Here is a 72,089-nt window from a genome sequence, read left to right on the forward strand (position 1 = left end):
AAGCACTTTTTTTTCTTACAAATTGCATTTTTTAAACTGAGTCTTCCTTTGAAAGTACTCATTGACTTATCACTGTGTTTTCCAGATTGTAAACAGTGCCATGAAAAATAATGCTATACTACTTTCAAAACAAACAAGAGAATTAAAATACATCTTCATTGTTTTTCTATATCTGAAGTGTATTTTTAAAAAGGATATTACAGAGTTATTGAAGGATGTGCAATTAACTATCAAACATCCTTAATCCTCTTTAACTGTTCTGAACTTTATTACTAGAAATCCTTTTGACAGTTTCCATATGACTGGCATGATAATGGTGTATTTGCATATGGTTTACATATGAATTTAAAAAAAGGATTTACACACAGATAAAGTGCTAAACACTACAGAGGAAAATTTTCAGGCTTAATGTTGTTCCACAGATAACACTAGAAGTTAAAATGTGTAAAGTTAAGCCCCAGTATCAGTAAGTGAGGTGCACATGCCAATATTGCTAAACTTTAAGTTGCAAAACATCATTACGTCTTTTTGACAGCTCTGAAATGGCAAACACATATGCTAAATCACTCGTTTAATTACTATAATGTAAGACTCGACTAACATTTGTTAATGGCTCAGAAAACTGCTCATTTGCCTGTGCAAAGGATAAACTTTAAACTATATTCAGCACCACAAGGCCTGACTTCTACACCACACATACTATTGTAAACTGATGATTCTTATAAATCAGAGAAATAATGCTGATGCAGACCCAGTGTTGGGTATACCAAGGGGTCAACAAGGGCTTTCTAAACATAAAAGGCTTTTCCATTATTTCAGTGCAAGCAGAAACCAAAAAAGACAAATGAAAAGCAGAACTAGACTGTCTGTTTTGTGAGATGATGATTAACCTTCTACATTCTGGCTGAAGGATCAGGTACTTCAGTTTTACTACTGAGAATTATCTGAGGTTTAGGTGTGGAATATCCTCTATGGTTATCACATTTTAAAACTATTAACTGAGTGATAAACACACATAAATTGCAATGGAAATAATCATAATAAATAACAGCCTGTGAAATTGATATTTGTTTTGCCTTAACTTGAACTATGCAATTGCACAAAAAATCCAACCACAGAACAATATCAAATCAACATTATCTACCATTGAGACAGAACCACAGCATGGATGATGAGAAGTGCTCCCTCAGTCCTCTTTCCGTTTTAAAGGGTTTGACACAAACTGCTGATCTTCTCCCTCCCCTTATTTCAAGCTATTGAAGTTATCAAAAAATAAGGTTGGATTGGACACACAACTGTCTTCTTATCCAGCCCTGTACTGCAGAGAGTTTACAATTGCACTATGTTACTCCTGAAATACTTACCTGATATGTTTTTAAAGTGAGAGTGAAGTTGAGTTTGCGTCTTCTTACTCCTGCATCATTTAATTATCATTAGAAAGGTTTTCATCAAGTCCTCTCTAAATCTTTCTTACCAGTTTTCAAGGCCACCACATCTTGTCTTATCATCCACTTACATAGAAATAATTTCACTTTATAGCAGTCTTTTTGGACATTTGAACATGACAGTGAGAGAACATCCCCCTTCTTTCTCTTTGAAAATTATTTTTCAACTTCATTAGCTGCATTTTCTGTAACTTCGAGCATCCTGGCTTTTATTTGGATGTTCATCAATTTTTCCATGTGTCTTTTTTGAGGTGATCTCAAAGATAAGCAATGTTCTGGGCCCCTGGATTGAAAGATTTGCATATACACAGGGTACATTCCTTTTCTTACATCCCAGAAGGTCTGCCTTGTTTGAACAACATGAAACAGTTAAACTCAGCTTGTTATCCTCTATCATATTATATTTGTCTATATTTAATCTTTCCCTGTAATTTCCACAACTTTTAATGGTAATTTATAATTCTGTGTCATCTGTTGTTGGCAATTCCTCCTGACTTTGGGTTATTTTTGGACTTAATAAATATATTCCATCCTCTTAAAGTACTCAACAGAATCATTCCCAGGATGGAGCTTTGAAAAGCTCCAGTTAATATCCTTTTCTAGAATGAACTATTGATAACTGCTTCCCAAAGTAATCTTTTCTTACTAGCTTTTCCAAGACAGTTTCATCTATTTCCGTTCCTCAGTTATGGATGTATAATTTCAAATGTTAAATAAGTTATAATATGTCTTTACTAGTAACATACATGACAACTGCTGTGTCTCTCCTAAATAGCCTGGTCCTTATCCTGTCAGAAAGGAAACTTGGAATTATCTAGAGCCTTCTGTACGTTTCTTACAAACCCCTTCATCATTTTTCAAGTGCCTACAATTATACAGTTTCAAGAATTTTGAATGGGCACAGAAGGAAGGAATTTTCCCAATATTTGAAAGGCAAGCTAAGATATGTAATTTTGTCCATACTGCATTTCTCCTTTTCAAAGAGAAGCCATTGTGTTCTGACTTTTTCCATTTTTTCTTCTCTTTCTCACTTGTCTACAGTGTTAAATTACTAGCAGTTCCAGATTGCTGTAGTCACCTCTTTAGTGCAGGATGAAATTTTCTCAGCAAACTGAACTACTGAATTTCCTTAAGCATCTCGCCTGATCTTATATTTCAGGGTGAGAATGACCCATGCTCAAATGCATAGATCTTACTGAACAAATGCATAGGTCTCTTTTTACAAGGACTGGTGCAAGAGATATTAGACATTTCAGAATCAACTTCCTCTTATTGCTTAGCTGCAGACTGACTCTTTGGTTCTTGTCTTGGTAATAAAATTATTATTTTGTGACATGCTTGATATTAGCTTCATTTCAGTCTTAGCATCTTGGTTTGAAAGACAGGGGTCTGCCAAGGAAGGCAGGACCCACCCTTGGAATGGAAAAATATGACCGTCTTCCCTCCGAATTATTATAACCTTGAAATTAGGGGATTTCAGGCAAAGATATTGGAAAAGGAATAAAAGATTTTTAGTAGTATGTAGATGGATAACAAGACAAACAAACAACAACAACGGCAGCAACTACAAACAAAAAACAGAAACCCAGCGGCAGCCTTCTCTCGGCTGTTACACACTTTCCCCTTCGGTGCAGTTCTGGTCACAGCCAGCAGGGGCGCTGGTGGAGCCCAGGGGGCAGGGCAGGTGTGATGATTCCCCCGTGGCTCCAGGGGGCGCTGTGGCACGAGCTCAGTCAGGCTGGCTCACCTGCCAGGGTGGCAAAGAAAATGCAACAGAAAACTCGGCAGCCTCAGCAGGAGCTGGAGGGCTTGGGTGGATGCAGGGTGTTGTGTTAGAGTGTTGCGAAAAAGCCCCAAGCAGTGGAGAAAGCAGCAAGGCTTGGCCGTGGCAGCCAGGTTTCTCCATAGCAGCTGCCACACACAGCCAGGAGACATGCCCTCCAGGAAGGGGAAGACGGGTCCTGGGTTTTCCTCAGAAGTAACCAAGTAGATGGTGAGGGTCCCTTCCAGTCAGATTGGGTGTCATAAACGGGAACACACTCCCAGTACTAAGGTGATTTCATTACAAGGCCTAAGGCATAGGGGGTCCATGGGTAGAGCAGGAGTGTTCCCGGTCAATGACGAACGCTGCAGAGCTGGCGCTGGATCTTCTTCCTTTTGAGCAGCAGACTGGCTGTCCCTCGTCTGATCCCGAGAGCAGGAGAACAAGAGGAGCAGAGCCCAGCCCCTCAGCCCCCCGCCAAAATCTGGCAGTATCCCTGCCCTTCCCACGGGAATGTCTCCAAGCTGGGATAGGGCAGCCAGCTGCACTATTCCCCCTCCCTCTTGGCTACAACATCTCTCTTGGTTAAGTACCGGTCATTATTGTCTCTTAGCAACAGATGGGACAAAATTCCATGAGAGAAAGAAAAAAAAAAAAAAGGAAAAATCCTCACTCCCAACACCTAGCTGTGGTATTTTGTTTCCAGGTGTTTTTTTTCCTTAGTGCCTTAGATTCATTATTTGTCACCTGACCTGGTTTCTGCCTGGTGACATTACCTTCTTAGATCCAAGCTTTATACAGAGCTCTTAGTCTCTTTAAACTGATTTCTTAATGCACTTTTTTTTTCCTTTCTCTCCATTAAAACAACTTGTGATGATGTCCTCATTATGTTTTTGAGGGGAACACTCAGATCTATGTAATTATTCTTCTCCTTATAGGAACTTCTCCTTCTGTCTTGAAGTTTACTAGGATGATATGGCTCAATCCTTTTCACAGTTATAAACTAAGCAGAGAACAAAACCTGTATTCCTACCACACCAGAAAATCTTGCTTGATCTTGATTAAACTCAGATTCAACTCACAGAGTCAGCATCTCCCAAATTACAAAAATAAGCTCAATTTCAACTATCACAGTGCCTTTCACCATTGTACAATGAGCTCTTTAAATTGTGCAGTATTTTGTCACAGGGGAGATGCTCTGTTGTGAAGCACTATTTCTATTTCCTTCCCTTCACAACATGGAAAGTATTTTCTTAAAATCAATTTATAGTGCTTCAACATATGATAAATATTCTTTTTTCAGAAAGCTTCATTATTTTATTATTGGTAGGTTTTGTGACTTTAGGGAAAACACTTTACGTTCAGATCCACCTTCTTTATGTCTAGTGAAGAAAATATAGAACTATGACTGATAGCATGTTTAAGCTAAATAAACTTCAAATGAATTAAAGGGAACCCCATTAGTTTTTGCTGACAGATGAACCAAGTTCTATTTAATCACAACTCTAGAATATTACATTTGAATTTAAATTATGGTTAACTTCCCTTAATTGCATTTTATGAAAATTTACTAGGAATAAACTAAGCTTTGCTATCATCCAGACATGATAGCAAGAAAAAGAAAACTTTATTATTGTTTCTTAACATAAAGGGTACAGAGTAAAGGATATGCCTTACAGATTATTTTTGGTATGCAAGTATTATGGTCATCAAGAAAAAATAATTTTTAAAAAAGGAATTTGTGACTGTGGCATACTTAGAACTCTATCTCCAAATGCATTTCTTTTTCCTCTACCTTTGAACAGTTAATGTATTTATCTGTTTTTATTATAAATCCAGAGCCAAAAGAGCAGTTCAGGCATGTAGAATGGACTTCAGCACACATGTGCTTAAATGCCTTTTCTTAAATTGAAATAATTTCCTGATCTGGAACCACAGTTAAAGCTGAGAATTGATATAACTCAGATAAATTCTCTATAAATATTTGATGATTTTTTTTAGGATCAGTGAGAGAATTATCCTTCAAAGTAAGTAGCAAAACAGTAATTGGCAGAAAGTCTGAAGGCTACAAAAATATCAAGTAAATGAAGCTGCTGGTGAACAAAATGTTACCCCCAACATTAATGTCCTTGCTTATGGTCATCAATTACTCAAGAAAATAAATAATATGTATCCACATCCAACACATTTACTATGCTTTGTACATTATGTGGCTGCTGGTCTCTATGATGACATTTTTCTTCACTCCTGAGGAAAGGTAGAGTAACTCATGAATATGGTTGACACCAGAGAGTTACTTCTCTGTTCCTCTCCAGCAGAGGTAAATGTCATCACAGAAATCAGCTACTGTTTTATATTCACAGAGCAATGGGAACATACTTTTGACTATTTGCACCTTGCATTTTAGAAAGCTGACACTTAAAATCTTAATACTAATGTAGTTCATAATGGTCCCTTTACCTGTGGGTTGGTAGGTCTTCAAAGGCATGCCATGCCCTAAGAGAAGAATGGTCTCTTGCTGGGTGAGGAGTTACACTAAATCTCTGATCCTTCATGCCATGTAGCATCCTGCCTTTCTTTGAGCCCTGCATTGGCACCTGGTTATGCTGGTTTGAGAAACAACAGGCATCACCTCTGGAGAGTTTGAGATAACTTTGCTTTGCTTTGATCCAGCTTCTTACCCAAACAGTAAGACAAGCATTGCAGTCCAAAAGCAAATTTCCCTACTCTACTAAACATGCTATCCAACATCATTTTGCCTACTTGACAAGAAATACTTCCATTATTTTTTTTTCAGAACAAAAGCAACTTTGATGTTGTGATTTAAAACATACAGACAATACTCTAAGAAGTCCAGGTGAACTGTACAACACACTTTTCTCAAGAGTCTGCAGAAGAGCCTATCCAGACCCTTAAGGCTGAGAGAAGAGATTCCCAGGCAATATCATGGCCAGGAGGCTGCCTCAGTCTGTGTTGGCCATAAAACAAGGACAAGAGAAACAGTTTTTCTGTTGCTTTTTCACATTATCCAGCTTTCTGATTGTCTGTCACACACATACCATGTTATCAAATGGAACAGTTTCCTGCTGTTTGGTTACCAAGGAGGTAGTTCTTACAACTCAGGCTGCTGAATGAACATAGGAATGTTTTGAAGTGATGACTCAGTTTCAGATGTCTACAAAATCACTTGAATACTTTTTTTAAAAAATCCTGGTCCTGAATTAGCAATTTTTGCTGTGTCCTTCTACGTCAACACAATTTCACACAGCTCCAATGCAACAAAGTCAGCTCATTCAGCAGTTTAATGACAGACACAGTGAGAGCTTGTATCATCAGTCAACATTTTATAGGAAAAAATTATTGAAATATCTCACTGCTGTACATAGTTCATCATCATCTCTGTGGGGAAATGTCAGACCTACTTCTCTGCATACTGTATCTTATTCACTTCTCATTTCTGACAATTCATAAAAACCCCAACAAAGCAAGCCAAACTGCATTCTTGAACTCACTTCTGTTGATTTGCAGGGTTCTGAAGATAAATAAAGTGCAAATGCTGATAGTGGTGAGATGTGATTTTACTAAGGAGTGGAGAATGTGAGAAAGAGACCAAGTGGTAGAGAAGCCCGAAGAAGGGACAACTAGAGTGACAGTGCAATCCTGAGGGCTGCTATAGAAAGACACACACTAGAGAAGGTGCTTAGACTGTGTGTGGGGAAAATCCACAAAGACAAAAAAAAATTGTTACAACTTAAAGACAAATCTCTTGCTTTTCAATTTCATGCCTTTATACAGCTTCAAGCTCAACCGCCATGTTATCTGATGTTGAAGATCAGTAACATGCTGTTGAAAGTGTTATTGCAAAGGGGTTAAAGTGTGAGATCTTCTGTGAGCACCGCAATTTCACTGAAACCAGTGAAGTTACATGAGGGATGAGTTATAATTTGTAATTCAATGTACCGTGTAATTCACAATTATTTGAGATGGATTTACTCAGTTCATGCAGTCCTGCTAAGGATTCCACAGTATCTGAAATACCTCATTATTCTCTTCAATTCTAAAAATAAGGCCAAATAGTGTACAGCTATATCCAATTAGGTACCAGGCCATCATTCTTCCATAAGTAGAGATCATTCCCAATGCCAATTGCACAATAATTGTGCAATTATTAAAAATAATGAAATCTTGATTATCTCCTGGGGGTTCTTTTTTAAGTTTGAAGAATAACTGAAATGAATCTTTAAGCCTTTCAAAAGCATTGTAAATGTTTTAACTCTACTTTTTCTTTAGAAAATATGAGTTTCAGTCTATGAGCAAATTTCAAAATATGGGTAAGTAGAAAGGCATGATGCAATATTCTTAAACTTCATTTCTCTTAAACCCCCTTACAATTCTGTACAACACTTGCAAAAACCTCAATTGGAATTCAAGTATAAATTCTTTGAGGTCTACATATTTCACACCACATCATTTATCCTAAAGTGAAAAGTAGTCCAGACAGGTGAATTAAAATATAATAGGCATCTGTTATGGGAATTTCTTCTGCATTTTCCACAGGGACATTTTCCACTTGCTCATCTTACAAGTGAAGATCTGCACAGTACAACTCATCTATAGATTTCTTGAGATTTACCAAACCTAAGTGAGCAATGACCATATGTACAGTTAATTAATGTTATCTGACTGAAGGCAATTGACCAACAAGGAGGGACTCCACTTAAAGCTCAAACTGTGATAAGTTTTCTGTTGGATCTGAACATGGTGTAATTCAAATTTTCTTCCCAAATGCACTCCAGGCTGATGTAAACTCAGACTCAATATTTTGTTTCAAAAGCAGTATTGCAATTAAACTACATTCTCTGTGTGCCATTTAATTTTTTGATAGGATTCTGAAAAGCCCACTGGGACTTTCCTTCTTCTTTTCAATGAATCCAAGATCTGACTGTTCTAGGGACGGTAAAAACAGTGGTGCCAATATTTGTTTGTGTTTTCTCCTTCAAATAAAGGTATAAAACTTTAGTTTTCATGTAAAGCAAACTAATGATCACAAAATCACAGAATTAACTAGATTGGGAAAGACCTTTGAGATCATCAAGTTCAACTTATAACCTAACACCACCTTATCAACTAAACTATGGCATTGAGTGCCACATTTGGTCTTTTTTTAAACTCTTCCAGAAATGGTGACTCCACCACCTCCCTGGGCAGCCCCTTCCAGTGCCTGGTCACTCCTTCAGTGAAGAATTTTTTCCTAATGTCTAGCCTAAACTTCCCATGGCACAGCTTAAGACTTTGTCCTCTCCTTCTGTCAGTGGTTGCCTGCAGAAGAGACTGATCCCCCACCTGGCTACAACCTCCTTTTAGGGAGTTGTAGAGAGTTAGAGAGTGTTAAAGGTCTCCTCTAAGCTTTTTTTTTTTTTTTTTTTTTTTTTTTAACCAGGCTAAACAACCCCAACTCCCTCAGCCATTCTTCACAGGGCTTATGTTCCAGATCATTCACCAGCCTTGTTGCGCTTCTCTGGACATGCTCAAGCATCTCAATGTCCTTCCCAAACTGAGGGGCCCAGAACTGGATAGAGGTGTGGCCTAACTAGCGCTGAGTACAGGGGAAGAAGCCCTTCCGTGATCCTGCTAGCCACACTATTCCTGATACAGGCCAGGATTGTCATTGGCCTTCTTGGCCACCTGGACACACTCCTGGCTCATGTTTAGCCTGCTGTCAATCAGCACCCCCAGGTCCCTTTCTGCCTGGCCACTGTCCAGCCACTCAGTCCCCAGCCTGTAGTGCTGCAGGGGTTCTTGTGGCCAAAATGCAATATTTGTTTGACCTCATATTGTTGGATTCAGCCCATCTATCCAGTCTATCCAGGTCCCTTTGTAGAGCCCTCCTACCCTCCATCAGATCAACGCTCACTCCCAGCTTGGTGTCATCTGCAAATTTGCTGATGGTGGACTTAATCCCCTCATCAGTAAATCCAGATCATCAGTACAGATATTAAACAGGACTGGCCCAAACACTCATGCTTGAGGGACACCACTGGTGACTGGCCAGCAGCCTCTGGGCCCAGACATCCAGTCAGTTCTTAACCCAGTGACAAGTGAACCTGTCCAAGCTGTGGACTACCAGCTTTTTCCAGGAGTATGCTGTGGGAGATGGTGTCAAAGTCTTTTCTGATAAAGAAAAACACAATCTACATGTTGGTTTTTCACAACCAAAACTACTCATAAAGGCCAAGGACACATAGAATATTTGTAATAATTCCAACTACAAACCAGATCTATCATTTATCTTTTTAAAGAATGACATATAAAAGTAATTTCCTAAAACCGATGCAAAAATATTTTAAATTATCATGAACAAAACATTCAAAGATATTAAAAATTCTCCAACTCTGCAAATTGTACAGAAAAAAAGAAGTCTCTGTGTAGATTGAGACATGGTTGTCATATAAAACTTTATCCAGAATGAGGCAGGGGAATAATTTTGAAATTCTCAGCTGGTGACAATTATCTTCCATAGAATGTACCTGCCTAGTGCTATGTCAAATTATCTCAAGAGATGTTCTGCAGTAACTGGTAGATAAATATTAGCAGATCTTTAATCATAAATCTATTTCTTGTCATTTGTATTCTTTTATGTTTCTATTTTTAATAAATATTTTTAGAATTTTTTTTACTTTTTTATAAATAATTGCATTAAATTAAATTGTAATAAAGGACCCAGTGAAGGTGTTTCTAGCTAAGAAAACCAGAATAACAAATTAACATTTTGTTCATTATTATTTTACTTTATCACTGGCTATCAAAAATGCTGCTGGGGGAGGCTTCCCTATTGCTTCAAAATAGTTCCATGAAAATGCTGCTGTTCCTATTCTGCAATAGATCCTAGGGGCTGAATCTCTTTCTGTCACAGGATATGGTCATGCAAACAGATGTTCCCTCTTTAGGTTTAGCAGCTCTCCAACACAACTGAGTAATATTCTACCAACCTGACAAAAGCTTGTTTTAGCAATTATCAGTGCTGCAGATCACAAGTGAATCAAAACTGTTGTCAACTGCTGGGCTTCCACTGATGGCTGAAAGGAATTAATAATTATTTAGAATGCAGAAGATATCTGCTAGCCCAGGGCTACAGATTTTACACTACTAGCCCTTGTTTCCATTGAAATGATAGAATTGCTTTACAATTACCTCTCACATCAGAAGAAATGATTTCTACTTTAATTTTTAATTAATAACAGAAATAATTTGACCCTTTGTAAGCACACTGTGTTACCAAGTAATTAAAGGATGCACGAGCTGTTTCTGAGTCCTATAAAAAAGGTGCTAGTAGCCATTAATGGGCTTTTAAGAGATCTTGCAGGTGCTGTAGGCAAATGACATCCTTCAGAACAGTTTCTCCTTAGACCTGTATAGTACAAGAGAGGGAAGCAAAAACAGCAAATAAGAGACAGTGTTCCAAATAGAAAATAAAGAACCTCAGGTACAGAGGTCATTAGAAAGGTCTTACAGTAGGAATAAAAAATAATGAAATAACCATGGATAGATGGAAATTAAAACAGGGGAATGGGATTGCACTAGCCTATTGCCACTGTCAAGTACATGCAAATATCAAGCTGTGGGAGGAAAAGAGGAAAAACTGTGCTGATTACTATGTACAATCAAGCATTAGAATTCTGTGGTTTGTGGGTACCTCACTTGTGTAAGAAGAATGTAGAAGGTTTATTATTTTAGAATATATCAAAGTGTTATCCCTCTCTTCTTGCCTCAGGTCAGGTGTTTGCAATATGAAAATAAATTAGATTTGCATATTCTTTGTTTCCTAATCATCCCTTGGCAGGATAATATTACTTTCTCACTCCTAAGAAATACCTTTCAGGAAGGAAAATCTTAATAAGCTGCTACAAAATAATATGTTTTGTGACCAAAATGGAACAGAAATCTCCACCAAAAAAAAAAAAAAAGACATTTTATATGCAACAACTACTAAATGAACCAGATTAGGGATGTTTCCACAGTTATCTCAAGGTTGATATTGTGTCTGGAACCATGAAAAGAACCATAAAAAAAGAAAACTATAATTTTTCAAGGATTTATCATTTATCTCAATGGGAAACAGTTGATTATGTAGAATTCCAAGTGAGAGGGGCTACATATAGCTGAATTCAAGAAAAAATGTGCTTTAAGGTGGATTTTGAGGGTTGAAATTAGCAAGAATATGGCAGGGAGAAATGAAAAAGTAATGCTTTCTGGATATAAACATTTTAAAGCATGACAGGTATCACAACTAATGTAAAACTAGACACAAGATCAGCACAATTGAAATGTATGAATGAAAAAGAACATTATGACACAATAGCTATAATCAAAAGTGGTATTTAACTAAAATATCAACAATGTAGAAGGGAAAGGTGTTTTTACAAAAGCATTAAAGAAACCCTTGTTTAATGGTGCATGAAGCCAGCTAGCACTTGAAAGCAGCACACTGGCAATTTTAGTAGTGTCAGGTCACATTTCTGCTGAGCATCTTTGTTTTGTTGTTGTTTCAAGCATCTCGCTTTCTGTTGCCTGGGCATTGCCTGACAGTATTGGGATTAATCAGAGACCCCGGCCCCTTGAAGCCTTGCATATTCTGCCAAGCTCACAGGAAAAAAAATCACTGAACTATTTTGAGGAGATAATTAGTTCCTTTAGCATATTTCCCTTTATAGAAGCTATATGTAAGAAGGTTTGAAAAGCCAAAGTCAATCCTATGTTACTAGGATGTCATGTTGGATTCAGACCATTTAAGAGGAGTTGAATCTAAACTAAATATTGAGTTTTGAGAAGAAAAGCTAAAACACAGCTTTATCTGGAGTTGAATAGTGAACCAGTTATTTCACTGTTGAGCCTATGCACAAGGGAAGAACAGAGATTGCTTTTGTACCCTGTACCATACCAGTTCTGTAGTCTGTTTATGTAGATGAAAGTTAAATTTGCTTCATGTACCCCTGCATGGCACTCCAAAGGTCCATCAAGGTTTTGCCTTCTGTTAACAAACCATATTCCCTATGCCAGCGTATAAATCCCTAAATACAACAGAAAACATCTAGACAAGATGACAAACTGAAATATTGAAATAGACAAATTTAAAGGTCGTCTGTCAATGAATGTTGGTAGGAAACATCCAAAACATTGCAGGGTATAAAATATGTATCTCACCATTTGTCTCCTGCATTTCCAAGGTAGTCCTCAAGGCCAAGAATTTTCTTATGACTACATGTGAGTTGGGCTGGCCCTTTCTTTCGACTTTGGGAGCTTCTTGCAGTTCTTCTTCATTTTAAGAATTCCACAGCTCTTTTTCTATAGAGTCCTGCCATCCATCCTTTCCCTTACCAGTTTGTGTTTGCTCAGCAATGTTCTACAGTAGCAGCCTTTTGCTAGAAAAGTTACACATCCCATAGCCCAGGACTCTGCTGAACAATTAATCCTAGTTCAGTGCCACCTGCTCAGAAGAAACTGACACCTTATTCTTTGTCTGACAGGAGGAGTACAGGGCTGTCTCCAACAACAACTTTTGCAGGCCAGCCCTGCCAAACATTACTGTGCCTGATGGTGAACCCCAAAATGACTGTATCTTCTATGCTCCACAGCCAAGGGGAACTCACAAACCTATCGACAGCCTTGCCAGTAAAAGCAGAGGAAGCAACCAGAGCTCATTTAAATGTGAATTATGGTTTATGAAGACCACGAAACTGGTAGTTCTCCATAACCTTATGCATCTGACAGTTTAGAAATTATGAATCCTCTTGATGTTCTCTGCTTTAGCCAGTTCATCACAAACACCATCCATTGACAAAATTATTGGAGTGAGACTCACAGAAGAGGCATCCCACAGCATTTACCTAATAACAAAGTTTAAACTGAACCTATGATCGAGCAGGTTGCATCTATGCCATAAATTCAGCACATACTTTCACAGGAAATGGCTTTCAGCACATATTTATTGATTTCTAAAGCAAGACCCTTCTTGAATGTCAAATTCATAAACACAGAATATATAGATTGCCCAGACTTTCAACATTTTCAGATGATCTACAACACCATACTGATGCCTAATGATTTTTGTCTTTTTTCTTTTATATATTCTCTGTATTCTTTACATATGTACTTGTAGCTTTGTAGTCTACTATTGTACTTAGCTTCTGTATTTTTCTAGGCAGAAAGAAAAAACACATTCCAAAGCCCCTATCCTATCTTGGTTCATTCTGGGAACCAAGGTCAAAAACCAGCTCTTTGGGACACATTTTCATCAACAAAGATTAAGCCTGTCTGAGGGGGTAGAATTTAGTAGGGGCTTGGAGTTGGGGGGGGGGGGAGGGGATTGCATCCCCACTTGTGCTTCTAATTGGTGCTTTTTTTCAATTATGCTAATTTACTAAACATATAAAACTTTATTCACCCTTGTGGGTGGTGGGTTTTCGTGGACATTTTCCATATTTTCCCCTGGAGGCCTCCAAATAAAAGCCAGCCTTTATATTACCTCCTATACTAATATTATTTCAGAAATGTGTGTTGCTTTATTTGTAAGTTTGTTAAGGCATCAGCAGGACCTAGGAAGTATTACCAGAATGTTGGAACACCTTCTCTTGAGTAAGAGAAGGTGTCCCTGCCCATGGCAGGTGGCTGGAACTAGATGATCTTTAAGGTCTCTTCCAACCTGGTCATTCTGTGATTCTGTGATACCTGACATTCTTTTCTTTCTTCTTGGTCTTTTTTCACCCCTTCACCCCTGTCTCTTCACTGCTCCCCTTTACTGGTTACAGCATATGTCAGTGTCACCCTGAACACTTAGCCTGTGCCCAGACTTAGGCACATGAGGGGCTCTCAGCAGTCAGAACTTATTCCGAGTTCTTTATTATGTGGTGCACAATATTTTAAAAATAAAAACCCTCCCACATTTCTTTTCTCCAGTAAAGGCCAGATGAGTGAATTCCCCCATGGGCAGAACTCTGTCTGCAAATGAGTGCTGGCCGTCATTTCTTGTGTAGTCACAGCCTCCTTAAAATTCACCTTTTTCTCCTATTATTTTAACTTTAGTATTGTCATTTTGCGTATGCCTACACAGCATGCCAGAATAAACATCAGATATAATTTTAAAGCACACATACATATAATAAAAACAACTGCATCATTGATATAACTAACGGTTAAAAAAATTTAGAAATCTGGATTTTCCAATGTTACTGTCTTTTTCTGAAATAAAGCGCTAATGGAAAACTGCAGCCAGGTAAACTGAACACCAAACCAAACCTTTGCAGCTGATTCACAGAAGTTGTCATAAATTAATATTTTAATCTGCTTGTACACACCTAAAAAATTAGTTTAGAGGTAATCTCTTGCTTCCAGAAATAATATTCTGACAGATGTCCATTAGCAAAAAATAAAGATATCTGTAACATAATAATTTCCCCATACTCTCCTAAAGCCTCCTTTCAACACTGTTTAACTTAATCAAAACCAACACCACTAGAAGCTCACTGTTGAAGAGGAAATTGACTCTCAGATGAGGAAACAACAGCTTTCAGATAACCTTGTGACATTTGACACAACAGAATTTCTGTTGAAAAATGGCAACTTAATTTTTCTCAACTGGCAGTAAATAGTACTTAGCATCTCAAAGTAACAGAACTGTTTCATGAGAATCATGAAAACATGTTTTTAATAATTGATACACTGATTTGCTTGAACATTAAAGTTTAGAATTCACATACTAACCTCCTTTTTACTCCAATGACAAAAACAACAAAAAAATAGGTAACACTTTAACTACATATATATATATATTTAAAATGCATATATATATATATGCATATATATATATATATATATGCATTTTAAAAAACCCTCACTCTTTTTGTTAATTTAGATTTTCTATGACAGTGTAGGGCAGCTTTTAAAAACAATTCACTTGGAGAAAAGACATTGAATATTTTCTTTGACCTTTGTTCAATGTGATTTTCTACTTTTACAAAAATCTTTCCTAAAATAACAGTTTCTGAACTGCACCAATTTTAATGGAAACATTTCTTCCAGCCACAGGAATGGGGGGGAAGTAATCATGTGTGATGAAAGGTTTCTTAATAATAAATCACCATGAATTCAAATGGAAAATTCTTTCCCCCCACCTTATTTTATTATAGTTACTCATTAACACAACATAAGCACGAATACCTCTCTTGTTCTCAGTTGATCTTACTATTGTTGCATTACTCCAGTAAGCAGCTGAATGTGTAAATGTCATTGATAGACTATCACCACCTGGTCGAACATGCAACTATGGATGAGTGTGCTGACTTGAGCTCACCAGTCATTTTTATTAAGGAGATTCACATTATATACTCAGGTAAGAAATTCTCAGCTCTACAGTACAGCATTAAAAAGTATAAAAGAAAATCCTACACGCATCTTGCCCTTTTCAGTCTTTACCACATCATTCTTTCTTACAGATGATAATTTGTCCTTTATATGTTTTTTATGAAACTATTGGAGTTAAGTTAATGCAGTTTTCCATCATAGTTTACATATATTTAACCTACTATAATGTTGGCTATTTGTCACTATGCTGAGTTCTTCTACCTCTAGCAGAAAAAAGAACCTCATCTAACCAATCCACCCACATCTCTCACACAACATTTCTCACGAAATGTTGTCAAATGCCATCTCATACTGTGGAGGAATCACCACTGAAGACAGGATTGTGGGATTAAGTCTGATCTCTTTTCTAGATAACCCATATTTATCAAACTCCCAATCAACTGATGTACTGGTTTGCTAATGACAGCTTATCTATATACATCTGAAGCTTCAAAATCAGTTGACAATTCAAAAGTTAGAATTCTGCCCTTTGTTATCTGATGAAGAAAAATGTTCTGGTGGATAAAGTAGTCCAAAATCCAATGTTTCCCTTTATCTGAAATCCTGTAGCATGAGAAATGGAAATTGGGGTGATGCTGTACCCATAATAAAACAGATTTTAATTGTTAACTTTGCATAACCTGTCTTTGGCCAATGTGGTTTGTTTAAATCTAAGACACTATTCATTACATTTGAGAAGTCATGGCAGACTGGTGAACACCATAATTTGATTTATACCTAAGAGGAATGTGTGCATTTTCCTTTCCTTTCCTGAAACACAAAAATACGTAAACAATTATATGCTAGAGGTCTGCCAAAATTAGTGCTGGCCTGCAAAGATAATATAAACGGACTTTGAAAGACACGCAGTGATGATATTGCATCTCATATATCACTTATCGACAATACTAAGAGTGCAATTTTAGAATGGTATTATTCTAGCCATGAAAAGTCCTTCTTGACTGCTTTAATAAATCAAAGGTTCTAAAGAGTACTGCAAGCAGCTTATTAAATTAAATTCTTTCTCAAAGAAATGCCTTAAGGCAAAAATATGTGATTGATTACAGAATAAACAGGTGTGCTAGTTTGAATGCAAACCAGTTAGAGAGTTCAAATTAGATCTGCAATTTAATAGGAAAATTAAAATAAAGGCAGTAGTACAGAAAGAAACACTGGACACTGGCTTAAAGTGACAGTCAGAAAATTACACCCTGTCAGTTAGGGTGGTGGCTACAGTCCTGCTGGAGTGACAGATGTGGTTCTGTCATCCTGTAGAATGGTCTGGTCTTTCTCTCAAGGTCCAGTGGTAGTTATGGGGCTCTTGTCCTCTGGGAATCCAGTGGGTAGTGCTGCCCATGGCAAATCTCCAAGCCTTCCAACCTCAGATTATATACAGGTAGGAATGTTTGGTTCCTCCCTCTGGGCAGAGTATCTCACAATGGGATTATGTAATTCTATGAGTCATTCTGCGAGGCCTTGATGGCCCATTAGGAGAGACAGCCCTCCAGAAGGTGTTATTAGGGATGACTCATGGATAAGAAAAAGAACACTGCCCTTCTATTTCAATAGTTTGTGTAGATGGTAAAAGAATACATACTTTTGGTTACATCTTATATTGTAACCGAAGACAACAGGTTTTAAATTGTTTGTTTCTATTATAAACTGTGAAATAGTAAGAAGATACTGCTGATTTGAGCATCAGTAGAGAAGCAAAAATCTTTTCCAGGACCAATATAATAATGCAAAATATTCCTTCTTTCATTTAATTACATATTCAAAACAGAAAGTCTCTCCAAATACTTTAATCATGTTATCAAAGATACCTTTAGTGCAGCAAGCTTTCTGAAGAACACCAGCAGTCACTGAATAACAATACTCTCACTTATCTGCCATCATAGTGTCCTTGATGCTTCCTCCACATACTCTGCAAAACATAATATCTGAGTTGAGAGACTGGGGTGGTACCAAAACTTTCACATCACATAGAAAAGAAGACAGATAAATACTGGATGACCAAGAAGCATCTAAATTATTGTCTCATCAATGCAAGAAATCTTGCTGCTATGGCTGCTGACACTGTCCAAATTCTTAAAAATAAATCAGTGTCATTTTTCCCATATCAATACTACTGTCAAAGGCAGATTTTCAGAATTAACAGCTGGAGTCAGTTTTCTTGTCCTTTTGAAGTTTGTTTTTGTTCTTGGCAAATGTCCACAATGTCCAAGTGACATTTTAGCTTTGATGTTAGACATTTACTAGTCTGCAGCTGATGTTTAAATGTCTAAACATTGCAGAAGAATATTAATCACAGAAGTAGAAAATTACTAATCAACATATGGCCAAGAGATCCAAATTCTAAAACCTATTTTCAGTCCCTTCTGCAAGCTCTGTAGGAAGAGCAGTGATTTATGAGAAGTGATGGACCTGCTAAATTACATTTAAATTGAATTTATGATACAGAAGGGAAATAGATACTGAAGCAGTATGAAGAGGACATATTGATATCACCTCTCAATAAATCTCCACACAAATCCCCATGTAAAGCTGGTGGAGGGGATCAGCAAAAGAACTATCATAGGCAGGATGATCAGCTAGTTGTACCAAACATATTCAACTTACATCATGATCTTGTTAGAAGGACAATTTTAATAATAGATTTGATGCAAGAAGTTTAAATTAAACCATCAGGCATATACCTAACATAAAAACAATTTCTGGGGTTTATTCTAAAATTATTAAGCCATCATACGATTCAGAAAACACACAAGTGTTTGGAACTTGATAGTTAAACCCACAGTAGAAGCTTTCTGCAGTTCTGAAGTGCCATGTGATTTGTCTGATGAGATTTTTAACAAATCAATGATGCACAGAAGAAAACAAAGGAAGAGAAGTGCTAGGCAGCATTTTTTTCCTACTTTTCTGCCAGAAAAAAATGTTTTCCGCATGGATTAATGGAGGGAGGAGGTTAGGAATATTGGTGGTATTTTTGCATGAAATCATTATCAAAATTAGTAACTCCAAATTTTTCTTTGAAAATATTCAATTTCAACTGCATTTCCAAACAATGGTCATATAATCTAATAAAATTATCCCATTATGAAGTTTTCAGAGGCAATATTTAACTTTCTGAATTAACTGATTACATTTTGCCTCATATGTAACTTCATAAGAGAGAAATTAAGACATTTTATAGCTAGAGGAGCAAAGGCATGTACAGCAGCACTTAGGCACTGACATAGGTGTAGATGCACCTTAAAATATGGCATTATCTTACAGAATGTCCCATATGCTATAAAATATCCCCTCTGTCCTGAAAAGCAGATGACTTTTATAATTTAAAATTCCACCTTTCTTCTTCTGATTATTGAATTAAAAAAAAAAGGAAGGATTTATTCTTTTGCTTAACAGCTATGAAAAACCTGAAACTTTTCACCAGACATTAATATATTTATGATGCATGAGACAGACAGCAATATCAAAGCAATTAGGCAGTAAAGCTCCCCTGTGGATATTTCTCTTTTCTTCAAAAATGTTAAATTCCATCTCCTAAAGAAATGTCTATCAGGTCCTATAAGATCCAGTCCCACTGCTGATTCCCATTCAGGCCTTTTTACCTGTTGAACCAGAATTTCACAAAGAGTGAGAAAGAGACGAACTTTCCCTTTAAGTCCAGCTTTATTATAAACTGATGGTAATAGTCATTTACACTGTAATATAATAAAAGAAAACTGGTTTTTTCTACTTCAGTTAAAACTGGATAATAACTATCTCATAGCTTATTGGTCTGTTTTTATTTAAAATGTCATTATCTACGATAAACACCCCAAGAAAAAAGTATTGTCTAACCTAACAATGAACACTGGCAAAAAGAGGAAGTTCTGAATAGCGATAATGAATGTTGCAAACATACAAGCTCTCTTTTTAAGTGTTGGGAATTGTTGACTTAATATGTTGCTACTCAAAAGTAAGTATTTTGCCATTTCTAACTGTGTGGAAGAATTATATCTGCATGTATTATGTAAATTAGATTTTGAAACACTTTGGTTTTTTCTGCACTAAAAATTCATAGTTTATTGCCATTATGTAAATTATATGTGGTAAAAATACTCTCTTTTTTTTTTCCTCCAGAGAAATTTATAAAACGCTGAAAAACTCAATGAACTCATGAGTATGTATGCTTCCACAAATTGTAGCAAGAAAATGTTTAAGACACTATTTTTCCACTTCCCATGTTAGGAAAGAACAATCATGGTAAATGAAGATTCCTCGCAACAATTTTTTCAAGGCCAAAGGCTGGATCCAGTGGTACAGAGAGCAATTGTGCTTACAAGGCACTTTCTTCTTGAGTGAATGATAATAAAATTCTCCTAAGTTGATGCATGATTTTATAATCCAAAAGTAGGCTAATGGACTTGCAGTGCTGTGACTGAAGTCATAACCATTTTAGCATCTCTATAATTGCTACAAGATTAAGGAAAATGGAAAATGTTCACTTTAACAGTGAATTAAAGATCTGTTGATGTTACAGTACGAGCTGGCTTGTACTATGCATTAATTTTGTTATAAGTAAGAAACCCAGCCCAGTTCCATAAACCAGGCCCCTAGGTGGACATATAGGGGCTTCACCCAATCATGCTCCATCCTAAGTTACAGGTCCAGGAGCTGGGGGGTGTAAAAGGTCAGACCGATGAGCTGTCTAGACCCAGGAGTTTTGAGCTGCCTATAAAAGCAAGGTCTGAACAATAAAACAGCTGATGACCGATTGGCATTGTGTTGAGTGTCCTGTCTCCGATGCTCGACTCCACACTAAGTTGTTGATACACTGAATTATTGGTATGTATGATTCCCTGTACATAAATATGATATTAGAAACTTAAATAATTGCTTTCATAGTCCTTACAAGTTCAGAGAACATCTTAAAAATCCACCTTTTGGAATTTTCTATATTGTCCAATTACAATTAAGAGACAGCCTGGACAAGTACACATATTAAAATTTGGTTGGCTAAAAGCAGATAAAATAAATCCACATCTTGGAGATCAGTAGATACCTCTCAAATTCAAACAGAAGCTTTTTTAATCACCATGTCCAAGCTAAGATTACCACAATAGATAAACTCACTAGTCAACAGATAAATTGTGAAGACCAGAGAAAATGTTCAAGAGGTGTGTGTGGGGAAAACAAAAAAAAAAAATCAAAATTTCAGTATCTTGTATGACTTCCCCCAGATTTCTTTTGCCTCTTTCTAGTAATTTGTCAACTAGATCCGTTAGACTTCTGTGTGTTTATAGTGCAGCTTTATAGTACATCCAGTAACTAGAGAATAACAAATGCATAACTTACATTTTGTTCCTTTTGAGAGAATTTTCTTCAAAGAAGAAGAAAACTATTCACAAAAATAAACAAAGAAAATTAAGCTAGAATGATTCAACCCCCCTTAACCAGGCATGGCTGTTTGTAAAATGTGTATTTGTCAAAATAAACAATTTAGAAAGTGAAGTAATCTTAATTCCAACAAGTTTTCCCACCAAAACCAAAATATACTCTCTTAAAACATTCTTAATCTAACATGGACTACTGGGCTTAAGAAAGTGATGGGTGGAAGCAAGTCAAAGACTAGTTTTATACATTCAAACTCAAGTGATCTAGTTTGAACTTAAGTGAGCTGGTTTGTTCATTTGTACTTATATTTTCAGAGATTGCCCTTACAGAACAAGGTGCAGGATAGTTTTACTTAATTGAATTACCTGACCCCATGTCTTCACAAAAAGCACATCAGCATCCCCTTCTACTAAATTTCAAAGAGAAGAGATATGCAGAGATGTGCTATGCAATTTTGTCATATTTTAATCCAAACTGGCAACTCAGCACTGCACAGCTGCTCACCTACCCATTCCCTCAGTGGGATGGGGGGAAAATCAGAAAAACAAAGTAAAATCCATTGAGATAAGAACAGCATAATACTGGAAGTAAGATATATTAATGCTAATAATATAATATTTTAATATCATTTTCATTGCTTTCATGTACCCCTGACACATGTCTACAGACATTCCTATTTATAACATTGGAGTTAAAGGAAGAATTTCTGGATTAAATATTTGGCTCATTAAGCAGCTACTAGACAAGCAGGTTCTACCTTTCTGTATTTAATGTATGAATGTATTTTGACTCCCTCAAAGGTGGAGAGATCTTGAGGGCTGGGCAGTCCCCAGCCATGTGAAGTTCAACAAGGGAAAGTGTCAGATTCTGCCCCTGAGATGGGGCAACCCTGGATGTGTGCACAGACTGGAGAATGAGATGCTGAAGAGCAGTGCTGCAGAAAGGGACCTGGGGGTCCTGGTCCATGGCCAGCTGAACATGAATTCTGGCTGGCAGAATATGAATATAGGAGGGCCAAGTATGAATTCAGGAATACAGGAGGGCCAACCATGTCCTGGGGGGCGTGATGCACAGCATCGCCAGCTGAGAGATTGGGAAGGGGATTGTCCCACTCTGCTCTGCTCTGCACTGGGGTGGCCTCATCTTGAGTGCTGGGGGCAGTTTTGGACAGCATGATAAAAGAAAAACATAAAGTTGTTGGAGAGCATCCAAAGGAGGGCAATGAAGATGGTGAAGAGACTTGAGGGCCTGTCGGAGTCTACCCCAGGTCAGGGTGACCCTGAAAGGTGGAAAAGTCTCTGCTCCAACCCGTGCCTTCAAAGAAAGACGCAATAGTTTTCAGTCGTCTGGTCTCAAGGTTGTTTATTGTTGGTTATCTAAAAGATTTTCTCCCTGAGCTGCTGCGGTCTGCTCAGCAGGTCAGCCAGAGGCACACTGACCTCCCAGGGGGCCGGTGCCATCTTTTATATCATACATTACGTATCAAATGTTTATGGATTTTCCCCAATGCCTATTGCCTATATTGAATGGTGACTTTCTACTCTAAACCAATCTGTGAGTGCCAACATCACCAAAGACATGGAGGTTAGGAAGGAGAAAGAAGGAGGACAGGGCAAGCCCAAATCCCTCCATCTTAGAACTTCTGACCACCATGTACAAAACTTGGACCCCTGTGTACAAGGCCTAAAACCCCCCTGTACAGCACTCAAAAACGCTTCGCTTCACTTTGTGACTACTTCTACTATAATACCTAAACTTTTGTAGCTTGTAATTCTTCATACAGAGTTGGTAATTTGCTCCATGGGCTAAGATCAAAACCCCATGCGTCCTTGGCTGTATGCCAGCGTCTCAGAGCACCTCGCCAGTGGCTCAGGCCATCCAGGGCACCCAGAGGGGTGTCCTGGCTTCCGACAAGGGCCCATGAGGAGGAGCTGAGGTCACTTGGTCTTTTCAGCCTGGAGCAGAGGAGACTGAGGGGAGAAGTCATTGCAGTTACAATTTCCTCAGGAGGGGAAGAGGAGGGGCAGGCACTGATGTCTGTGTTGACCAGTGACAAGAACCAAGGGAATGGTCTGAACCTGTGTCAGGGAAGATTACGTTGGGTATCAGGAAAAAGTTTTTCACCCAGAGAGTGGTCGGGCACTCGGAACAGGTTCTCCAGGGAAGTGGTCACAGCTCCAAATCTGACACAGTTCAAGAAGCATTTGGACAATGCTCTTAGGCACATGGTGGGATTTCGGAGCACTGTTCTGTGCTAGGGCCAGTAGTTGCACTTGATGATTCTTGTGGGTCTCTTCCAATTCAAAATATTCTGTGATTCTGTGAATCCAAGGAGCTCATGATGCTAAGGGTATAACTCTACTGAGTGGAAAACATCTCTCACAGTGCTGCCAACTACAGTAAGATGGCATGGAGTTTTATTTCATGTATAATGAGTTGTTTCATAAGTAATCTGTTGAGGGAAAAAAAGACCATTAAGACAGGTCATAAAATAGCACTCCTTCCCCTGAAAATTCTGACATTTTGAAATTTGGTATGAGACCAAGCTGAGGAAAAGTTCAGAATTTCTGAACAGAAATGAAAGAGAAAACTTAGGAATATAAATACAACTTTAAATAGATTTGTTCTATAAAGCAAAAAATATACAAAATACTGTCTTCATTCAAAATTAAAGCACTATGGTTGAACTTTACAGTGTAGGTCTAAGTGCTTTGAATTTTTGCTTCTAAAAATTTGCCAGATTCAGCGATTTATCAGTATTTAGATTTGAGAAAAATGTACAATTTCACAGGGAAATCACTTTCATGTAGGCCTTCACAGCCTTTCCTATAAGCTATACCACCTGAAGCAGAGTTAAAGAAATCATTACATTTGGGAAATCAAATCTCTCCAGCTCAGAATCCATTCTAAGAATAATCAAAATAAAACAAAAAGCTTTTAAAATCATCTTATTCAGTGTCAGCTATTACTGCTGGAGATAAAGGGTCAAGATGATCCTTTGCATTGCTTTTCTTAGCCTCTAAGTTTGACTTGGTATAAAATATGAGATACTGCTACTCTGTTTGAAATCCAGCTTTGTCATCTGCCCTATATTAAGTTATCAAAGAGCCTATTATTTTATCTGAGTCTTAATTTATCACAAAAATTTTATAAGTCTTCTGACAGTTTTTCATTTAATTAATGAGACCACAGTGTTGTTACCACCTAGTATTTAAAAACATGGCAAGAATATACAAGGAAAAGCTTTAAGGACATTTATTCTTGGTGTGACTTGGGAACATACCAATAGCTATTGTACATGCCACCAAAAGTCCACCCTCAGCCCTGTGTCCAGTTTCCAAAACAGATCAGTTTTGTGAAACACTGCCAATGTCTGGAGAAGGGCCAGGACAAGAAGAGTTGCAGATGACACCTCTCTTTTGTTCTCTTCTTGTCTCAAAGCTTTTTTTAGTTCTGGGACTGCCTTAGTGGGAGATGATTCCTGAGAAGTAACTTCCTAGAAATTTCCCTTCTATAAGTTTTCCCAGTGTGAACTTTAATAAGATAAAGAAAATCTTTCATGGATTTGGTGGGGGGGGGGGGGGTTCTTCAAACTTCCTGTGCATATAGATCTGTACAAATCAAGTTTAGCAATATTAACAGTTTAATTGGAGCTATGCCATGGGCTGAGGGATTATGGAACAGTGTGTAAACCCCAGAGTTTATCTGACAAAAACAACCCTAAAACTCCTGGTAGAAATGTTATTACAGTACGTTGTTCCAGCCAAGTTCTTTTGAGAAGATAAATGCACTCTATTCTCACAAAATTCATGATTCCAAGAATTTGCCTATGATTAGAAACAGGGCTCATTTAATCACACAAGTAAGATGTATTCGAGACCTAAGACAAAGACAATTTAAATCCATGGCATTTGTTCTATTGACTTCAGCTTGGTTTGGCTTAAATCCTTAGGCTCTGCTCCAGCTGCCAATTCATTTCCAGAAGTGAACTTAGGTATGTGCCTCAGTGATTTAGCTTTCCTGAAGAGGGATGCATTTAAGTATGTGCTTAAATGATGTGTTGAATTGGGATTTTAAAAGCTGAAGGGAAAAAAATGTCCTAATATGCTACAATAAATTCTGACGAAATGTATTTGGACATGTAAATTTAGACAAGAGTTAAAACAATGAATTATGATAATGACACATACATTGAATAATTCAACACATGCTTTTCTCTTTTTTGGAAGTTAATTTTTTGAGACCAACAATACAAAGTTTAGTGTATTGTTGGGTCAAGAACAACACAGTAATGGTTACAACATAAAATAACCCCTCAGATTGTTTTTAAGCAATTAATGCAACAAGGCAAGTCATTATAATAAAGTATCTTTAATTGCAAGAGTGGGTGATAATCCACAGCTAATCAGTTTTCACTATAGAAACCTGACATAAGTTTTAATTTTGGATGGAAAGTGTTTTCATATATCTTTTAAGAACTCAAAATCACAAAATAGAAGCAGCTGTATGATTGTCCAGATGATCAACTTTCATCCAACCACACCTAGCTGAAAATTCAGGGACTCTAAAATGATTTCTGGTGTGTAAGAAGGGAGGCCAATAGCTGATAACACACAATTTTAAAATATATATGCATACTTGTTAGTAAAGCTCTGAATAAAAAAAAATAAAGTCTATGAGTTATTGTGGAGCTTGCTTGCAACACAATCTTAATATTCAATCGAGGCAGATATTTTAATCTGTGGTTGAATCTAACATGTCGAAGCCTAAGCCAGTAACTTTGAGTGCTAAATGAATATTAATTCAATAATTTTGTGCTCTGACAATATCCAGCTGCTCCAGGCTGAATGAAAACTGTGTAATGCTATAAACCAAGATATAGTGCCTATTCCAAATCACTAAATGTGGTAGCTTCACTTCTCATTACTGTCTAAGAATGCAATCTTTCAGATTTTAGGAGAATCAAATAAAGGATATACTCAACCCTGGAGAGCAACACCTTCTGGCCTTCCTTAATGACATATTTTGACCTAGTCCCAGCTTACATATGGGGAAAAGGTTAAAAGTATATAATTTGCAATTACATATTACATTATAGACTGATAATGAGGACAACAATACAAAACATCCTTTCTGTTACCAATACATGACTTAGATTTTGAAACTATTTTGAACTGCTCAGTATGACTGCGCCTCTGATAGAGAGTTAATTCTTTCTGGATCAAATTCTGCTCTTTATTACCATGGTGTTAATGAGTTATTTTCATTGCCTTTCAGGTGTTCCCCTGACAGGTGTGTGAAGGTCATAATTAGGCTTTATATTACCTGAAAAATACAATCCTGTAGATGATCAAGGAAGTCTTCATGTCTGAGGTATGTTACTTAAAGGTAAAATTTTGGAAGTTGCATCTTTAGGGATCTGTTGCTCCCTCAAATAAAGAACATATTTTTTTCCCTCTAAACGTCATGATTAGGGCATGCCAAAATGTATCTTGCTATTTGGAAACATATTTATTTACTCCAAATGGTTCTATTAATTCTCTCTGCCAAGGTGTTTCAGCTTATGGAGGTCTGCTGGATACTGCCTAGAAGAACCTTTCAAAGTACACAGTCCAGGCTGGACTACCAGCCCTTGCTTACTAAGTTCTGCTCAGATCTTAAACAAAATAGTTTCTCCATTTCAAAGACATAAAGCTTTTCTTTTATTTTCCACATCCAGATCTTGCCTTCACAATATGTTGTCCTTTTTAGTGCTTCATATTCTCCTAAGACTTGTCCCTGAATACACATGGACACTTACCACTTTCATATGCACCACTTTCCTACCCTGCAAGGGGTGAATGTCTGGGCCTTTGTTGCCAATGACACTGCTCCATTTTCCAAAAGGGAAATTACCTATGATGGCCTTTCCGTTGTCACACTGAACATACCTTTATCTTACTACCATTGGTATTTCAATTTTTATAAAAGTGAAACTCCAGCACTATTTTTCTTTGCTCTTCCCCTGTCACTCTGTGATATTTCCACACTTGTCTGATTCAGTTCATGACTTGCTAAACTTACTGATCAAGTTTAAGTATGAGACTTTACACAACCCTATTCAAGTCCTTTTTGAATGCAGACTCCTGCCACACTTATCAGTCCTGTTTATTGGGACACACAAGACAGATGATGGACTTTGGACCTGGGTAGCATAAGAAATTTGATAATCAGGATGCCTTGACAAGAGCAAAAAGCTTTGAAGATTGCAAGAAGATTAAATCAGACTGACTTACCAGAAAAGAAAATTACATCAAGACTTCTGCAAGCAAGAGATGTTGTAAAATGCATAAGTTTGTTTATGTGATTAACCCAATCATTGTAGCAAAACATTACCAGCCTTCCTAAAATAGTACATAAGCATAGGTATTCCATAATAAATTTGGATTCTTCTGACCATATCAGAGTCTCCCCGTCTCTCTCATCATTGCCGATACCTGTTCACCTGTACAAAACTCTGGTGTTTTCCTTCTGCCCTTAGAATGTTGACTCTGAGGTCAGGAAATACATTCCTGCCCAAAAGTTAATGTTGCTGAAAATAAACAGCTGCAAAAAGTACAGCTCTTATAGAATTGTTCAAACAAACATCTGCCCATACAAGTAATTCTGCAGACATACTTATAAACAACCGTGGATAGTTGTCTGCTTCACAGGTACCAACCTAATGGATTGATTTAGCATTAGGGGTATTGTTTTTTTACATGGAAACCCTAATAGTTTCACCAGAGAAGCCAGTATCAGGTTTTCTGTAATAGCTGTTATCCAATTTAGAATAGCATAAGTGCCATCTAATTTACCAGTTTCAAAGCCCCTAAGTACCTCTGTGAAACCACAAAATTATTGCTTTTCTTTTATGCTAAACACATTATTGTGCTGAACTGGCCATAATAAGATTTTGGAAGTTTTTTATGCTATCACAAACTGAAATTAAACTATGTTATTTTTATTGAGGGATGTATTTTGAGTAAGTACTTCAGATTGTCCTTGAACCATCATATGAAATTACAGGGTAGATCAGAAAAGTAACTGCTGAATATTAATTTTTCATGGATTTAAAAGTCCATTATAGACATTAAGAGATGACAAACAGTGAAAGTGTTAGAAAGAAACTCTTTCCTATTTTGTAAACAAGCAAAGTCAGATATCTAAGCATTTAAGTTTGGTACACCATCCATAGGATTAGTAAAGATACAGTCAAGGTGTTTTGTTCAATCAGAAACATTTCTCTCTAAAAGAGCCTTCAGAATTACAAGGGCTACACTAAAAAAGAAATACTGGGTGTAATAGAGCACTTGGCCATTCACTACCATTCATCAGATGTAAATAGGCTCCTAAGGGGCTCTTAACTCTACCACATATAAAATTTTCCAGTGTGTGTGGTTTTCCAATAAAACTGAATGCCTTTTAGCAGCCCAGCAGTACAAGTGTAACATCTGAATTTAATTCACAGTTTTGCTATGTAAGGAAGTTTTCAGGGGACAATTTAGTGTCTGTTATGGGTTTGGTTTTTTTCAGTCATTTTTCCTGCCATCTGCTAACCAGAAGAAGGATAATGCACAGGGAGGGCATTGCCTGAGACACAAACGGGAGTGTTGGGGTTAGTTTGAATAATGAAGGAAACTTCAATCTAAGGCCATGGGAAAACACTGTTTAAGACAGGGTGAGCAGCAGCTCCCACACATGGTCCTCCAGTTCTGTTATTCAAATTATTACTAGAAAGTTCTAAGTTCTCTGTGTTGTCATTGGATATTTTTGCTGCATTGACTGTAATATTCTAAATCACTTCTTCCTGTTGGATCCTTTATTCAGACCCTGCCTTAACCCCTCCCCTTTTAGAAATGTATAAGTATCCCTGCAGACCCTGGACCCTGGTTTCTTCTGGTTCGTTCCTCATACTATGCACGCTGTTTAGTTTGTTGTTTTGCTGTTATATTAAAGTTGTTTTTCCAAACAACTGGATCAAGCTGTCTCTCTCCTCAAAGTCACCAGGGCCAGTTCTCGGAAAACCCACTGGTCAACCATCCAGGCTGGGACCAAAAGGCATCACGGGTGCAATTAGGAATTAAAAGATGTAGATGCATTTCATTGAAATAGCCCTTGCTGGGGATGGGTGCGGGTGATACCACAAGAAAAAAGGTGAACAGGCTACCCCACAGGCTTGGCTGGGTATTGCTTGGTCCTGCTTCCAGGTTTAGGCGATGAAGGAGCTGTTTGCTGTCTTCCCGGCCACCTGGCCACTCGGAGCTCAGAACCAGCACGTGTGGTGCCGAAACATCAGGATCGCTTCCGGCCAGACCCTCTGCCCACAGCATGTTGTGCAGCCACTCCTGAGATCCCAGTCTGCTGCAGTTTTCCTGCACTGCAATTCTGCTTAGTTCTTTTTTTTGTTTCCTGGCCATTCAGGGGGGTCTGGAACCAATGTGTGGGGTGTCCCCCTATAAGCAACCTCTTGGCATGGTAGCCTGGCAATCACAACCAGCTGCTGCCCATGACTTCCAGTTTCAGCCAAGCCGCCATGACCACATGGAGAGGTCTCTGAGCTCGTGTCACAACGCCCCCTGCAGCTGCAGGGGAATCATTGCACAGGCCCTGCCACCAGGAGCCACCAGCGCCCCTGCCGGCTGTGACCGTAACTGCACCGAAGAGGAAACTGCTTAGAGAGTGGGACAAAACTGTTTGTTGGGTTTTCTGTTTTGGTTTGTTGTTGCTGCCATTGTTGGTTTTTTTTTTTTGTTTGTCTTGCTAGAGAGATATATATTGTAAGGAACTGCAATTCCTGTTTTCATATCTTTGCCTGAAAGCCTCGTAATTTCAAAGTTATAATAATTTGGAGGGAAAGGAGTCACATTTTACACTCCAAAGGAGGTTCCCGCCTTCCTTGGCAGACACGTGTCCTTCAAACCAAGACAGTGTCATAAGAGGCCTCTTCTTCAAATTGGTGTTCATTCTGTATATTCTTTGTTTTAGTGAAATCATGATAATGTTCCCAGTGGTTTCAGTCAGAATACGGTCTTCACTCTTTTCTGTGCATTTTTCATAAAATCACAGAATATGCTGAGTTGAAGGGACACATCAGGATCATCAAGTTTTTTCACACACTCAGCTTTAATCTCGTTATTTTGTGGTAAAGTATGAATTAAGCATTCAACTAACTTCCAGGAATACAGCAAAGAAAATACTCATAAGTTAAATAAGATTTACCAGCCGTGAGGACAAATATAATTTGACAGATTTTTAATACATCAAGACAACATCCCACTTTTCCCATAATACTGGGGCTGAATACTGTCATCTGACATGTTAGCCAATTTAGTTTTTATTTAGCTGATTTAGTTTGTTTCAGCCCTGGTCTGGTGAGGGCTGTCAGAGGCATGTGATGGGAGGGAGTGTACATGTGCCACTTGCAGGAGGCAGCTGGGAGTGAGGGAAGCCTCATCCCTGAGAAGACTTCACCTGGCAACACCTCACATGAGGCAGTTAGTAGGAAACACTGTGGAAGGGCTTTTCCAATCAGATGGCAAAAGGTGCCCACCAATGGATGGCAAAGAACGGTTGGACTGGACCAATGGTGTCCGGGCGGTGGGCAGATTTTGGAAGCAGCCAGTTACCAACTAGTATAAAAACCAACTGTGTCATGAGTTCACTGCTGCTCACTGGGCCTCACTGTTGTTCACTGCTCTTTGTTGGCTTGCTTGCTTCCTCTTCTGCCCTGGCCCCAGCATGCCTTTTGGCTCTCCTGCCCTCTCCCTGGCTCTTGCTCACCCTCACATCTGTCCTGCTCCCCTGTGTCCCTGGCCACCACCCTGCTGCTTTGCCCCAGCATCCCTGCCTGAGCTAACTGCATTCAACCCTACCACTCCAATCCAGCCCACCCTGCCATCCTGAACCAGTAGTCCTTGCTGCACACGTGTCCAGGGTCCAGGACTTCTCATCCAAGTGCCCACTCACTGTACGTGTGGTACCATCACTGCGGGACCCGCACCTGTGAAGCTGCACCTCTCTGAGAGCTGCATGGGCTCATTAAGTCCCACCCTGTCCGTAGCCAGGCAGCATGCACACCCCCATCCCCCGGCTGCCAACAGTACTTCCCTGATCAGCTGGTGGTAAAGCCCTCTTGTTCTCTGCCTCCCCTCTTTCTCTCTCTCTCTCTCTCTCTCTCTCTCTCTCTCTCTCTCTCTCTCTCTTTCTCTCTCTCTCTCTTTCTTTCTCTCTCCCATCTTCCCCATTCCTTTTCCATTTTCATTCCTTCTTTTCTGTCTTTTCTAGCCCTCTTTCATTTGGGCAATGCATTTTTATTTTTGTTCTTCATTATCAATAAACAATCTCATTTGGCTTAATTTTGTTCCTGACCATATAATTCTAAAATAACTATTCACAGTTTCCCTCAGTGGAATGCAACACATGTTGACCTTCCTGGGCATTTCTCTTTTGCAGAAAGGTCGTTCAACTGCCTCTGCAAAAACTGGCCAGTCAGCGCTGGAGGGAATTATGGTCATGCCCCACACCTCACACTGAAGAAAATATACTTGGGATAAAATCCATCAAAACCCTATATGATGCCAACGTACTTTTATAGGTGTTTTTCCTGTCACTTTCCTGAAAGTTCGACCCACATATGACTTCTCTAAAACTTAGAATTAGAGCTTTCCATTTATTTGTCTGTACAGAAATCTGTGCCAAATTTTCAGGTGTAAGTAAGGCATAGCCTACTAAATGTCAAATGCCATGGGACATAGTTTTCATTAAAGATATACAGTCTGTAAGGAACATGAAGTGTCAAGGATTTTCTTGCAACTTCCATACCCATCAACCAAAGTTAGGACAAGGCAATAAATCAATCTTATTGCATCCATCAATTTAATCAGACACCTACTTAGAAAAGCTCAGAGGTTCTTAAGCCTGTGAAATGGCATTTTTCCACAACACTTCAATCTGTTCTCAGTCATGTGGATAGTGATACCTTAAAAGTTTGCTTCAGTGACAAAAGGAAGAGAATAAACATTAATAATTAAAAAAGGGGTCAATATTCTTACAGTCATATTGTGAGGAAAGAGGACACTAAATTAAACAGGAATTGTCATAGTCCACCGGATAACGTAAATGTCTAAAGCTACAAATGTGTTGTGTATTTTGGGTGGCCTTGAAGCAGGATTTACTGTATTCTGATAGTTCCCCTGAGTATTCTTTAAACATGTAATTCAGAGGGTTTTTAATCAACAGGCATTCAGGGCAGCTTAATGTCAAGAATGCTTAAACATCACTGATACTTGACAATAAAAGGTAGAAACATAAACCTGGTGTGTGAAAGGAATATAATAAAACCACAGCAAATATAAAAAGTATGGGACAGAAGCAATGTTGTCATTAAGTTCTGTTAATTGTGAGATAACAAAGGCTACTTTGCTTGCAGAGTTTGTTAAAAAATATAGATCTCACAGAAAAATCTTCTTTCAATCAAAATCCACAACTTCATAGGATTGCACTGATCTGAATGAAATTTTCAGCAGAAACCATTTAAAGTATCTGTTACTATTTTTTATGATGCATGATTTCATCTTTTAGTGTCTTCTTTCTTTTTCTCTATTTCCTATTTAAATAAATTATAATTTGGATACCACATAAACATTCTGTTGTTGCCAAATGAATATTACAGATATTTTATTTTGGAAAATACAGATAACTTGCTAAAATATAAGAAGAAAAGAAAATTTTGCAAACCCATAATATTCCAAACAAACAGAACTCTGACGTCCATTTCCTATTGGCATCTGTGTACATTCATAAGAAGATTAATTTGTGAAATGAAAATCCTCTCCCACCATTTTATCTAGAGGTTTTGAAGCAACTTTACTGACCACTTGTCCTGGTTTGAGACACATTTGGGAGGAAACGTTCAAAAGGTGTCTCCTCTGAAAAAGCAGATTCTGGCCAGCCCCTCTCCCACACAGTTCAGGAAATATTTCCTTGGAGAAAGTGGAAAAAATAACTGTTTATTTTACAAGAGAAAAAGAAATGAACAATGTTAAACAATAAAACCTTCTGTTTCTCTCTCTCTCTCTCCCCGCCCCCCCCCCCCACCCCCCCCCACCCCCCAGGGATTCAGCATCTCAGGCCCGGGCCCATCCATGCTCTCAGTGGGAGGAGGCCCCTGGCAGATGGTGTTCCAGAGCAGAGAAGAGCTGAACAGTTCCAGAAAAAGCCACTGTCCCTGGTAAAACTTTCTTGACTCAGCTCACAGACAAGAAACTATCTTAAAAAGCAAAGGAAAGCTGTCCTCCCTCTATCCGTGCTGCAGACAACATGCAGGGGGAGGAAGTGAAGCTGCTGCACACACAAACTTCATGCCAAAAAATCATTCCACTGCTTCTCTCCCACCTTTTCACTCTTGAAAGCACAAGACTTATATCTGGGCAAAAAGACAGACAATGGGGATACCAGACCATACAGTCACTTTAGGACACCACTTTAATGTGCGAGCAATATACAGTAAGAGAGGTGGAGATAATACTGTAGTGCCTCAGAGTGTCTCCCAAGAGCAAATCTCTTGTTCAGAGACTACACAAAAAGAGGATAAAAAGACATTCTATTTTTTTTTAAGTGTGTTTAATATGAAGTAAGAGACAGACAGATAAAGAGAGAAGACAGAAAGCAATAAAAGTGAACAGTGATACAGCATTCATCAGGCAGGTAGAAAGGATTTGTGTGTAATGAATCACAGAAATAGAAAAATGAAAGGCTAAGCTCAAAGACAAGCTACACTTGAGGTTTAACATACAATTCAGGAAAGCTCTTTTCCAAAAATAAGGACATGCAAGAGGATAATGCAGAAGTATTTGACTGAAAATTAACAAATTGATGGTTGAGTGTGGTTGTGATATTTTGTGAGAATCCCTTTGCTAGGATTTTCTTCTCCTGAGAAGCTGAGAAAGCTTCAAGCGTTAACAATTTGTTATCTCCTACTGTGGAATGCAGCAGGTGCTTTCTCAATTGGTCAATGTGGGATGTTTCTACTTAACAACCAATCGAAGAAGCAGTAGCTCTCGGACTCTCTAGGAGTCACAGAACTTTATTATTCATTCCTTCCTATTCCTGTCTCGCCTTCTGATGAATCTTTCTCTCTGTTCTTTGTAGTATAGTTATAGTATAGCCTTTTTTAATGTAATATATATCATAATATAATAAACCAGCCTTCTAAAATAGAGTCAAGATATCTCCTTCACTTCACCAAGTCCAGACTGCCCAGAAGACCCGCAGTAATAGCTGAGTCCCTAGGTCTCAGTTGGCCCAGAGACCACAATAAGTGAATAAATTAAGCCTTGAAAACAAAGTGACTGAGATATGGCATGAGAGAGCTGAAAGACAGAGCAATGCTTACAGGGTCAAATTCAGCAACGGGAGATAGTCTGGCTTGTGTTGTTTAATCCTCAGATACAGCTGTTAAGCCACTATGGAAGTAAAGTTAGTTATTTATTTAGCTCGTGTTGGCATAGAACCAGTACCAGCAAAATTAATAATTACCTATTTACTAGAGAAAAACAAGTCTTAATTTTTCTCTGATGCTGTAGCCACACAAACTTTAAATGTTCTTAAAAATAACATATACAGCAGCTAAGCACATTTAATTAGAGAAAGCAAGGTCCACATTCATAATGGAAAATAAGTTTGAGTAAATTTTGTTAGCTTCTCAAATCTAAATTATAATTTAGAAGAAATTTAATCATAGAATCATAGAACATCCTTATTTAGTAGGGTCCCACAAGGGTCATAAAATTCCAAGGACCTTAAGAACTGCAAAATTTAAGAGATAGCACCTGTCTTTATCACACAACAGGAAATATAGTTTCTGCTACAACTACAGGCATAAACAGGAGAAAACCTCAGGATGCTGCTAACACATTCTGATTTGAAGTAGCAGATTAACTGATGTGATGCCTTGTGTCAAGAATAGAAACTGCTCATGAGTAAAAGGGTGATATGGTAAGCCCTGACAACTGGAAGATTATCCATTTAGTTATTGTTTCATCATCCTCTCATAAAACAGCTACAATAACATCACTACAATGTCCATATTTATACTATTGGAAGATTTCCATCATGTCAGGGACTTTCTGTATTTGACAAGGGGGACAGCAGAGCAGAAGAGATTGGGAGCTACTGAATTGACAATGAAAATTGCTAATTGCACCTGTATTCAGGGAATGTAGACATCTAAAATGTAGACATTTAGACATTTTAGACATTATAACTGATTTCTGCTCAGCTCAGAAAAGCCTATCAGACACTACATTTCCTTCTGCCATTCACTTTCTGCTTCCTGCTTCACCCGCTAGCCATCATAACACTGATTATGAACTTGGCAACTGTAGTTCATCCAATATCACAGAGAAAACGACAAGTCCCTCAAAATAAAATTACAGCATTCATGAATGATTAGTCAAGCACCTCTCTAGCTTGACTGAATGCACTCTACCTGTATAGCTCTCTCATGGCAGAACCACTTAGTTTTGAAATGATGTGTTTATAGTACATACTGGAGGGCAGATATTGCCAAACTAGTGTTGGTTCAGTGGATTTGGAACAGGGCTTTTTTAGACTGGCACAGTGCAAAATGCAGCTGTTTTCCTTCTAGGGTCGTGCTATCTTTGCTGGAGTCACTTGGGCAAAGACAGAAAAGGACATCAGACTGGCATACAAGACTGTTGCAGGATAATACCTTGCAATAGTGAAAGGTATTTTTAATTAAATCAATATGCCACTACAGCATCATCAACCTCTATCTACCTCCTAGTAGGTAGGTAGCTTTAGTCACAGCTGAAATAATCTGTCAATTACATGTTGGTCAATTACATGTACATGTAATTACATGTACATTACAAGTACATGTCAATTACCATGTTGGTCATAATTAACAGAAAGACATTTTGCCAGTGCTTCCATTTACACAAGACCTTGCAGGATTAGTCTTTTACATGTGAAAATCACTAGAATTTTGAGGGGAGTTGATGAAAAGTTTTATTAGACAAAAGCATATTTCTCCCTGAGAGTGTAGCAAGTCTGGACAATAATTCAAGAAAAAGGAATATTTTGAACTGTGATAGTCTCAGGTGAATAAAATTTTTTCAATGTTTTGAGATGTGCTCTCCAACTGCTCACCATCTTGGAGGTGTTCAAGGAATGACTGGACGTGTCATTTAGTGCTATGGTGTAGTTGACAAGGTGGTATCAGTCATAGGTTAAACTCAGTGATCTTGGAGGTCTTTTCCAATCTTAATGATTCTATGATTCTAACTCTGCATGGAAAAGTTTGGGCTTTACCTGAGAGGAGATAAGAAATACAAGAAAGTCAAACTCTTACAAGATGAAAAGTATCTTCCATCCAGTTCATTTGTAGCACACTGGAGGATATGTATGTCACATCTGTGACATTCAGAAGCGACAAATCTCTCACTGCCTTTATAAAACCAGCTTGTTCCTCTCCTGTGAACCTCTATTTCATAAGGGTGGAGAATCCCCAACGGATTTTAGTGGCAAGTTTTACCTCAAGAAAATAAATGCAGGATTTCCTGGTGGGTTATAATATTAATCCTCCTCTTATAGGTACAAAAAACCCCAAACAACTAAAACCAAAACCAAACCAAACAAAAAAATAACCCCAAAATCAAATGCCAAACCAGACAAAGATCTGACAACAGAGATATAAATAAACTTTCACTCTCCCCCAAAAATCACAGAAGACTCCATATTCTATTTCACAAAAGAAAGTTAAATTACCTCTGTGATTATTCAGGGAAAGACCACACCTTAAAAACCTTAGTGACTTCAGTGAGCCTAGGTGACTTCAACACTTAAAAACATGCATAATTTTACAGAATTAATCAGAAACTGTCAGATTAAATAAATCTTTTTCTTTGAAGAGCAAGAAAAGACAGAAGTACGTTGAGCAAGTTGTGGATCATGTATCTATTCATTCTTGAACTAATCTACCACAGTTTATGTTGATGACAAGGAAGCAAATACAGGAAGCTCTTACTCATTACATTACAGAACTATGGACAACACACCAGAGAATTACAATCTTTGAAGGCAGAAGATCTTACCCAGACTCCTGCTTCTCTTAGCATGAATGCAGTGTCTACAAGTGGGTCTACAAGGACCCACTTGAATAAGAATTATGATTGGTATCATTCAAAAATTTAGAAGACAGAATGGAAGTGTACAGAAAAAAAATTATGTTTGATGAGTACCTATCATTACCTCCAAGAAAATAAAAGAGCAGAGAAGAATCCAGGGGACACTCCTCCTAGCTGTTCATCCATCTTTTAGGAATGAGTTAGGTCTGCCACCTGTAGACTTATCTGAGGTATGCAGAATAAAGAGTTGTTTGAAATAATTTACCTTTCATTTAAGAAGGGTATCTCCTATCACACTATCAGAAGTTTTCAATACATCTAAACTGGATGAAGAACCAGTTATTCATCTTTATTGGACTGTAAACTTTAACCTTCTAAGCATCCTTCAGTTAACAAAAAAAACCGTAAACATTGTACAAAACACAAGACAGCTTACCTTAATGATGCTCAATGAAGCATTAGTGTGGCATAATTTGATTCGTTTGATGCTTTAATAATGCAAAACATAGTTTCTACTTTATTACATAGCTGTTAATGCAGAAATGACATGCTTAAAAAAGATTTACTATATTACTATTTGCATATAGGTTTGCTTAACAGATGAGTGTTTACTGCTCCTTTGAAATCAAAATATTTATTCAAGGCATTCTAGACTGAATAAAGACTGCCATCTTCTGCTGCAACTGCAGCAGATAGAGGTACCCAGATTAGCCTCATAACATGACCATATGTTACACTAGCCTTTATCCAGTAGGGATTATCTCCTTTCCCACTAATGTAATGAGGGATGTGACTAGAGATATTTACAAAGTATTTGGGGGTTTTACAACATGCTTTTTCGAGCTGCAGATCTTTATGCTTTTATTCCCTTTCTGAAGAACAGAAAGAGAGCAACCTGACAAAGGATTTAATTGAATCATAGATTATACTGAGTTGCATGGAACCCATAAGGATCATGGAGGCCAACTTGTGGGTCTGCACAACCATGTACCAGAGAGTGTTGTCCAAACACTTCTTGAGATCTGTAAGGCTTGGTGCTGTGAGGATTTCCCCAGGGAGCCTGTTCCAGTCCCTGACCATGCTATGACTGAATTTTTTTTTCCTGATATCTCCCCTGACAAAACTTCATGCCTCTCCCTCTGATCCTTTTACTGGCCATGAGATTTAATGGATTAAAAAATACATTAATCCATCCAATTATGAAGAACTAAAACAGATTACAACTTCACTGCCAGCCTTCTCTCTCTACCCTGGCAGCAAAACTGCCATTACTGATGCACATTCAAAATTAAAATTATTTAACTTAGTAACAGTTAATTTGTATGTGGTTTAAAAACTTGTACTGACTTTACTCAACTTTCATATACTCCAGGCAGGACATGTGGAAGAGCAGGCCAGAACCCAAAGGGATAATTTAGAATTCTGAGAAATTTTTTTTCTGTTTCAGCCCATAATTTATTAGGTACCCTATGAACTCTGGGTAATTTAAAAATATATATTAAAATTATATATTTATATTTATATTTGTTTTTATATTTTATTTTTTATATTATTTATATATAAAGAGGCCAAATATATAAGATCTCAAACTAAAAGAAATTTCAACATTAATTTGTTATCTAATGCAAGAGATTAAATTAAGTAGTCCGTGTGTCAGGGATACAGCTGATGAACTTTTCTGAAGAAATTTTTAGTTAGAAAATATTCCTTTGCTCAAACAGAAATACTTCTAATGAATGTATGGCCTAGTTTTAGAAGAATAAAAGATTCTTAAAATTAGTTCCTAAAATCAGATATTGGGGTGTATGTGACTCCTGGTTCAAATAGGAAAGGGGAGAAAACAGGCAAACATATCTCTGTCCCATGGTGGAAAAATTCACAAGTCAGAGCTGCTGGTAATGTCTCCTCCAAGCTAACTATGTCTGTAGCCAAATAAGTGTGAGACATATTCTAAGATATCCTTCTCCAGAAAGGACGTTCATAGATTGAGAGTAAGAACTTAAATAGACTTTACATGTCTAAATCCAGACTCTGACCAACGTATTTTTCCTTTATTTCATTCAGTGAATGATTACCTTTTACAAAACAGTACAGCTCCAGTGAGAGGCAAAACCACATTCATTACAGAACAACAATTTAGGGTGTAAATCCAGAGCCCAAGGAGATGTGCAAATTCCCTGTTATGGATTAGGTAGAATAGCATTTTGAAAAAACTTAGAGGCTGGAGCATACCTGGAATATGGGTCCCTGATGTCAAAAGCAAGTGCCCTGATAAAAAAGCTACTGGATATTCTGGGAGTGGGGAAAGGTGACGAACATTGTTCTTCACCTTCTCATTTCTTTTTTTCTTGACTTTAACTGGATAAAAAGAAAAAGGATTTTGAAAAATCTCAAAGTTTCCACAGAACAAATTTCTATATAGAGAGATCTAACATTACTGACCCCTGTGATCTTTGGATACAAGTGATACAAGTAGGGCTGGCAATTATATCAAAATCAGGGAGAAAGGAAACAAAAGAATAACACTGACATGAAGGAAGCAGGAGGACACAAAGAAAGAAAAATTCCTTGACACTAAATTGGCAGAGCTGAAACAAGACACAGGAGAGAAAAAAAGGAAGCAACAACAAAAATCACTATCGCTTATTTGAGGCAGTGACAATTTCACATCAAAGACGTTCATAACTTCACTGACATTCCTAACATATGTCCCCCTGTTTACCTTGAAAGGCAGATAAGTGCACTCCAGAGGGAAAAAACCAAACTCATCTAGCAGACTGAATGAGCTATTTGCATTGTCCTTAAGAATGTCCACAGTCAATATCTATTCATCTGACCATCTCTGCTTATTCCTCTCACCATATAAAGGGCTCTTCTTCACTAGACAACCACATTCTACCAACTAATCAACTAATAAATAGCTGGCTAAAAAAGAAAGCATCACAGCCTTGAGAAACCAGCAAAGGACATGGCAACCAAACTAACACTGACAGGTACAACTTCCATTTCATCTTCTGGGTTAACACCCAGCAGGCAGCAGGCAATGCTAGAAGGTATTTTTACCCTAAGAATACTGAACCCACAAATACTGTTCCTTCCAAGTGGCAAAAAAAACCAGAGAAAGCTGGGACCTAGAGATTGTGCTTCCTTTCTTGTCACAGTCCAGCTGTAAGCACAGAATTTATTCCACAACTTTTCTTTGAATTCCTCTCTAGCCAATTATTACCAAAAGAGGATTATTTGAGGAAGAGTAAGGTTTCTATAGGTTTGGGTTTGTTCTTTAATTTTATCCATCAGAACTACCTGCATGGAAGACACTTAATCTAAACATAAATCATACCTGAGACTTCCTTAAAATGATCCTATGTCATGATTACAACATAAGACCAAATCTGCATAAAGTAGGCTGTTTATTATGCTGTTTATAATCATCCAATTCTTGCCTGACATTGGCTTTTCTCAGCTTCCTTATCTGAGGGCACAAATCAAAAGAATCTTGTTTTGTCTGCACAATTTGATATGGTATGTGGTCTTTGCAGAGTGATTTGTTCTAAGGATTCTAAAATTATTCCTGCATCTCTAATGGTAGACTCCTCTTCAAACAGCAATGATACCATGTGCTCCAGTCATCTTTGATAATGTTGCTTGGCCTATATATTCATGTAAGTGTAGCAGGCACAACGATATAAATAATAATGATAAATGGGAGGTGAAAATGAGCTCATGGCAACACTACAAAATGTGTAACACTGTAATTATACAATTATATTTTAAAATAGATATTTTTTCCTGCACATGCCAGAATTTTCCATGGGACAGAAGTTCTGTATTTGCTAATCCCAGTTTTAGTCTCACTTAAAACAATAAACTACTCTTTGCATACTTCACTTCCTTGCTCAACTATACTAATAATTAATGAACTCCTGGGGGGAAAAAATAAAACAAATGAGGAGTACTAGATCCAGTAATCCAATATCCTTTCAAATTAAAGTGTTTTATCAAAAGTTTCATCAAAAGTGGGTATGGCACTTGTTTAAGCATTCTCATTTAGTGAATGAAAATAAGCAATAAGTAAAAGTAGTATTACTAGATTATGCTCTGAGTTTCAAGAGTTGCACTCCAGAAATCAAGTTAAATACATAATTACTGTGTGCTACTACAGCAGTTGTATTTTTTTTCAGCTACACTGACTAAACTTGCTGTTAACTTTCAGTCTTCCACTGGCTGAATAACTTCAGGGATTGTCAGATACTGATAAAGGAAAACATAGTGTGAAAGCCAAAAGTGATTTAACTCAGAACTACTACTTGGGAAAAAACAAAACCACCAGTGTTTAATGATTATTATCCTCATACTAAATCCAAAACACTGAACTGTGCCAGCTACTTGGAATAAAATTAACTCTATCCCACATTAAACCAGGTCAGCTTGCTTTCTAAATAATTATTATTTCAAAAAGCAGCAATGATGCAAATAAGGATTGCAAACATCAGTGGGTTGTTTGGAATATTTGTTATGTTGCTTAGTCTTTCCATGAAAAACTGAATTTTCATTTTAGTTATTTTTTTCCAGTCACAATTTCTGTTAGGGTTGGTATTGATCAGTAGTGTTTAAAAAATTACAAAGGAAAAATTTTTAGATGCCAGAAAAAGAGTAGTAGTGACTTCAGTCACTAGTCAGTCAGTAGTGAGTTCAAAATAGTTGAAGATCTTATCTGCAACAGACAGTAGTGGGTAGAGGTGCCAAAAAGTGCTACTTTATATCCTTAAATTAACAGCTTTGTCCTTTGCATGACCAGACTTAGTCACAGAACATCCTGAGTTGGAAGGTGCACACAAAGATCACAAGAATCACAACATGAGCCTGAGACTGTTGTATTTAAGTAAAGTGTCTATTTATGTATAAAAACAAAAATACCCACTTGTTTTATAGCTTAATGGAATAGCCCCATTTTAATCTGAACTACTTGCTGTGGATTTTGTATAGTTCTGTAATGATATCAAATATTACCTTTCATCTGAAGACAGTTATTAGGCATCCCTTCTTCAGTGATAGAGATGATTCACCTGTCAATGGACTCTCTTCACCTTGCAAAATTGGCATGTTTCTTGTAAGTGCTGCCAACAGCTTCCTTTGTCCCAGCAGGAGTCACTATAAACCAGGGCCACACTTCTTGTCTTTGGCCACTCACTTTGTGAGCAATATTTGCAAATATTATTTGAAAATTATTTTGGATAAAACTTCAGAGTAGCTACTCTGTGCCTCGGGATAGATGGAAAGCATAAATGAGAGCACTGTAGTTCTGTAGACACTTTAATGATAAATACTGTATGATGAAAATGTTCCTGAATTGATGTGCTGAATGTGATCAGCACTTATTATTTCACTGAAGTATTTGTAAGAAGAATGAAATAAATCCTTAGACCCACAATATGTTATGACATCTCATTTTTTTTTTGCAGGAATACCTTTAATTGTTATATTTCTTTGCAGTAGTATGCTTTCTTCAGGAAAAAAAAATTAACAATTGCCAGGCTGTAAAAAAAAGCCACAGTAATAATACCATCATCTCAGAGTTATACTACATCTATGCAAAGGACTATTCCAAAGCTTATGCATGAATCAAGAATAATGGACTTCAAAAAACCCCAACCATAGTATATTATACTAAGGTAAATGGCATTTAGAATTCCTGGAGAAAATCCTTTGCCTCTTTTCCTAAGAGTTGAAAAATACCAGAAGAATTAATGATTACTGGAAAATAGAGTACTAAAAGGAAAATTATCCCAACATGCAGAAGAAGTAAGAAGCAGTAAGAGAATAGGAACACTACAAGAAATATGACAAATAATCTAAAACATCATAAACAGGAATATTAGGAATAATGATATAATTAAGCATAAGTTTAAAGAGACAACATGAGCACTGAATAAAATAAGTAAGGCAAACACAAGACTAGTTCTAACTGCCAAGGGATATAAAGGAACAAGAAAATATTTTAGTAATAATGTAGAAGAAAACAGCAGAAGAAAATGAAAATCTGCTGTTTAAATATGAACCAAAAATAACAAGCAGTAGAAGATACACTAAAAGCTGATATTTTCTTTTTTCTTTGTTTTTTCAAAAACTTTTCAGAGAAAAGTCAATTTAAGTGAGATTTGGCACATTGTTTCAAAATTGTTTGGCCTGGTTTGTTTAAGATGCTCCAGAGAAATCCAGTGGATCTTTGGGAACATTTTAAAGTATCTAAATACTGTGCAATCTATTCTCATTTCCAGATAATTCATAGGTATCTTGAAGCACAAATCAGAGGACAAGGCTAAAGAAGCATATATAATATTTTACCTTATCTTCTACTGGATAAGAAAAGACAGAGATATGCAAAGAAACCCTAATCAGTCTATTTTCAGAAAATGAAATAATGGTGACTAAAGTTATTAAGCATTTTATTAACACCTAGAAAATGTGAATGTGGCCTAGATTTGTCAAGGACAAACATACTAAATCAGTTGTTTTCTTCTTTATCTAAACATGCAGCCAAGTTAACATGATATTTACAAAGATTTTGTTTTCCACACACAAACACCTCATCAATTAGGAAACTGTCTAAATAAACAAGAAATAAATTAGAAACTCTCAAAGCAATGTGGACAATGATACATCATTATACTCTCAAGCTACTGTAGGTAGTTTCCAATTGACAGAGATATAGACATCTTATAAAAAAGGGTTACATGCAAAAGCAAAGGGGAAAAAAAGAACTTTTTCTCTTCTTGCCATCAGCAGGCAATGTCCAGTCACTGCCTTCAGAAGACAAACACCTTAATAACAGATGTTCTCTTCCTCCTCTTTTCTCTTGGCTTTTATTGCTGCATGGTATGGAATAGCCTTTTGGTAAGTTTATGTCAGCTCTCCTGACTTCTGAGAAAACTTGACCCCACCCTCTTTCCACCACCCTATTAGGTATTTCAATACCCATAAGATCTCCCCTATGCCTTCCCTCCTGATGCACTGTGGTTTAATACAAGTCAGTACCATCTTCAGTCCTTTTTTCTTGTCCGACCTGATTCTGCACATGCAGATTCTGCTCCTGCAGAATAATTTCACTTATTTCGTGGTGGCATCACTGAAAATAAAGACCCAGTTTAGAGCATAGCAACTTCATCCTAGAGCACTAGGAGTGCTTCATACTCTCAATTTAACAAAACATGATGCTATTCTTGCAGCTGGTAAGAGAGTAAAATTATTTTGGGGTTGTTACGATCTGATTTAAACACAGAAAAGCAAAGAAAATTAAATATCTGTGTATAAAATGGAAAGAACTTTGAAGGAACAAAATATACCCCAAAAGGAGATAAAAACTAAATGAGGTTACATGTTGGTGCCAAGAAAGTGATACATTTTATTTAGTAGTAAAAGATGCAAAAAGGACCCTTCTTGAGGGTCCCCCACTGCCACTGCTGCCACACCACGCCATGCCACACACCAAAAGTATAGAATCCCGTGAATTAGTATATGCATTGGGCAAGTGGGAACGCCCACGTGCCGTGCCACCCTTCCAGGGGACCACTTTGACACTGTTCCTTGCAACACTGAGGGTCCATTGCATCATCTCTGGTGAAGGGTCTGGGAATCCCCTTTAAATGGGGGCAGCTTTGATGGGCCATGACACCCCTCTGCTGTGGATAAGCATTTCCTCGGGTGAAGGGGCCCCTCCACTGGGCTCCTCTGCGCAGTGGAGGATGGGCAGTCACTGGAGGCCTTTCCAACACACACACAAAGCCTCTCTCCTCCCACCTCTTGGGGCAGGCTCTGTGCAAGCCTGGCAGCTGATAGCCCTGGGGCTGTGGTCTCTATGCTGAAGATATTAGGCTTGTGCTTTGTAAATGTCCCCATCCCTGAGTTGTTACTTTATCTTATCTTCATCAGTGAATGGTGTAGGGCCTCTCAGAGCCCCATTCAGGGTGTGGTGGTATTCTTTGCAGCTTTTGTAATACAGCTTTCAAAGTCCTTCTTGAAAATGTTTAAGTCATAAACTACAATATTTCAGTCTCTGACAGTGGTTTGACCCTGGCCAAACACCAGGCACCAATGAATGTCGCTCGCATACCTCCCCTGCCACAGGTGGGCAGAGGAGAGAAAAAAATTAGTGAGGGCTTCATGAGTTGAGATAAGGACTGGGAGAAAACACTCCAAGGGCAAAACAGGCTCAACTTAGAGGTAAAAAGTAGATTTATTACTCCTAGAGTCAGAGGAGGATAATGAGAAGTAAAAACACCTTGAAACACCTTTTCCACTCAACTCCTCCCTCCTTCCCACTGGAGACAGAGCATAGGGATTTTGATCAGTTTGTCATCCAAGTTCATCTTCTGCTGCTCAGGGAGAGGAGTCCTTCCCCTGCTACATTATGGGGTCCCTTTCCATGGGAGACAGTTCTCCGTGAACTTCTCCAATGTGGTTCTAATCTCACAAGCAGCAGTCCTCCCAAAACTGCTGCAACTTGAGCTCCCCTCATGGGCAAACAGTCCTCCCAAAACTGCTGTGGCATGGGCCACTCTTCCATGGGGTGCAGTCCTCCAAGGACAGGCTGCTTCAGCCTGGAAGCAGGAGCCTTCTCTCCACCAGGTCTCCCACTGGATCACAGCCTCCTCCAGGCATCCACCCACTCTGGCGTGGGCACCTCCCCCATGGACTGTGGGGGGATCTCTGCATCCCCCCTGGATCCCCATGGGCTGCAGGGGGACAGCTGCTTCACCATGGTCATCACCATGGGGGAGGAATCTCGGCTCCGGTGCCTGGAGTACCTCTTCTCCCTCCTTCTCCACTGAGCTTGATGTCCCCATGTTGTTTCCCTCACATGTACTCACCTCCTCCTCTTCTCTAGGCTTGACTTAACAGTGTGCCTCTTTGTTTTGATTTTCTTCTTAGATATGTTATCACAGAGGTGTTACCAACCTCCTTAGCTGGGCCAGGCTTGGCCAGTGGCATGTTCATCTTCAGAGCCATCAGAGATTGGCTCTGCTGGACATGGTGGAAGCTTCTAGCAGCTCCTCACAAAAGCCACTTCTGTGCCCTGCTACCAAAAACCAGGCTGTTGAAAACCAACAAGATGTTTTTAAGTTTGAACACAAATGTTCACATACATTTGTGCAGTAAAGTGTAAACAATTGTCTAAGGTGAGATACATAGAAAATCTGTGGAAGAGGATCCAAGTATCTCCTTCAAGTTTAGCTTTTTTTACAGATAACCTTTGGCCAAAGCCAGATTTTTTTTATTTGGTCAAAGAAAAACTCTATTGTTGTCATTACGGAGGCTTGGATCACTTAAATAAAGAATACTAGCAACTACTTTTTGTCATGATTTTTCTGAAGAAATTAGCCTTGTGAAAATCTACTTTTTTATCACCCTGGAAGCAGGGAGCAAATCTGCAATTATGCCAGATGGCAGGGAGCAGGGCAGTGACAGCAGGAGAAAGAGGCAAACATCAAGGACAACAGGCTGCCAAAGTGCCAGAGGAAGCAGAGATTGGCCATCCCAGAACAGCAGCCAATACAACCAGCACAGCTTCTTCCACAAATGAACATCTCTCTCCCATCAAATCCCACCTTGCTCTCTCCTTTCTCTGCACTAAAAAGAGGTCTCAACTCTCATCCCTTCCCAACAGTCCATGAGACACAATGCTTGTGGCAGGGAAAGATGACATGAGAAAAAGATATATCTCATACCCTTGGGTAAAAGAAATACTAAATATCCAATTACATGTATTCTTTAGCACTAGTGCACTACCACTGGATTAAAAATAAAACATCACTTTCAGATGGTTTTTTTGTTATTGAGTAATAAAGTGATGCACAGAAAGAGTGACCTCCCTGCTACTAGAAAGATTTCCTTTGTAAATCTCTTTTCTCTAGATTTCTGATTGTTAGTTGATATTTTTACTGCTTTTAGATTTCAAAGTGTGCAGTATTGAACCACCTTTTTAACACTGACAGGTGAAACTAAAGATGATTGATCTGATTGTCCTCCCAAACAATAAAAGACAGCTTGCTTTCCTGAGGTGCTACACTTGTAAAATGAAGGTAGTTGTATTTCCCTCGGCTTATTTGCTTCCAAGGAGAGCTAGATTCCTAAATAGCCAGCAACCATCACTCCCTGCCATCCAAAAATCCAACCACCAGCAACCATCCATCCTTGCCCACTGACTCAGGCAGGCAGCTTCTTTGCTGATACAGGTGTCATAAATTTACACCAACAAGTAAATCTAATCCACTGATAGGAAATTAAGGAGGGGAAGAGGCCCTGAAATTCCTGCCACCATGCATTTATATAATCTGTTTACTCACAGTAGTGGCCAAACAGAAAAGGCTGTGAGACTTTGCCACATGCAGCATTTCCCTTCTCTAAGTGAGATGGAAGCATAACCTGTAATTCTAAATGGGAGATTTTAATGGGAGATTTTAATGAGGTCATGGATGAGTTAATTTGTTTGTAAAAACAAGCTTATTTCCCCCCCCAGTTCTAAAATATCAATCTGCTGCTTTCTTCTTGAGATTGAAAAGCTCCCAGCCTGGATTGCATGCATCATTATGAGTTTCAATACCTCCTGTGTAAAGGTTTAGCCTTACGGCATGTGTATCTATAAATTAACATAAATTGCCACATGGAAAGCAGTTGTTCTGCTTAGTTAAGATTGATAATTGGCCTCTGAGCTATTCAGAAATTCATGAGTGAAGTATACTGAGCTAATCCCAAATATTATACAAAGACCAGAAATAAAAATTTGACTTTTTTATTAACTACTTATCATATATTTTGAATTAAACTGTGTCACCTTGTCTAAAAAAGCCTATTACTGTGCTGAAAGAAGTGTCAAGTCTCAGAAATCACATCTACACAAAACCCTAACAAACTTGTCTATAAGGAAGCATCTATGTTTTGACAGAGAAAAAAAATCTTGGAAAACTGATTTCCTGGTTCATTGCAATACCCATGGATATTCTACAGAGTATTCTGGTTTTCCCTCAAAGCTTTAACTCACCTTTCTTTGCAGAAAAGGTATCATTCTTATTCATTCATATGACAATCTTGTGGTCTACCGTGAACTTGGAATTAACCAAGATCACAAATAGGGCAGAAGAGGTGGCGAATGCTTTTGCAAGATCACATATTTTGGAGTCTCTTGACACTCATTGAAGTACCTGAGTTAGCAAAGTGATTATTCAGGAAAAAATCTCCAGGCTATTTACAATCTATCACTATTTCACAAGATATTCCACATGCAAAGTGACTTTTGAGCTCTGATTTTCTCTTCTGCTTGTGAAAAATACAAGATCTTCTTTTTGCTTCTTTCCTTATATGCCACAAGCAGCAAATATAAGTGTGTGTTCACCTCTGAGAGTTCATGTCACTTGGGGAGAACAGACAAATTAATTAACAGTCCTCGAAAGCTTAAATGTCAAAACCAGTATGAGAAATGAGAAAACCATTAATTGTTGGAGTCAAAGACAAGCAAATGTTGTAAATGATGAGGACAATTAATGCATTCATTTTTCAAGAATTAGAATAATCGGAAGCTGCAGTTTCAGACAAGAAAACTGAGTGTTCTGCGAGTGAACAGATGAAAAAACTCTATTAAGAGAAAAGAATGTATTGATAACACAGCACTTGCATCACAGGAGGCTTCAGCAGGCAGTACACCTATGGAGTGGAGACAAAGCCAAATGAGTTTTTCTTATGCATGAATCTGATACATTTTCATTCTTTGTCATGTACTTTTTGCTTGGAGATATTATCAACACTGAGTGTTCACAGTGTTTTCCTTACAGATCGGCTCTCTAAATGCGAGTTCTAGTCAGCTTGTTGACATTGTACTCTCTCCAGAAGAGAAAAAAAACATCAATCAGAGGAAACAGGAGTGAGGAGAAAACTAAATGGTATTACAGGAGCTGGTGGGGTCCATTTCTACATGTTTTTCTTAGAATTATTTTTGAACCGTGTGCCTAAAAACAAACCAACAAAAAGATGGAGTAGAAGATGAAGCATTCTCTGGTTTTTGCCCTTAAGTCAGACAGGGCAGAAGAGGTGAAAATTACAGTCACCAACAAGGCTTTAAGGAAAGAAAGCAGAGTATGTGTTTTGGTTTGGGGTAGTTTTGTGCTTAGCTGTTTTTTTCATTTCCTCACTACATGTCAGTTTGAGTAACACTGTGGCATGAGGTCTAGGACATTATGATCTAATATTTAGTGATGCTCTGTAACTTCAGGATTGCTCTGCTTTTACAGAGAGAACAAAGGATTTTACTCTACTCCACACTACTTACAGTGGAAATCTACGAAAAGTTAAATACATAAGCAGAACTTCCAGTCAATCCAGTCTTGTTTTTCTACTCATCTAACATTTGCCTTGGGAGTCAGAAAGAGAGAGCTTGCAAGGCTTTGCACACAAGCACCATTTTGGGTTTCCAGCAGTGCCAGAATCCTTTTCAAAGTGCAACTGCATCTCCGAGTGAGCTGCTTGCTTCAGAATGTGTTATTGGGACTTATTTGTACCTAATCTACATTCCTTCTCATAGTGTATTTCCAAAGGGTGAATCTGCCTTGGAAACAGGGCCAATTACTGTGAGAACAAACAGAATAAAAGGAGGTGCTGTACCTTAATAATCCAGCATTCAAAAGATTAGGTCTTTGATTTAGAATGCTGACCCTTTTAGACTTTTCCCTCCAAAATGTGACCCTGTCTGTTCTGTCAATCTGCTGCATGTAGAGTTGAAATAGGTGATCAAACATTTGAAAAATGACAGGATCAAAGAGTCTCAAGGCTGTCAAAAAACCACCAGTTTTCCATGAATGCAAACATGCAAACATGAATGCAAACTATGCACAATAGCAATATTATCAAGCAGAATGTTCAACCATCAAAACAGGAAGAAAAGCAGCAGGTCTGGGTTCAGAAGCTGTTCATTAATTTCTCCCAAAATCTTCCTCATTATGAGAAAAGGGATAACAAGACTCATGAAGGGGAAATGCACACAAACAGAAACCCTACTATGTAAGAAATGTGTATCTTATTATGTAAGAAAAGTGTACCAAAGCAGTTATTCCCAGAGGAAATAGCTCCATCACATAATTCAGCTAAATACAGACGATAATTCATCAGTATTTACATATATTGTGAAGAGAGCAAGAAAAATTAAACTTGGGGCTTTGGGAAACAGAATTACATATTCCCGCTTTTCAGCATTGATTCTTTTCTGCCAAGTTTCAAATGCTGCAAAAAAGTTTTGAAAATAACAGTCCTTTAGAAAAAATGCATTGTACCACACTCTTTCCCCTCTGAAACACATCTTTTTCTGGGCCTTTACAAGTAAATAAGTCTGATCATGGAAAGGGTAATTCTTTTATAATTATGTAATAATTATTTGCTGAAGAAGCAGTTTTAAAGCTGTATTCTGTGAGTTTTTTAAGCAGAAAAATAATCTCATGAATACCACTGAAGTGCTGCAGTGGTTTGTTCCAAGAGGAGACCTAAAGAACTTCTGCCTCCTATCTAATGTGTAGTCTGATAAGAGAGAGAATTCTCCATAAATGTACATGGGAGGAAAACACAAATCCCAACCAAAGTGTGTGGACACTGGAAGCAAGTACTTTAAACCTCAGCAGAAGTTCAGGAGGAAAACAATCACTTTAATCTTATGTTTTATGATTACTTAAAGTACAAGGAACCTTCCAAAGGGCAAATACATTACTCTCTTTTCAGCAAAACCTAGTGGATTTAATGCCTATGATGCCTCTGGAAGGAAAAGACAGAATGGTGTAAGCCAAGAAAACCCTTACAACCTGTTTGGCAATGTCTAGCTTTGCTGTTCTAAAAAATTTCATTTTGGGAGTGTAATAAAATTTATTTTGACCCTGAAATTCTGCTCTCCCCAAAAAGTTATTTCTCTGTGTACCTACAGAGAATGGGTTTCCATGTGTTTTCTCCAACTGTACAATTTCTCCTTTAAAAAAACAAAGTATTGAGACAGCTTGGGGTGAAACTATAGAGGTATAGATCCTTTAAACAATTCTTTAACTCCCAATAACAAAACTCACCTGGGATGAGGTGAAAGATAAATTTCTCACTTGTGTTCCCAAGGAATTCTAAATGCTTCTTTAAGTCTTCATTACTTTTTCCTAAAAAAAATAGTAAGCATAACAAAATAAGCCAAAGTAATTCCTTCCCCTTCTTACATATCTTGGTGACCAAAACATACCACACACATTTAAATGCTACAAAAAAGTCTTTGTCACTAGTTTGATTTGTCACTAGATTGCCAGATGGAAAACATATAAAATACTTGTGCACCCTGTACTACAGAATTAAAATTTCTAGCAAAAATATATAAATTTCTGTTGTCAAGCAGACAACCTTGGTTAAGCTACAAGTGACGTTTCAGAGGTTTCCTAAATAATTTTTCTAACCCCAAATTTCTGTCTTTCTTTTAATTATCAATACAAACAAAAGTATTTTTGTGTTTCATTAAACCATTAAAAGCTGCAGGGCAAATGTTGATAAAGATTTTCCTATATTATTTTAGGATACATACTAAGATCAAGCTCCCATGCATCCCCAGCCTCTTCACCAGAGTGGCAGTACAAAAAGTAGTAAAGATGTTGGATCTGTACAATCCCTGCTGAGCAAGAACAAAAACATCTCTGTATTATCAGCCCTGTGTTCAGCACAAACCCAAAACACAGCTCCACACCAGCCACTGTGAAGAAAATTAACTCTGCCACAACCAAAACCAGCACAATCAACACACACATTGTCAAAATACCTGCTCCTTCAATAAAATAACATTTTCTCAACACTAACTCACTGTTCCCTTCACTTGAAATATTCAGTTGCCTTTCAGTCAGATATTATTCATGGTCAATCTTAATCCAGAAATAGAAAACTCACAGGGGAAAGTTGTAACTGTGGATATTGCATTGATATTTTTTATGTGGACAGCAAAAAAATTTTCTTTGTATGTCAACAGACTAAGATAGGATCCATGACTGTGCTCTAAACTTGAACTGGTTTACAGATTTTTTTCCTATATACATATATATATACACACATATATATATATGTATGTATGTATATAGGATTTATCTAAAAGCATGCATGTTGTACATATATATTCACAGGGAGAGCTATAACAAAGCAGCAGAACTCCTTTTAAACACCTGAATTCTGCATCTGCATTGGCGAAGTAGATATAAGTTACAGCAGCACAAACCACTTTTATTTCACAAGGCACATTATATCCTCAATTCAACTATTCTTTCATGGGTTGTTTTATTGTGCCTATGGTACATAAAACAGCCCATTCTAGTTTCACATTAAGTAGGCAATATACAACAAGCTCAATCAAATTACTAGCTCTCATAAAAGAAATCATGAATGACATCTGTCTTTATAGATCCCATTATATTACTAAAAATACAATTAAGAACATTAAACATCATAAATTTCTATTGTACAGAAATCATGATATATTCTCCAAAGGAAAGCAAATACTAGGAGTTGTTTGCACCTTAACTGCTTCAATATTTGCAGAAATATCTGTTGTGCAATTTTAGCATCATTCTGGATGCACTTCAGGTTTTTAACAGAGCAGGCTGTTCTTCCTTCTGAACACCTGCTAATATAATATGACCACTGTTACATTTTTCACTGCTGTACACTGATTTAATTTTTTTAATAAGCTTCAAAAATGAACATTTCATTGAATGCAACACATTGTGAATTTACACTTGATAAGACAGGGTATAAATCCAGAAATCATACTAACTGGCTTTCCAAAAACATCAGCTGTGCACTCCTGTCTAGATACCTCTTCACACACAGTTTCAGAGCTGCAAAAATGCAGCAAATTGGTAAAATAATTACAAATTTAGAACACTAATTATTCCATAAGACATCCTCTTCTATGTGAGGGGGGTGAAAAAATTGACAGTAGGGGTTAGAGCCTTGTCTTGGGGTGATTTTATGATGATTAGTCTATTCCCTGATCATCTGCTTTATGTCCAAAAATGGTTGCTGTATTTTTAAGGTGGGTCCAGGGGGAGGGGGGAGCCTTGGAGCTCTTCAGTAGTCTTTTTCAAAGCCTTACTCCCTAGGCTTCCAGAGTGTTGAGAGTGTTGTGCAGTCTGTGGATTTTTTTGTTTGTTTGTTTGCTTGTTTTGGTTTTTTTTTTGTTGGTTTTTTTTTGTTGGTTTTTTTGTTTTTTTTTTTTTTTTTTGCTTGGCTAGCTCGGCTTTTTTTTGTTAGTGTAGGCAGAAAGTTTTTTGTTTTGTTTTTTTTTTCTTTCCATGGCCTTAGAGATGCTGCAGCAGCAGCAATCCTTCAGCAGCTTTTTGAAGTGAACTGGATGGTTTGGTTTTGGTCCTAGACCAGAGAGGAGTGGGAAAGGCAAGGGGCCACTCTGTTTTGGCCCCATGTCTTGGAAAAAAGTTAAGCCAATGAGAGAAAGCATAACTGCTTCTTCTGCTGTGAAGAGGGGACTGACACTAGAGATTCACCAGATTCAAATTTGTTTGCCTGAACTGCTGCTAGAATCTACTGTTAGGTTTTTGTTTGTTTGTTCTTCCCTAAAAATCCATTTTCTCCCTACCACGTGGCAAACCCTGTGGCTGGTTTTCTTCTTTCCCTTGCATTCTGGATTTTTGTTCCAGTGTTTGTTTCTGCATGGGGGAAGGAAAGGTCTGACAGTCCAGTATCTAGCATTTATTTATCTTTTTGCATGCCATGTGGCCACTGTGTTGGTCAATAAACACAGTTGTTTGGGTTTTTTTCACTTTCATCCACTAGTATTCATTTCTGATTGGCAAAGGGGGATTGGTGGAAACAAAATACTCATTCCAGGCTGTTTTTCTCCTAAACTTGTCTCTAAACTGAGACAAGCCTATAAAACCAGATAAAGATGTGAAGAAATAAAGGCAGAACATCTGAGCCCACAAAAATGTAATTAGAGATGTATTGTTTAGAAAGCTTCACATAACAATCTAGTATTACATTACTACCTTGACCTGCTAGTGCCTTCATATACACGAAAGAGCAGCCGGGATTGTTTTACTGGGAGAAGAACAAAGAGTCTGTGTAAGACTGTGGCAATTATTCCCCCTGCAGAAAACTATTGACTGACCTGACAGTGTGGTTCACATTTTGCGGCCCCCATTTCCTAATCATGCTAATGCAAATGAAGGAAGTCAAAAGCCACTTATAATGCCACAGACCTAAAAAAATGAAGGGACAACTTTGTATGCTTCTCTGGAGCACCTGCTTTTAAGTCCACCCATGTAGCTGAACTTATGACAGAATATAGAAGGGTTTGGATTGGAAGACACCATAGAAATCATCCAGTTTCAACCCCCCTGCATGTGCAGGGACACTTTCCACTAGACCAGATTTCTCAGAGCTCCATCCAGCCTGGTCTTGGACAGTTCCAGTGATAGGGTATTCACAGCTTCTCTGAGGAAACTTGATCCAGTACCTCACTATCCTCACAGGGAAGAAATTCTTCCTAATATCCAATCTAAACTTGTCCTGTTTCAGTTTGAAGCCATTCTCCTTTGTCCTGCCACTCCAGACCTTTTTACATAGTCTCTCTCCATGTTTCTTGTAGGTTCCCTTCAGGTACTGGAAGGCTGCATTTAGGTGACTCCCAATCATTCTCTTTCCAGATTCAACAATTGCAAGTCTCCCAGCCTTTCCTCATACTAGAGGTGTTCCATCCTTCTCCATTCCTCTGATCATCCTGGTGCCTCCTCTGGACTCACTCCAGCAGGTCCCTGTCCTTCCTGTGCTGGGACCCCAGAGCTGGGTGCAGCCCTGCAGGTGGGATCTCAGCCGAGCAGAGCAGAGGGGCAGAATCCCCTTCCTGCCCTGCTTTGCATCCCATGGGGCTTCGGGTGAGCCCAGCGCAAAGAGGGTTTCTGGGCACTCAGCACACATTTCTTGTTTCCTGCACTACAAAGCCTCTCATCCACCTCTCCCCTTCATCCTGCATCTCCCTCTTCCCCTGCCAAGCAGAGGATGTGATGATTTCTTATAAGTCAATCCATTTGAGGAAGTGTTTAGAGCATGGTGATTTCTGCTCCACCTCCAGATCAGGATTATCATGGAGCTGACTGATTAGCATGAAAACAAAAGCTGTTTGCAGTTTTCAGTGTTATTAACAAGATTTCAGAATTCAGAAATCCCAACCATAGCAGCAAAAATTATTATTATTTTTTAAAAGACACAACTAGGTCTACAGTGAGTGGAACATGTAATCATCTGGTCTTACTCTAGCTTAAAAGTACAATATAATCCTATGAAAATTTTCATTAAAAATACTACTGCTACAAAAGCAACGCATCAGCCTGCAGAGCCACCCTACAAATCAAGCTCCATTCAAAATTGTTTTGTTAAACCACCCTCAAGGATAACCTCTCCACCATTCCTTTCTTTATCTTCCTGGAAAAATTATTGAAATGGCAACAATTATGATGTAACCACATTTCAGAATCACATCAGATTTGTGTTCTTTTTCCCAATTAAAGCTCTACAAATTATTAATGATGTAAAATATCTGATGCATTATATGATTCAACACTCCACAAAGTATTAAAAATTAGTAAGGAAACTTGCGGTAAAATTTAATTCTTTAAATGCTTTTGCTGTGAAATGTTGCACAATTTTTCCTATATGATTCTCCTGTATGAGAAGTTAGGAGTTTCAATCTCATGGTGGGTTGCCAGCTGCATGGTAGGTCTATTCTAAAGAGCTAAAACTTCCATGCTAAGGGACATGTGAACCATTTATTTGAAAAAGATATGATTTTCAGATCTATGAATGTAAGGAATCAGACTCAGAATATACTTCAACTTCAGCCCCAAAATTATTCTGCTGGTTTGAAAAGAGGTAAAGAAAAGATGAAATCAACCTATCATGCATTTAAAATACAACTTTTCACAGGAACAAATGAAGAGGCACCAAAATTTTCCAACTCTGAGAACAAAAAGAGAAAAAGAAAATGCTAACCTGTAAATGCCTATCTTTTTTTCCCAGAACATTCTAGAGGAGAATAAACATGACAAATATATAAAACTGAAATACTAGTGAAGGCAAATAAATTCAGTGAGTTATTTCACAGAATGAATGAATGAATAGGTTGGAAGAGACCTTTAAGATCGTCGAGTCTAACCCATGCCTCAACACCTCAACACCTCAACTAAACCATGGCACCAAGTGCCACATCCAATCTTTTTTTAAACACATCCAGGGATGGTGACTCCATCACCTCCCCAGGCAGGCTACTCCAGTACTTTATCACTCTTTCCATTAAAAACGCTTTCCTAATATCCAACTTGTATTTCCCTTGATTCAGCTTGAGACTGTGTCCTCTGGTTCTTTCTCCAGCTGCCTAGAGAAAGAGACCAACCCCCACCTGACTGCAACCACCTTTCAGGAAGTTGTAGAGAGTGATAAGGTCACCCCTGAATCTCCTTTTCTCCAGGCTAAACAACCCCAGCTCCCTCCGTCGTTCTTCACAGGGCTTGTGTTCCAAGCCCCTCACCAGCTTTGTCGCTCTTCTCTAGACACGCTCAAGCATCTCAACATCCTTCCCAAACTGAGGGCCCAGAACTGGACATAGCACTCGAGGTGTGGCCTCACCAGTGCCGAGTACAGGGGCAGAATGACCTCCCTGCTCCTGCTGGCCACACTGTTCCTGATGCAGGCCAGGATGCCATTGGCCTTCTTATCCACATAGGCACACTGCTGGCTCATGTTCAGTCAGCTGTTGACCAGTTGCCCCTGGTTCCTTTCCGCCTGGCCACTGTCCAGCCACACCATCCCCAGCCTATAATGCTGCAGGGGGTTATTGTGGTCAAAATGCAGGACTCTGCACTTGGACTTATTAAACTTCATCCTATGGGACTCTGCCCATCCATCCAACCGTTCCAGGTCTCTTTGCAGAGCCCTCCTACCTTCCAACAGATTGACACATGCTCCAAGCTTAATGTCATCTGCAAATTTACTAACCATAGACTCAATACCTTCATCCATGTCATCAATAAAAACATTGAACAGAACAGGCCCAGCACAGACCCCTGAGGGACACCACTTGTGACTGGCCCCCAGCTGGATGCTCACCACCACTCTCTGGGCCCGGCCATCCAGCCAGTTCCTAACCCAGCAAAGAGTGCTCCTGTCCAAGCCATGGGCTGCCAGCTTTTCCAGGAGTGTGCTGTTGGAGACAGTGTCAAAGGCCTTGATGAAGTCCAAATAGACAACACCCACAGCCTTTCCTGCATCCACCAGGTGGGCCACTTGGTCATAAAGAAAGATCAGGTTGGTCAAATACGACCTACCACTCCTAAACCCATGCTGGCTGGGGCTGATACCCAGGCCGTCCTGTACGTGCTGTGTGATGACACTCAATATAAACTGTTCCATTACCTTCCCAGGTACTGAGGTCAGGCTAACTGGCCTATAATTAACAGGATCCTCCTTCCCACATTTTTTATGAATAGGCATCACATTGGCCAGCTTTCAGTCATCTGGAACCTCACCAGTGAGCCAGGATTGTTGGTAAATGATGGAGAGTATCTTTGCTGGCTCATCTGCCAGCTCCCTCATCACCCTGGGATGGATCCCATCTGGTACCATAGATTTAAGAACATCCAAGCATCTCAGCAGTTCTCTGACTGCCTCCTTTTGGATAATGGGGGGACCATTCTCCTCCCTGATACCATCAACCAACCCAAGAGGATAGTTATACTGAAGGCAAGTTGTCTTCCCAGTAAAAACTGGGCAAGAAGGCAAAAGAAGGCCTTAAGCACCTCTGCCTTCTCCTCATCTGCAGTTACTAAGTTCCCTTCTGCATCTAATAAAGAGTTGGTCTTGCCCTTTCTTTTACCATTAATATATTCGTAAAAACATTTTATTATCCTTTACAGAAGTTGCCATTTTAGGTTCAAACTGAGCTTTGGCCTCCCTGATTTTTTCTTACATGCTCTCGCAGCCCCCTTAAATACTTCCTGAGATACCTGACTCTCCTTCCAAAGATAATACATCCTCTTTTTATTCCTAAGTTCCTCCAAAACCTCCTTGCCCTTCCAGACTGGACATTTGCCTCATCAACTCATCATTCAGCACACAGGGACAGTCTGTTCCTGTGCCCTCAAGATCTTTGTTTTGAAGCACACCCACCGTTTCCTAAACTCCTGTGTTTTTAAGGACTCCTTCCAAAGGAACTCTCTGAATAAGTCCCCTAAACAGGCCAAAGTCTGCCATCTGGTAGTCCAGTGTAAAAGTCTTGTTGATGCTTCTCCTGATTTCACCAAATAATGAGAATTATACAATTTCATGATCACTGTTCCCTGAGCGGCCTCCAACCACCACATCGCCCCCAGTCCATCTCTATTTGCAATCAACAGATCTGACATAGTCCCTGGCCTGGTGGGCTCAGCCACCAGCTGCAACAAAAAGTTGTCCTCCACACACTCTAAAAATTTCCTGGATTGCCTTTATTCAGCTGTATTAAGTTCCCAGCAAGGGTCTGTCAAGTTGAAGTTGCCTACAAGAACAAGGGCTGATGATTCTGAAACATCCTCCAGCTGCTTATAGAATGAGTTGTCCACCTCTTCTTCCTGGCTGGGTGAATGATAGCAGACTCCCAGTAGGATGTCAGCCTTGTTGGCCATCCCCTTAATTCTTACCCATAGGCATTCAATTTCATCATCATTAGTTTCAATACCTATGGCATCCAGAACCTCCCCAATGTAAAGGGCCACCCTTCCACCTCTTCTCCCTTTCCTGTCTCTCCTAAAGAGCTTGTAGGCATCCAGTGCAGTGCTACAGCTCTGTGAGTCACTCCACCACATTTCCATGACAGCAATTACATCACAGCTCTGCTGTTGCTCCATGACCTGCAGCTCTTCTTGTTTGTTACCCATGTTGCATGCATTGGCATACATGCACTTCAGCTGGGCTACTGATTTCACTCCTCTCTCAGGCTTACCACCCCTGGGCCTACTTCCAGACAGCCCAACTGCATGCCTTTCCCCCTTCAGACCCAGTTGAAAGCCCTCTCCACAAGTTCTGCCAGTTCATGAGCTAAAAACCTTCTGCCCTTTACTAGAGGGTTGAAGCCCGTCTGGTTCTAGGAGGCCAGGTGCCATAAAAGTTCCCTCATGATCAAAAAATCCAAAATTCTGCTGATGACACTAATCCTTGAGCCACTTGTTGATAATGCAAGCTCACCTATCCCTTTCATTTCATTCTTTTTGCTTTTCTCAGCCACCAAAGGGACTGAGGCAAAGACTAGCTGTGCTCCTGCCCTATCAACCACTTGTCCCAATGTGCTGAAGTCCAGTTTAACTGTCCTGACACTCCTCTTTTCAATCTTATCACTGCCAGCCTGGAGTATCAGCAGCGGATAATACTCAGAGAGCTGAATTCCATACCCAAGTCCCAGGGAGGCAGCAGACCTCTCTGTGGGGTGGGTCTGGTTGACATACAGGACCCTCTGTTCCCCTCAGAAGGGAACACATTTATTTTTGCTAGAGTGGTTTGGGTATGACATTACCATGTTATACAAAATTCCAGACTTTCTAGCCATCCTCAAAACAATGAAAAGTCAACTTCCCCCTCTGCCTTGTATGGCACAGACTTAGTCCTTTCCACTGAACAGCATATTATGGAATTAGAACAAATATTCATTTTCAAAACAAAGAACATGACCCCTGGGGAAAATGCATGTGTATCCTGACAGTATTTGAGCAATTAGTATTAAATTAACTGCATGCATCACAAATTAGTATCTCAACTTTCCACTGATGTGAGAAGTTAAAGTATAAAAGTAGAAGAGGAAGTCACTCTGTATTCACTCTCCTCAAACATCTGAAACAATTATTCTTAAGAAATTGTTTAAATTCTGTCATACCATTCATAGACAGAGTTTGTCACTGACACTGTTGTTGGTTAGGCCTAAGGAAATACTTCACTAATAGACACCCTGCATTCAACACAATCTGAACTCATTGAAGCAAGAGTCTACAATCTAATGTAATTATTTAAGAGGAATCATTTCCAAATGTTCTTGCAATTTTAAACAAAAATATTCATGTACATATAATAATGTGATAACTACTCTTTCCACATTATATACTTGTGAGATGCCAATCTGAATGACCTGGATGTTTGTGCACTAGTTCTAATGGCCACATCATCCCTGGAAGCTCCTACTGCCTGAACACCTCTTGAACCTGGTGTTTCCTAAGGTATCGTGGACACATAACTGACCTGATGCCAGAATAATTTTTGCTTTTATAATTCCTTAAAATATATATATTCTAGCTTTGTTCTTGTATAGTTATATAGTTCCTATCTTGCCCCAGTACTTTTCCCTACCCTAACAGGCAGAAAGACAAACCACATTCCAGAGGCTCCAAGCTGGGGGTCCAAGGTGCCTATCCTATCTTGTTTTTTCTGGGAGTCGAGGTTGAAACCAGCTCTCCAAGACACATTTTTATAAACAAAGTTTAGTTCTTATCTGAGGGAAGAGGATTTGATCCAGGGCAGAATTACCTCACCACTTATGTCTCTAATTGGGGATTTTTGTCAGTTATGCTGATTTGCTAAACTTATAAAACTGTATTCTCCCCATGCAGGGAGGAGGCATTTTGGGCATTTTTCCATATCTGCCAATGGAGGCCTCCAATAAAGACCAGCCTTTATATTATCTCCTACACTAATATTATATCAAAAGTGTGGGGTTTTTTTCTAGGCCCTCACAATTGCACGGACAAGGATGACGCATCACAAAGTAGAAAGTGAGGAGACTGTCAGAATAGAGCTCACCTATTTTTATGAATACTTAACGTCACAGTTTATTCAGACTTGACACAGAAAAGTCTAAATCATTCACATCTTAATTCCATTGTAAGGGATTCCTTGATTTTGAGTAAGAGTGCCATTCATTTTTAGCATATCAATTTGGAAACACAATTAAATTCAAATATGTGAAAGGGCTGACACAACAGCTACTGCAAAGACTTATCCAGCACTTCATATTATATGTGTAAATATGTGTGTATATATATACCCCCACCCCCCCCCCCCCCAGTTTAGAAAAGTGACATTTAGTTTTCTGATGCCAGAAGCTGGGACTTCCAGAAACAGAAACTATATTAATGCAATAAACACTGATGCCTCTATCTGCCATTGTTCTGTGCATAGGAAGAGCTGACTATTCCCTGCAGATCCCATAGCACAGTCTGCCAACAGGTACATGAAAGGTCTGCAAGGTTCCCTTTTGAGTTCACAGAACAAGAAATTTCTCCAGTAATTAGACCAAATATCAGGCTCTGGAAGGCAACCAGGACGTGTAGCTCTGTTCAGAAACATATCTAGCTTAAAATAAATTACATTGTTTGCCCCAATACTTTAATGAAAAGGCAGCTTCAGCACATAACTGAATTATTTAAATACTCCAAGACAATGACCCACAAGAAACAAGGAAAACATGAGATTCATCCTTGTGATAGAAGACAAGGTAAAGATAGTTAACAGTATAAACTCATGTTCCTTCTCTCAGGCACACACCTGTACTACCAACACCCCTTGAATAAACAGCATTCATCAGATAATAAAACAAAAATATTTTGGAGAGCTGAATGGAAAAGAATAGTCACATGACTGAAGGAAGAGACCATTAGTTAAAAGAAAACCTACACAAACCACAGTGTGCTATCAACTTTCTGAATAAACATTTTGTTTGATACATGTCCAAAGTGGCAGAATCATTGATTCAAGCAGAATTTCCTCAAAAAATAATTTTCCCTCTGTAAGGGTTTCAGGATCTGGTACCATTTAAATGCCTTGGTAAAACACCAAACTCTGTTTACATGTGCTCATAAGTATATGCCACTAATAGAATAAATTATTTATTTAATATGGATGAGAAGGGGAAGAAATCACAAGCAGATCTGCAGGTAAACTTCAACACTAGCAAAGGTTCAGTGGAGTTACTGGCCCCATCCCTTCCTCCCACCACAGCTTCAGCACAGAACACCCTCCAACTGGTGGAGAGCAGCAGAGTCACTGGGCAGCTCTGTTGCAAATGTCAGATCAAACAGTGATCCATCAAAGGTGGGGAATAATCCCACTATTTCCTTCTTCATTTTCAAAAGCATTTGTCCCCAAATGTGCTTCATACCACAGTTATGTCAGCACAGCAGAGGAGCCAAATGGGACACAAGAAAGGAACAAAGGAAGGAAACCCTTTAGCTGATGCTGCAGCCAGGCAAAGCTACAGGCTCACTGTATGGGCACTGTGATTATTATATAAATGAAATGCAGTTTCCTAGGCTGTTGACCTCTTATCCATGTCCAGCATCATGTTTCTTAAAGACATTCACAATGTGCTACCATCTGGGCCTGATCTTTAGATAGTGTAAATCCACTGATATCAGAATCCTGTGTTGCTTCACATCAAGCCATCAATACTTTCACCAGTCTGAAATGCCTCAGAATGGATGCACATAATCAGGAGCTCTAACATGCTGCAATAGGTACATTATGTTTATTTCCTCATGCCTAAATATATTTCGGACAGCTTCATTTTCTTCAGGGAACAGTTTTCTTCTGTGCTTGTATGGTAAATTTAAATATATTAAAAGTTTGCCTACAGCAAAGATGCTTTCAGAACAGGAATTATTCATCATTTAAATAAATGATAATGTTCTTTTTCCATCAACCTGTTCATTTATCCACACCACTATTTTTTATTGATGCATTTCTCCTTCTAAGCAAGATAGAAAGTTGAATAGAAACCTACATTTTAATTAACATTTTTATATGACTGTGCTCTGATTAAAACTAAATGGCACCAGAGAAATTTCCATTGATTACTCAAAACTAAGGTTTAATTGCTCTGCAGTGATTAGAAAAGGCTTTACATTTGGGTTTCTTCAACAATGGTTAAGTCTACTGAATAACAGAAGGTTTCATTCTGGAAAGGCTATTCCTTTTTAAATATTTTAATCTGATAAGAATGTACAAATCTAGTGTGGTATTGTGTGACGTTCATTGCCTTAACTATACTATCTCTTTTGTTTCTGTTCTTTTTTGTTTTGTTGTATGAGAAATGTTTGTTATTCCTCATCACGTCCTAGTAGAAGATTTGTACCTCATGTCCTGACCCTTGATATACAAGGGAAAGCTTCCTATTAATCCAGCTGGGCAAAGCAGTTCTAACAGCATTTGACCTTCTCAGCTATATACACTCAGTCAGAAGTGTAACTCGCCAGTAGGAATGATGGATATGGACTATGATGGCTTGGAGAAGTGCTAGTTACCAAAGCAATTATTTATCATTCAAAGGAATTTAACTTTGAGGAGCAAAGGTAATCCATTGAGATGGTCTTTCCTACAGCTATGAAATGTCATCCATCCTAGATTTTATCTTCAGAGCAGATGTGGCATTGGGAGTCCCTGGGTGGACAAGGATAAGTTGGATTTAAATCTACACAGGGACTTCTATCACGCTCCATCCTGGGCTGCAGACATCTCACTGGCCAGGAGCTGAGGTGTGTGGGGATCAGACCAACCAGCAGTTGAGACCTGGGAGTTTTGAACTCCCTATGTAAGAAAGCTCTCAACAATAAAACACACTGTTTGTCACATGGAGCTTTGATGTGTATGTTTTGTCCCTGTCTCTGACCACCGACCCCACAAAACATGTGGCTTTTAAACATAATAAGCAGGCTTGCTTCAATACACAGTTTACATCAAGGCTTATGCTGGCCAAATCCAGAGTTAATCCTAAGAGTTCTGATTTTGTGAGTTACACTGAGAATCTAGAATAAGGATGCAAGAAATATGACCATTCTTTATAGTAACTACTGGACCATGTTTCTTTAAGAAGTGATTGCTGTACCTATTAGGATTACAGAACTAATGTGATCCACTATGACCTCTAAGCATTTGAGCATGAAGATTTGCAGTACCATACAATATTACTTGATTGTTTTGTTTGAAATGCCAGTTTCTGACAAGGAATTTTTGAAGTATTGCCATCAATCTATTTTATTATTTGCTGAAGTGGGTGTTCAAAACATAAGCATGAGTACATCCATATTAATATATTAGCTTGGGTCAGGAGTGCACATTTGGAAGGAACCACCTGATCATCCCAGCTTCTAACATTCCTGTTCATATTGTGTTGTCTCTGAGCACACAAACAATATAACTTTCAGATGAAACTGTATGAGAAGCTCATCTATGTCAAATGAAGGACACTCAGCCCACAGGGTCATACTAAACCAGATGTAAATTAAAATCCCTGAAATCAGAGTAGAATTATATCAGATCCTTTCCACCACCTGCATCCTCTATAGATCTGCTCCTATTTCACAGTGGTAACATGTACTGAGGCACCGTCTAATTTCCTTTCACTTTTGCTACTTCAGTGAGTGAGTAAAGTTGGCAGAGTAATAAAAATTTATCCATATTGGAACATCCCATTACTTTAATAAGTAAGTTAAAATGACAGAAATGGAAATATTTCCCCAACTAAAATGAACACAACTCACCAGGACTGGATGAGCAAGGGTATTAATTCACTGGATATTTTGGAAGGATTATAAGATAATTTAGATAGAAAAGGATTCCAGAAGGACCATAGTCCAACTTTTGGATCAGCAAGGTCAGCTCTGAGCTCAGAGAAGGTTTCCAAGGGTTTATCTAGTCTGGTCCCAAAATCCTCCAAGGACAGAAGCTGCAAAACCTCTCTGGACAACCTACTCTGCCACTTGCCTGTCCTCATGCATAAGTTTTCTTGTACCCAGATTGAAACTCTTTTGTTTCAGTTTAAGCCCATTGTGAGACATTTTCCCACGACGTACTGATGTGAAAAGCCAGTTTTGTCTTCTTAATAACCTCCTTGTAGATATAGAAAGAAGGCTATTGAGTCTTTCTCCATGCTGAAAAAGCTCAAACCCCCTGAACCTCTTCTCCCGGGGAAAATACTCCAGCATGACCAGCTTGGCTACCTTCTGCTAAGCTGGATGATCTATGTGTTTCTTGTGCTGGATGGCCCAAAGCAGGGCAAATGTGATCTCCCATGCCATCTAATGAGTGCACTGTAAAGAGTAAACTTACTTCCCTCAGTCTACTGGCTGTGCTGCTGTTAATAGAGCTCAGGATACTCTTGGCCTTTATTGCTGCCAGGACCCACTGCAGGCTTTTGCTCAGCTTGCCATCATCTCAGGGCCTTCCACAGAGATGTTCCATCCCGTTTTGTTAGTCCCCAGGCTGTACTACCGACAGGGGTTGTTCCTTTCCATGGACAGGACTCTGTTCTTTTCTCTGTTGAATTTAAAATTCACACTGAATAATGCAAGCAGAGGAAAAAATTCTTCTGCATACTGAGGGCAGGAAGGTTTCTAAAGCAGTCATTTCTTTCATCATTGCCTCTGTAGTTTAGAAAGGATCCTCTTTATCTTTGAGAAACAAGTGGTAACAACTGGCCTTGCCTAGCACTCAAAAAAAAAAAAAAAAAAAAGGGACAGAAGCCCCTGGAATGAAACTCTCTCTTTTCTTATGCTGTTTGCAATTTGGGATGCTATTCTGACTTTACAAACTGATCAAGTGATAAAAAGGACATTACATGCACTTCTTCCACAAAGGTCAGAGGTAGTTTAAAAAAGCATCATGGAATGGCCATCCCTGGGTGGACAGGGGTTTAAAAAGGAAATACAAATGACTTTTATATTTAGCTATGTCAGGTACTCAAATATATCTATGTAAACAGGTGTTTGCACAGATCCTAAAACTCAACCACCCAGCCTTGGGTTGGGTGCGATTTCTGTATGCTTCCAGAAAAAGCCAAATTGTTTTTATTACCTACTTATACAAATGGCAATGCCCTAGAAAAGATGGATAAGCCAGATCTGATGGCTGCAATGATGATTAGTCAGGCAGATATACAATAAACATCTCCTGATGCAAAATGCTCAGGGCGAATTAAATTGTGGCTTATATTATAGGTCAGTTACTCTTGTACAATGCTTCTGTTTGAGAAGCTTCTACCTTTTCACATCTCATCATTCCTTTGCTGTCTATTTGTCATCTGACATTCATAAGAGTTTGACAAACTCATGTGCAGTCACTGGGCATCTTTGAAGACCCAATATTTTAGAAAGCATGGAAAGGTCTAAGCAGACCCACAACTCCTTTGGATGACTGAAACTGAGCCTTTGGTTTTAATTCTATAGTGGACAGTCATAACTCTGCTAGGATTGTCAAGAGATTCTACTGCTTGAAGTTCATGTTAAATGTTACTAGATGGATGTCAACAGCTAATAAATGTTATTCATACATTACCATAACAACCACAATAGACTCATACCATATACTCCTTGGCTTCTTTTACCCAGGACATAGTAAGGAACATCTCCAATGGGCTGCAGCCACCAATGGGCTTCAGTTTTAGATCTCTGACAAATTCTTCCATTGTCAACACCAAAACACAGAATCACATAGAATCATACTAAATCGTTTAAACTGAAAAATACCTCCAAGATCACAAAGTCCAACTTTGGATTGATCACCACCTTGTCAACCCTGGCACAACCTTGGGTTATACATTATACAAATGTATAATACATTCAAAAGTTTAACAACTCTTTCTGCAACAAAATTCTTTCTGATGTCCAACCTGTTTCTCCCATGGCACAACCAGATGCTGCGTCCTTTAAGCCTGTCACTAGTTGCCCAACTCCATCTGGATAAATTCTCAGGGAATTGTAAAAAGTGAGAAGGTTTCCCCGAGCCTCCTTTTCTCAAGGCTAAATGCCCCCAGATCCCTCAGCCACTCCTCATAGGAGTTACCCTCTAGACCCTTCCTCGCCTCCATTCTCTTCTCTGGACATGCTCTTGGCACCTCAATGTCTTTCTTGCAGGGAGGGGTCCAGAATTGGACACAGGACTTGAGGTGTGGCCTCACCAGTGCCCAGTACAGGGAGACAATCACTACCCTGGTCCTGCTGGCCACACCGTTGCTGATACAAGCCTACTGCCATTTGCCTTCTTGGCCACCTGGCCCCACACAGGCTCCTGTTCGGCTGTAAGCAGCACCCCAGGTCCTTTGCCTCTGGGCAGTTTTCCAGACACTCTTCCCCCACCCTGTAGTCTTGCATGGGGAGCATGGGAAATGCTTTTGAATACTGCCAATTAAACTGAATTTTTTAACAATAAAATTTTCATTCTGTTTTTGTGAAAATAAGTGATACTCCATGCAGCTTGGCTTATAAAATATCGTACTTTTGTGAGTTACTCTCCACAGTAATAAAGTGATCCATTTAAAAAATGGATCACTAAAAATTTCATGAAAAAATGAACGATTAGTCTCTAGTCAACCTTTGAACTCTTGTTCATCTATTTTTTATATAGCCTTCAATCTAGATAGAGTAAGATAATATCATCAGCATCTTTTAGGCCATGGATAGCCATGTTTGAAGCTGCTGCATGAAACAAAACAAGAAAGGTTTTGAGAGACATCCTTTTTTTGTCCTCAGCCATTATAAATGAGAAATTGAAATTGACTGATCTTTGCTCTTATACACATCCCATGCTGTACCTGTCTCTAAACTTTCATTAAGCTGCATAGGAAATAATTTCACACGATTAAAAAATCCAGATGAGTTAGCACAACAAGAGCTGCACTGAGATAATTTGGGGATATAGTTCACATCTAGATTTTCTAAGAAGTAAAATGCACTTTTTGCAGAGACTTGTGACTAAAACCTTTAAGAATTATGTGAATTATGTGTAACTAGGAACGAGTGAATGACAGCACAAGAAGAAATGTCACAAATAAGGAACAAAGAAAGAACAGGTGTTGGATGGTGCTAAAATCACCATGCCATCATACATTATCTCTACATGCAACTTCAAGATGCTCAGAGCAGAAAGCAAAAGGCAGACTACCACCTTTGAGTAGATCAGCAGAATTCCCTAGTGGAGGGACAGGAGGAAAGGGAAAATGATAAAAATCACCATCAGCTACTTGAAGGCATAAGAGGCACATGCAAAATACAGGCACATGATTGCTTAATGAAAACAGTATGGCAGATATGAGACAGACACTTCATGGCTGGTGACCCTTTTTCTCTGTGCTGTCACAAGCAATCCTACCCAGACTCCCTAGACAAACACTGTGTTACTGTAAGCACTAAGAAAGGAGCATAGGTATGAGTCAATATTCCCAGTTCTATTTAAAACAAACAAATGAAAACCTTTCCTTCTTGTGCAGCCTGCAATGAGATTTGTTACACTAACTGTAATGCTGCTAGCCTTTTAAACACCCACAGCTGTTGGAAATTTATTGTATATTGTGTAGCAGCAAGTATTTGAAGAAAGTCATTAATTAGCTCTGCCTCACTAGCATTTATTATTACTTTGTACATAGTTGAAAATTCAGAAAGTGACAATATATTTTTCTTTGATTCTATAAGTGAACACAATCAAAAGCTTATATTTCCACCAGAAAACTATTTCCAAGACAGTCACACTTTTAATGATCTGTCTTACAGTGCAAATCCCTGTCCTTCTCTACAAGAAGCAGTTATGTTCCCAGAGCAAACCATAAATCTCTCTCCAGTTAAATTGCATATAAAAGTACCATAAGCAAGCAAACAAAAGTGCTTGCATTTGTATTTCCTAAATTTAATGAGATCATAGGGCATTTTCATAGACAGTCTTGTTTTCTGGGGTTTTATTTGACAATTCTTCAATTTTAGTATTAAAGAGACATCAAGTACCATTAAAAGTTATAAAGTTGGGGGTTTTTTTTAAGTGAGGAATTATGCAAACAAACTCTTCTCACTATTCACCTCTCTTGTGTTGCTAAGTTGAAGATAACTTAGATAACCTGAAAGTGATATCTTTGACAGAAGAATATAGGTTAAAGACGCAGCTGGAGTAATGTATCTGAAATGAGAACAAAAACTTTTTGTCCTGATTTAACTCCAGATGGCAGTTATGTACCATACAGCTGCTCACTCACATCCCTCCCTTCCCTTTCTGGCTGGGAAGAAAAAAAAAAAATTAATATTTGAAACAAACCATTATAAAAATTATTATAAGACTACTACTACTAATAATGTTATTAAAAAAGGAGAGGGAGACAAGAGAAAGAGAAAACTCAAGAAAGACAAGTGATGCACAATAGAGTTTCTCATCACCTGCTGACTATGCCCAAAACATCCCCCAGCAGGGATTGGCTCCTCCTGGCCAACTGTCCCCATTTTTGTACTGGACATGACATTCTATGGTGTGGAATATCCCTTGGGCCAGTTCTGATCAGCTGTCCCAGCTATGCTCCCTCCCAGCTTCTTGTGCATCTGCCCACTGGCAGACCATGAAGTCCTTGACTTAGGGTGAAAAACATCTCAGCAACAGCCAAAACACCTGTGTATTATCAACATCATTCTCATACTGAATGCTAAACAAAACACTATATAGCTACCAAGAAGAAAATCAAGTCTATCCCAGACAAAATGAGGACATTGGTGTTTTTTGAGAAATCCAAATAATTCCTATATGCTTTACATTCTATATGAACTGCCATCAAATAGCATTCTGTTGTCTTGAACCCAAAAAAATATTCATGGAAATTAAAAATAAATGAAGGTATGCGATTTCAGTTTAAAACCACCACTGGCACATATCTGAAAATATAACAATGTCTGGCAATGTATTATTTCCCTGGATAAAATAAAGGTGGGGAAGAAACAAAACAAAAACCAAACCACACAAACAAAAAAAAAAACCCAACCAACCTTTCCAGTGTTTGAAATGCTTAGAATTCATTTAAAGTTTCATTCAGCCCATTAAAACAGGCTAAGTATTGTTCATTATTTCAGTTCAGAAAAAATAGCAAATACACAAAGTAATTTATCTGCTTTCCATTCAAAATTATGCAGGCACAAGAGCAATGAGCTGATTGGCACTTCAGTGAAAAGGCTTCATGCTGATTTTCATGCAGAAAGGCTGCTGGAATACTTTTGTCAGAGATACCTATAAACTGCGAAACAAAGATTAACAATCATGGCAAAATATTACAGTTCCCAAAAATCACAGACATTGTGACTTCTTTGACAAATGGGACTTAACTCAGTTTTAAATGACACTGAAGCATTGAAAAATTTAAAGCTTTGATTGCATCTTAATCTAGAAACAGAGCAGAGACTTCTTTTGTCTTATTGTAATGAAATTCAATTTAATAATTCATAATATTAATATTAATCGATTTCATGCTTTAGAGCCTACCCAAGCAAACTGTAAAACCATAGGGTATAGAACCATCCTCACTACAACACAACAGCAAAAAAGATTTCATAGTTTCCTGAGCAATGAAGGCTTGCTTCAGTAAAAATTTAGGTAGCCTTTACCCTCACACATGAGGGAATTTGTATCAAGTAGTTTTTCATTATGTACTCAGAGACTCTGTACCAGTTTATATTTGTATTTTTCTCTCTGGAGTTTCTAAATTCTTAAAACTACATGAAAATGTAAAAATTTGTCAGTGAACAATAAGTAATAAAAAAGCCTTGGTCAAAAATAATCTAGGCAGTAAGAAGAACATTAATCACAGTAGGGAAATCCAGTGTATTAAACAGTTAATTAAATAAAATGTACAGCTCTAATCAATTTAGGAGAAAATATTTTTATTTTAAGTGTACAGAGTCACTGAAGTTAGTGAGTTGCTTATATGGGATTCCAAGATAGATTGCCAAGGATAGGCTTTCTAGTGATGACATAAAACAGGTGTGTCCCTACCTGTGTCCAGAAGTACAGTGTAGCCAAAGGCATGGTGATTTTGTTTTCAGGATCTCCTGTCTGCATGGTGACTGAGGTCCAAAGTTTACAGCCAGATCTACACTTTCAACCAAGAGGTTTTTACACCAGCAGATGCTCCAGTTCATGACTTCTGTTACAGCAGTGGTACCCACATCAGATCTGTACTATCATCCTACCTATCTGGGCTGACCTGAAAATTCCTTATAAAATGATACTGATTATCATTATATCTGCATTCTCATTCTCTGAGGATGCAGTGGTAGTCACAGATAGTTTTACTATGTTCAGCACCCTAATGACAAAGCTATGAGCGGTTCTAGATTTTCAAAGTGTTTCAGTTCTATCTTAATTCAGGACTTTTCATCTGTTCTCTAAGAATTTTTCTGTGATCTCTCACTTTCTTTTTTCACTTAGCCTTCACCTGTATGAAATAGGATCTCTGATAGACATTAATCAAAATTTAATGTCACATCCATCCTTTTCTGTCTTCAGAGCCCTCTGAAGTGCCTTTTGGTATTTCTGTTCCTATTTGCAGTGGGAAATTCACAACCAGCCTGCTTCTGAGTGAATGAATAAAGTTGAAAGAAAGAAAATACAAAGTGAAGAAGGGAAAAAAACACTGGTTATCAAATAAAACAAAGAGTTGTAGATGACAAAGTTTAACTCATTTAATTTTTACTATGGTACTAGATCCTAATAAACCAAGGACTTCCTAGCTTTCTGTATTCAGTGCTTTTCACACATAAAATATGTCATTCTATTCACTGTTAGTCATTTTAAGTGAATTTTAGAATTTATTCTGATAAGGTATTATAAAAGAAAACATGTAAATCATTCAGGCTTTACTAAGAAGACAACATGTTTATGTAACTGACAAGAACATATACGTGTCCCAAGAATGGAAAATCAAAGTGTTTTTTGGTTTGCAAAAATATAATATCTGTACCTTGGCAAAACTAAAATCTGTTGTTTTTCCATTTTGTCAGATGAGGAAAATTTGGAAAATTTTCCAAAATTTGAAAAATAGGTATTTGGAAAATAGGTCTGCTCATTTTT

The 72,089-nt window shown here is 38.4% G+C and overlaps 1 long non-coding RNA gene across 1 annotated transcript; it reads right to left on the bottom strand.

Moving 5' to 3' along the window:
• Positions 1 to 17,426: 17,426 nt before the first annotated feature.
• On the bottom strand, positions 17,427 to 51,822 carry LOC119704525. The gene is made up of 3 exons (XR_005257986.1): positions 51,739 to 51,822; positions 51,245 to 51,325; positions 17,427 to 17,527 (listed from the first exon to the last, which is right to left on the bottom strand). It is a non-coding gene; the product is annotated as an uncharacterized LOC119704525 (long non-coding RNA).
• Positions 51,823 to 72,089: the final 20,267 nt, after the last annotated feature.

This window comes from Motacilla alba, chromosome 1 (assembly GCF_015832195.1).
Source record: "Motacilla alba alba isolate MOTALB_02 chromosome 1, Motacilla_alba_V1.0_pri, whole genome shotgun sequence".
Classification (NCBI taxonomy): Eukaryota; Metazoa; Chordata; class Aves; order Passeriformes; family Motacillidae; genus Motacilla; species Motacilla alba.